General features: G+C 37.7%; 2 pseudogenes; both read right to left on the bottom strand.

Annotated features, from left to right (window-relative positions):
* Positions 1-12,640: 12,640 nt before the first annotated feature.
* On the bottom strand, positions 12,641-19,568 carry LOC118620365 (annotated as a pseudogene).
* A 34,667-nt stretch (positions 19,569-54,235) lies between these two features.
* LOC118619534 lies at positions 54,236-54,513 on the bottom strand (annotated as a pseudogene).
* Between the last annotated feature and the right edge of the window lie 17,576 nt (positions 54,514-72,089).

The raw sequence follows: 72,089 nt of genomic DNA, 5'->3' as shown, positions 1-72,089 counted from the left end.
AGTAAGCTATGCTTTGGAAAATGTATGAATAAGAAAACAGAAGGTGATTTAATATGTTATACTTATTAACATTGTTTCAGAAAAAGTTAGGGAGTATTTCTGTTACAAAAAAAGTTAGGGAGTATTTCTGTTCCAAATTCCCTGAGAAGAAAAGAAACAAACTGAACCTAATATTCTATAGAAAATGTTTAGCTAGAAATGAAGAAACCCTTCCTGACCTAAGGATTTGCAAATAAACCAAAATCTCTACTAAAGATGATACATTTCTCTAACTAAAATATTGGCATCTAGTAGCAGAAAATTCCAAATTTTAGAGTCATCTTCCATTAGACAGGTGTTTCTCAATTTGATGCTGTTGATAGTTAGGATTCTTCAGATTCTTGTTTGAGATCAGAGGGCATCATGTTCATGGTAGGATATTTGGCACCATCCCTGATCTCTATTCTCTGGATGCCAGTAGAATTCTACCTGTTGGGACAACAAAAATGTCTCCAGACATTTCCAAATGTAACTTGTGGGAGGAGGGGGAAATCACCCCAGTTGAAAACTCCCCCTGTCGATTATTCGCCTATCTTATGTCAGAATGAAATATCAGTGTCTAAGATTCTAGGAGTCTTGTTTTCCATCTTCAGCAGTGACTATTTCTGACCATCTTTACCCTACTGCAACATCAAACTTTGTTTTCCTTCATCATCCCTCTTGCAGCTGATGTTCTTATCTTATACTTCAGTCACATTTTCCTGGTGACCTTCCTTTCCCTTTTTTTTTTTTTTTTTTTTTTTTATCCTCACCCGAGGACATTTTTCCAATTTTTGTACAGATAGAGTGGGAGGGCGAGAGAGGGAGAGAGAGAGAGAGAAACATCGACGTGAAAGGGACACATCGAGTGGCTGCCACCCGCATGACCAACCAGGGTGGGGACAAACTGCAACCGAGGTACATGCCCTTAGCGGGAATCGAACCCGGGTCTCTCCGGACTGCAGGCCGACGCTCTAACCACTGAGCCAAACCGGCCAGGGCTTAATATGACTCTTTCTACCTCCTCTTCTCAATTCTCTCACTCCTTTTTCCTCATACCGCACTGTCAGTTAACTTATTTGTTGTCATTCTTGATTTTAAAAGTTACATCAGGCAAGAACATCCTACTGCCTTTTTTCTCCCCGCCACATTTACATTCTCTGTTCGCTGTGTTGACCCTGATCTAAGCAGAGGGTAGTCCTTCCAACATAGTTTTGGATTACATCTGCCCTCACATTATATCTCTAGATCTACAGAGATCAACCTATACAATGTCCATGTTTTTCAACTGAATCCTATAGCACTGGAAATCACTGGAGTCAGAAACCACAGGCATTTTCTGATAGCAAAACAGAGTTTAAGCATAAAGGCAAACACAAGCAAATAACAATCAAAGTACAGAGGCAGTAGCATTGGGCCATGTAATTCATTGTAATTTAGTGAACTGAGTTTAATTGGATGGCCATTATTTACCTCATAGCCTAGAATTAATTAATATTTCTGAATTGTGTCACTGGACTGAAGGGGCAACTGAAATTTATAGGAATTTACATGCTGAGGTTGGGCCAATAGGTAGGGGTATGTGTCGTCTCTCAGCCTGCCGGGATCAGTGCAACACAATGAAACTACAAGCACAAGCTGCTTGGAGTGAGAGGGAGCTTTGCAAGGCAGCAAATGCTCCAGATCTTTGGACACAGTCCCATTTTTTGCAGATTGGTACCTCCAGGTTACAAGTAGATTTATGTAAAATATTTTCTTGCGATGACATCTCTGCAAACCATATAGCCTAGCTTTGTCTCTTACTTTTCACAGCAGAAAGAGACTAAAAAATAACAAACACAGACATTCTTGAGGACCCATTAGTCCACCCATGCAAACCTTACCTTATTCACATGCAAATGAAACACTCAATTGCACCTGGGCTGGCCAGATAGTGAAAATGCATTAACACAAGGTTACAAATCGTCCATTTTTCAACCCCCAATCGCACAGTATATGCATCAGAGACCAGCAAAGTCTAGTCTGTGTTCTAGAATGGAAGTAGAGGGTGTACCCATATTCTCTGGATCAGTCTTTTTAGGACAGGGCTTATTCATTCTTTGCCATCCTCCTAGCTACTTTTCTTTACCACACCTCCCTTTTCACTAGTGGCATTTAACCCTCGCCGCATATCAAATACACTTGGAGAACTTGAACATGTAGATGCCTGAGATACAGCTCTGCAGATTATAATTTAGTTGTTCCAGTGGAAGCTGAGCAACTCTGTGTTTTAAAAGGTTCCATAGGTGCCCTAGCCGGTTTGGCTCAGCGGTTAGAGCATCAGCCTGCGGTCTGGAGGGACCCAGGTTCGGTTCCCGCTAGGGGCACGTGCCTCGGTTGCAGTTTGTCCCCGGCCCTGGTTGGTTGTGCGGGTGGCGACCACTCGATGTGTCCCTTTCACATCGATGTTTCTCTCTCTCTCTCTTCCTCTCTCTCCCTCCCGCTCTATCTGAACAAAAAATGGAAAAATGTCCTCGGGTGAGGATGATAAAAAAAAAAATAAATAAATAAATAAAAGGTTCCATAGGTGATTTGCAGGTGTGGCCAATACTGAGAACAATTAAATAAAGATCTCTTTTATAGATGGGGAAATTCTTTTTCAAAAGAATCATCAACCATATCTTATTTCAATTGTTATAATAAATTGATCCAAATGTATATACTTTTATGGATGAGAAACCTTCTACCTTTTTAGAATAGATTGTTAGGCACAGGGACAGCCCATCCCCCTAGGTTATTTTTCTTGGTAATATATTAGATGTAAGTGAAATCTGGCTTGAGGATCATGATATATTTTTTTAGGGTTTAAAAATTACTTTTGTTTTCCAAATGTGAAAAAAATGCATTCTATGATAACGATGTAAAATACACCAATTTTAAAGAGCTAAAAACTATAAGAAAGATATAAAAAATACTAGATGGTTTCTGATCTGAAAGAGTAACAATCTACTTAAGGATACCATGTGTAGGTATGAGATAGTGTAACAGTACAGACTACGTACTATTATATAAGATATAGGTACACACACACATACACACATATACACGATAGTATATAGTATTATAAAAATTATCTAAAGAAGTCCATAGTATTTGCTTCCAAAGGAAGAGAAAATATGAGACAAGTTGTATGAACACACAGAATGGAAACATCATTGTAGACTACAATGGTCGGTGAGTGTTCAATGGTTAGAATATATAAACAGTGAAGACTGTGACTCATGACCAAGTTTGGACGGTCCTCCTTTTGTAGAGAAGATATAGGGTGAGATATAGCAGCTCAAAGAGAAGCAGTGTGAAAAACAAAAGCAAAAATTAGTCCCAGGTACCCTCAAGGAAACATAACTAGTTCATTTTCAATAAGAGAAGGATTTTAAAATGTTACTTGGGATTTGTTTAAAGAACATATTGGAGACAGTATATAGAAGATTTTAGACATTAGAAAAAAGAAGTTGAAAATTAGCTCAAACTAAAGGGGTATTCTGAAGTGTTTTTATTTTATTTTTCCAACACCATTTATCCCCCCATGCCCTCTTCCACTTCGCTCCACCCCCTCGAGCCTCTTATTGATCCCATCGGTTGCAGTCACTCCTTTGCACTGATATGAACGATACCTTGGATCCTGGCAACACATGCCCTTTGTAAACGATATCAACCCTGAGTGCCTGTTTTCTGTCAATCTGAAGGAAATGTTATTATATTGTATATTTAAAGGTCATAAAATGCTGTCAATGAAGTTTGTGATTTTTTTCTCAAATGAATGTGGTTATGAAAGCAATATGCAGGCAGCTGTTTAATATGAAATATCCTTCACATTTTGGAATAAACAACATATGGAACAAGTCTCCATTTTACTTGTGCTGAAGTTGAAAATAGTTCAGAATGGATCTGCTTTGATTTAGTTTATCTTTATCATAATGCAACGCCAACCAACATGTTTCAGTGGATAACAGTTAATAAGGGGACATATTGTTAATTTTTTCAACTTCAGAGCTGCTTTTTTTTTTTAATCCACACCCGAGGACATTTTTCCATTTTTTCTTCAGATAGAATGGGAGGGAGAGAGAGGAAGAGAAAGAGAAGAAAGAAACATCGATGTGAAAGACACATCCAGTGGCTGCCACCCGCACGACCAACCAGGGCTGGGGACAAACTGCAACCGAGGTACATGCCCTTAGCGGGAACCGAACCCGGGTTTCTCTGGACCGCAGGCCGATGCTCTAACCGCAGAGCCAGACCGGCCAGGGCCAGAGCTGCTTTTTAAGTATCTTACTTTGTTCAACGTTATAACAATGAGAGATATATTCACAGCTAGTGGAATTTTTTTTTTTAACAAACCTTTTCTCTTTTTATTTAATTTTATTGAGAAATAATTTACATAGTTTAAGGTGTACACCATGATTGTTTGAGTTACATATATTGTGAAATGATCACCACAAAAGGTTCAGCTAACATCCATCTTCTCATATAAATACAATAAAAAGAAAGAAGAAAAAAATTTTCTCCTTGTGATGAGAACTCTTAGGATTTACTCTCTTAACTACTGTCTCATGTATCACACAGCAGTGTTAGCTATAATAATCATGTTGTGCCTGGCCGGTGTGGCTAAGTGGTTGAGCATCAACCCATGCACCAAGAGGTCACCTGTTCGATTCCTGGTCAGGGCACATGCCTAGGTTGTGGGTCCAGACCCCAGTGTGGGGCACACAGGAGGTGGCCAATTGATGTTCTCTTTCATTGATGTTTCTAATTCTCTCCCTTCCTCTCTCTCTAAAATAAATAAAGAAAAAAATCATGTTATACATTAGACATTATATCCCTAATACTTATTTATCTTATAACTGGAAGTTTGTTCCTTCTGACCATCTCCCTCCAATTCTTCCTCTCTCTCTCCATCTCTGGTGACTACAAGTCTGATCTCTTTTTCTATGACTTTTAAAAAACTTTTTAAATTAGTAAAGTGATATGTGGGACTTTTTATAATATGAATAAAAACAGAAAGACATTCTAACCTGGGAAATGTTAGAACCAGAAAATACTATAAATAGGATTGATCTCTTTAATTGTTCACATCTTGTCCAGAGAAATAAATTGAGCTCAACTAATCCATCCCATTCCTTTTTAGCATACTTATGGAAAAGCAGGCAATTAAATGATGAAAGAGAGAAAAAAATAACTGATTTTTATAGTCACACACTTTATTTTTAGCTAGAACTGTGTGTCATTTTATTGCAATAAGAGTATTTCATATCAACCACAGGAAATTTAACACTTAAGTTGCATGTTAAAAATAAAATATAATATTTCCCCCAAATGCAAACCTACTCTTTTAGAAAACAAGAATGCTAACTATATATAATGAACATTTGAGCAATGAGTTGATGGGTATCATGTGTTGGAATGTATTTACATTCAAATGTTGTTTTTCTTACCCACATCACCTCCTTGCCCCAAATAAAAAGTACATGTAGTTATAGGGGGAAAATGGGGAACATCCGCAAGAGTGTCAACAATAAAATGTTTAAATTAAGAAAAATAGGATGTTTAAATTAGAATTATTTAATCTCAGAGATGAAAGGACCCAGAAGTGCAGCCAGTTCTAGAATCTTTTCTCAAATGCCACTGACCCATCCAGCACGGTCTTTGCTTTATCAACACAGTGTAGAGATGGACACACTGCCGCCTATAGCTTTGAGCCACCGGTCTTATTATTAAACACATCCTGATTTAGGGAAAGGTATGTCCTGTGTTTGTTTTTCTGGTTAAATTAAAAACCAGATTGTTACATCAGGCAGTTCCGTTGCTTCTCTGGTCTTGTTCATTTGCTCTTTACCTCACCTACAGAAACCCAACAGATGTTGCTGGCCACATCTTAGGGATCGGCCTGTGCACCCCTAGTTTCCCAGGCAGAAAGGGCCTCTTCAGCAGCAGCCCCAGTTCAACAGGGTGTTACAGTGGTGAACTTCTGGGCATTTGTGATATTAAAGCCTTTCCGGGCAGAAGTGGACCTGCCAATATCAAAAACTAGTTTTTTTGTTCATTAGATTCCACATATGAGTGAGATCATATGGCGTTTGTCTTTCTCTGACTGGTTTAGTTCACTTAGCACGATGCTCTCCAGGTCCATCCATGCCGAGAACCAAGGCCTAGACACATGTAACAGACTGACAGCTGTTAGAGGGGAGAGGGGTGGTGGGGGCTGGATGGAAGAAGGTGAAGAGATTAGCCAAAGAACATATACGCGTAACCCGTAGACAGACAATAGAGAGGTGATGAGGGCACCCCAGAGGGAAGGGGGTAGGGCCTAGGTGGAGGTAGGCAAAGGGGGTTCTTGCGGGGAGGGAATGGGGACATCTGTAATAGTGTCAACAATAAAAATATAGTTAAATAAAACAAACAAACAAAAGCTGGCAAGAGGTTTTACACCTGCAAGAGGTTTTTTCTTTCTTTGCTTCATCTCCATGTGAAAAGGCACTTTTGAACTGGAAAGAAGCCTTCTAAGAAAACAAGTAGCGGCTCCCTTACCAGACAGATGGACATTCAGATCAGCCTCTCATATGTTTTGATTGGTAATGGACAAGTTACGTAACCTTGTTCAACCTGTTTGTGTGTGTGTGGGGGGGGGGGGGTGAGGGGGGATAAATAGGTACTAAAGAGTACCTGCCCAATCTGTGGTCACTATTATTATATTTCTAAACCTGTGCAGAATAAAGCACTGCTCCACCTCAGCTACCATCTAGAATCCTAGGCTGGAAGGTAAAGAGCTATTTACTCTCATGAGAAAAAATGACTGTGAACTGGGCCATAAATATGGTCTGACCTACAACCCCCTTACATGCATACATCAATTTCCCTTTATATTATTCGTTATTTATAAAAGTGCTTCATGTTCATCGTAGAAAATGCGTGTAAACATCTATGAAAACGTAGAAGTTATACCTATTATTTTAAGGAAAAAATATATCATTAATACCTATTTGACAATATCTATAGTTTTTAGGTCCTATGTAAAATTAATTTATTTTGTTTATAGTAACTGATTCTTAATTCATACTGTCTACTCAGAGATACATAAATACAAACCAAAACAAATTTAAAAGTGTAGTGACTCCCCTATAGGTTCCACAGCAGTAAGAAGGCTGAGATGGGACTGTTCAGTCACTTCTGACTGACCAGAGGTGAGCTGCAGTATTTCAATAATGTTTCTAGGAGTAATAATTAATTTACATCTAACAATTTATTATATCATTCTAAAAAAGAGTTAAAGAGTTCCTAAGATTAGTCAATTGATATTTAGGCATCAGACAAGAAATTAAGATGGTCATGAAGATGTAAAAATCAGTTGATTTTTAATGTTCTTGTAAATTTCTAATTTTCTTATAATTATATTTTAAAATTTCTTTCTCTTTCTCTCTCTGTTTTGGGGGGGCGTTGGCATAGACTTCAACATTGCTTCTGGACTCTTATTCAGGATTGTTTTCTTATATAATTTTAAGTTAAAAACCAAGTCTCAGAAAAGATGGATGTTCCAAACACAGTAAGAAAGGTTCTCATTAGTGTAGTATCAAATGCATGTATAACATAAATTTCTCTAATGCATAGAACCATTTTCATAGGTGTTTTAATTTTATGCTTATAGTTTGCAGAAAAAGACTGTCAGACAAAATGAAATTCATTTCTAAGAAAAATGTGACATTCAAGTGTTATGAAGGGTTATATATCAAGCCGTTTCTGGTATATAGAGTCCATTGAGTAAATCCACATGGAATTTTAAAAATAGATACACCAAATCATCAACATAAGTTTTACAGATAAAATGCTAGAATCAAAAACAATATTCCCAGATTACTTATAGTCAGCCTTTATTTATAACTGACCATAATTGCATTTTTTATAGGTACACTAAAAAAAACCAAGATTTATACACATAAATTATAAAATATTAGGACTGGAAACAGCCTAAGAAATTGCCTATTTTTTACTTTTTGACAAATGCCAGAGTGATTAGAGAAAGGCCTTTATAGAATAAAAGCTGTGTTCTGTGTATTGAGGTGTCCCAACTTTGCACGGTCTCCTTCCATAGTAGGTCTTTCATGTGTTTTGCCTGGATTTTAAGCAATAAGTGACGGCCCGAAGGTCACATTAGAAACCACAACAGGTCAACATCCGGGACCATTCTGGGCCTGTGGCCTCTAGGCCAGATCTGTCCTTGACAACATATTGGTTCTATTTGGCAGACATTCTCAAAAGTTAGAGTTAGGGGCACAGTGAGAAAAGAATACACACATGGGAAGGCCTTATAATCCTCCTACTTTTGATATCAGGCAGATATTATTGAAATGTTGATACCATTGCCTTGGCCGGTTTGACTCAGTGGTAGAGTGTCAGCCCATGGACCAATGAGTCCTGGGTTCGATTCCGGCCAAGGGCATGTACCTTGGTTGTAGGTTCATCCCTGGTCCTGGTCAGGGTCATGCAGGAGGCAGCCAGTCGATGTGTCCCTCTCACATCAATGTTTCTCTCTCTCCCCTTTTCTGTCTCTCTTCTCCCTCCCACTATATCTGAAGATTAATGGAAAAATATCCTCGGGTGAGGATTAAAAAATAAATAAATAAATAAATGTTGGCATCATTAATTCAATTATAAAAAGTTGTGTGTCTTAGTATTTCCCCTGCTCTATGGATCTATACACAAATAATAAGAATAGAGAACTTTAGATCTGCATTAAGACTCTGTTGCCCTGGCTCAGCTGTTAAGTATGTGACTTCAGTCAAATTTCAGGAGTTTTGCTTCTGCATCCATTGATATGGTGTGATGGATAACTAAATTTAGAACAGTAAAACAAGAGATTCTCTTCCTAAATCTCCCATTTATTAATTGAAAGATCTGTGGCATTACTTCTCTGATTATTTTTTTATTTATAAAATTAAACTATAATAATAACAATTACAGTCAATTTCTACTCATCCTTCCCAAACCAGTTTAGTTGTGGCCACTCTGTGTATAACTGCACTCTCATTTCCTGCTCTGTCCAGGCGAACATGACCATCCCTGCATGCTTCCATGCCAGCATTTACACACTGCTTTACCATCATTTGCTTTTTCTCCCCCACTATGTAGTGAACTTGTAGAAGAAAAAGGTTACTTTTTGTTCATTACTGTATCCCAGTCACAGTACAGCATATGATATGTGGTATGTGCTCCAAAAATGTTGACCAATGAATGCATTAATGCATCCCCTTCCATTCATTCCACATTTAATAAATGTTTACTTAGTGCTTAGGATATTGTAGATTTTAATTTTATATTGTTAATTACATAAATTGCTGAGACAATTTTCACCAAGACTCAAATCATACATTGTCTCCAATTGTCTTACTAGAGCATATTCAATATGGATTACTTCATTAGGACTAGGAGTAAGAAATGTAATAGGTATGTTTTCTTTCTTTCTTTTTTTTAAAAAATTAATTAATTTATTTATTTTTGTTACAGCTGTTTCTCCTTTTTCCTCTCCCTTCCTCCCCACCTTGTCCCCAGCTTTGTTGTCCATGTCCATTGTTCATGCATACATGCATATAAGTTCTGTGGTTTATCTCCCCCCACCCCCTCTTCTGGGGATTGTCAGTCTGTACCCCACTTCCACATCTCTGAGACTATCCTGTTCCTCAGACTGTTATGTTCATTATATTCCACAGATAAGTGAGATCATGTGATATTTGTCTTTCTCTGCTTGGCTTGTTTTGCTTAGGATAATACTCTCCAGGTCCCTCCATGTCGTCTCAAAGGATAAGAGATCTTTCTTTCTTACAGCTGTGTAGTACTTCATTGTGTATATGTACCACTGCTTTTTTATCCATTTGTCTACTGATGGACATTTGGGCTATTTCCAGATCTTAGCTATTGTAAATAGTGCTGCTATGAACATGGGGGTACATATAGCAATAGGTATGTTTTCTATAAATAAGTTTTTCACTTATTATGATATGTCCCTGTATTTCACAACTAATACATTCATTGTGATTAAATAGTAAATTGTCACTATAATTGAAGTTCTCATTTTCATTGATCAATGTAACCACTTATATCTTATAACAATACATATATTTTTTTCTACTTATCGTTTGATCAAGAGATCCATGGGGAAAAAAAGGGGGAGTGTGACCATATATAAGTTCTAAATATAGCACTTCTTTTCTATTTGCACAGAGCTGAAGCACTTAGCTCTATCAGCAAGTTGATTATAAGTACCAAAGAGTAGCAGAAAGGATTTACATAAAATATATGGGAAAAAAAGGTGTTGATATGTATCCTTGGAAAATTGTTTATTCCTCTGTGGAGCTTACCTTTCCTGTATTCACTATAAATTAAGTTGTTTCTATGTGTGAATAGAAAAAAAACCTCCAAATTTATGCTTTGAAATTTTGAGAGCAGTAATCCCTGGTGTGATTTGGGAAGATTTTTAATTTATTTCCTCAAGAGCTTTTATGATAAATATGTATTACTTATCTAATAAGATAAAACAACAGTTAATTCACTTTTAGAAAATAATTAAAACCATATGAGAATGATGCAAAAATGAAAATGAAAGATTTCTGAACTAGGACAAAGAATTCAGAAATAGACTTATCTTCACTTATAAAATGTTAAAAATTTCTAAACAATTATTATTTAAAAGGTGATTTATCAAAATTAAGCTTGAAAAAATATAAAGTCAGTTATTAAAATCTTCTTTATGTCTTAATGGTCATCACCCAAGTCTTGAAGTCTCTAAACCAATGAAATTCATCACCTTCCAGAACAGATCAAGATCTGAGCAGGATTTTTCCAGGTTTTGAGCAAATAACTTTATTGTTTTAGCAGAGTTTGATTCTGCAATCTCTTCTGTTCACCATCAATACTCTTTTCACCATCTGCAAGCTTTTATCCAGCTGATCCTAAATGTACTAAACAACTTCCTTCTCCGTAATTGCTGCCCAGTGTTCTTTCCTTTTAAATTGTAGATCAGGCCTGCTTCCTTGATTTAATACCACTAATTTTCTAAACCTACCATTTAATTCTTGAATCATCACATTCAGCAAGCTGTTACGTTTCTATAAACATATTTATTTGGATTTTATATTTGTCAATCTTAGTCTCATTGAGGAGACTGACCTTGAAGTCAGACCGAATCCTAGTTTCACTATGTATCTGAGGATTGATCGTAGGTAGAGGGCATGATTATGCAAACCTCAAAGTCCTTAAAAAAATGCTAATAAGAGTTGGTGTAGGAATAGCCAAGTGTGTTGCATAGCTATATAAGAAAGTAGGTTGTCAATATAGAAAATGTGTTATTTTAAGTCTATTATGAATTTTGTTTAAGGCCAGCCTTATTTCCAAAAACCTGCTAGATATCATTACCTGTTTGTTTAAAACCAAACTAAACCTTATTCTAAGCATTCTTTATTTTTTTAAAATAGTCTATTGATTTTCAGAGACAGGAAAGGAGAAGGACAGATAGAGAAAAACACCAATGTGGGAGAGAAATATCAAGCGGCTGCTTCTTGCACGCCCCCTGCCAAGTATTGAGCCCATGAGGGCATGTGCCCTGACCAGGAAATGAACCGGCAACTTTGGGTGCTTGGGATGATGGCCAACCAACTGAGCCACACTGGCCAGGGCTAAACTAAGTATTTTTTATCTTACTCTTTGTCATTAGACTAAAAAAGTTAGTGACATCAAGAGTCACTTTCTCTTCCTCAGTCAGGTAGAATACTTCTTGATTTTTGTTCTGGAAAGTGTCTTGCATATCAAATTTATGACCTTTGGACAGCATGCTTAGTTGTAATGGCTTCTTGTTTCAAACCCTTGACTTCATAGATTTTCCTTTTCAAATTATATTTTCATATAATTTTCCATTTTAAAAACTATCCTTAGCTCATAACTGGACTCTGAGACCAAATCATTTGTTCATATGGACGAGGCCCTCTGCACACTGAGCATCTGCTCTGTCCTCACCGCAGCCTCAGGCCTGCCTGCCGCCTCTGAGACCCCGCTGTGCCTCAAGGCCTTGCTCATGCACTTCCCTCTGCCTCGAATTGTGTCCCCAGTGTTGTACTTATCCCAATGCCCCCGTTCCTCAAGATAAAACATTGCCTCTTCCGTGAAGACTTATCCTGGTGCACTTGACCTTAAGTTATCTGTCCTTCCTCTGAACTGAACATCGTTTTGTACCAGCACCGCTTCAGAACATCGTTTTGTACCACGTTCAGCATCTTGGTCTCTTTTTTCCCCCATCCCTACTCTCCTCCTCAGGGCAGGCCCACAGCCATAAAGAAGGAAACTTTAGCCCTGGCTGGTTTGGCTCAGCGGTTAGAGCGTCAGCCTGCAGTCTGGAGAGACCCAGGTTCGGTTCCCGCTAAGGGCATGTACCTCGGTTGCAGTTTGTCCCCGGCCCTGGTTGGTCGTGCGGGTGGCAGCCACTCGATGTGTCCCTTTCACATCGATGTTTCTCTCTCTCTCTTTCCCTCCTGCTCTATCTGAACAAAGAATGAAAAAGTGTCCTCGGGTGAGGATAAAAAAAAAAAAAAAAAAGAAGGAAACTTTATACATCCACATCGTACCCTCTGCTGCAGTAACTGCACAGGCAGATGGTCAGCAGCTCTTCAGCATGTCCTGTTTGTGTAAGGTATGGGGTGAAGAAATTTTACAGTGCGTTAGCTTTATTTTTATGATGGAGGAAACTCAGTTTATTGGACTCATTCAAAATCATAGTCATTTGGTAGCATAACTGGTGCTAACTCCCATCGCTTTTAATTTTATACCCACCAACTGCATACTTCATATTCATTCTGGATACCTAATTAATATTTGTTTCTTAAATAATTTGTCAATTATTTCTCAATTTATTTATTAAAGAATTTTTCAATTAAGATGTCTTCATTTTAACATGTTAGGGCCGGGGAAATACATATCCCTCAAATTATTAAACACACACATATCTACCTCACCACTTTTTCCTGAAATTAAATTTGTGATATCCTAACTTATTTTATTTTGCTTTACAGTGTTCCTAACACTGTAAACCTACAGTGCTAGGTGCACTCTCACGTGGGGACTCTGAACGTGCTGATACTCCACTTTTAATGCTTCTCCCCCCGAACCCTCTGCAGCTGACACTCAGATACCGTCCTCTTGTGCAGCCTCCTATCACCCCTCTCTTTAAAAGTTTATCTATTCTCCCCAACATTTGTTATCACTGTCCCTAGTTTTATTTTCTCCATAAAATTAATACCATGCCAATACATCAAATTTATTTGCTATTGTTTGTTTTTCCTATCGAGAATATAAGTTCTAGGAGGACAAAGATTCTTTTGTTGACGCGTTCACTGTTCTATCTCCAATGCCCGGAACACAGCAGGAGTTTAGGACATATACATTAAATGACACTGCACCAAAAGAGAATTTTATCACATATACATCATATATTTTTATGCTTAAGAACATCTCTTTGTTTCTTTAAATAGAAAATGAAATGGTATTTCTAATTGTAGAAACATTGCCTCTGGCTTTGAAGATTTCCCAGTGTCCTATTTGCTGGCACATATATTAAGTAAAAGACCAGAAAATATGGCAATGTGAGTAAAGATATAGAAATCCTGAGCCCACTTAATTAAAAATTGAGCCTTGTGATTTCTGTCTAGGTGTGTAAGTGTGAGTTGAACTTGATTCATTAAAAAGGCATTTTCCTGACAAACCTTTGGAACGTGTTTTAACAGAAAACTCAAACTCAAGTTGGTAGCAGTTTGTCCTGTGACTTACTGCAGTGAGTTTATATGGAGGACAAAAGTGTTCTTCCAACGCATTTAAATTCCAAGTGCCTGTAAGCAAATCAAGTTATAAGAATAATTAGTCTTTTAATTTTGAGACAAGCTTTGGGAAAGAGAAAATTTGCCATGTATAGGAACCTTATTTGGTCAATGATATAGTTTTATTACTATCTAGAAAACAGAATAAAGCAAGATGATCAACTTATAAAGATCAGCAAAAATTATTCAGCATATCTATGCTATTTTTGGAGCAAACAGTATTAGAGGCAAGCACAATAGCTACATATATTCTAATTTATTATGAAATATAGCTGAGAAATAAATGAGAAGTTCAATAGGGAGCAATACAAGAAAATTTAAATTATATCTTCCAGGATTATATTGTTTACAGTATGTGCTAATAGCAAATAGGTGAGAGAAGGCAATCATTCTAGTAATTGATGTTCTGTCTGCCTTGTGGATCAGATATCTTAATTATTATTTTAAATTCTTTAACATTCTATACATTTATAAGAATGACCCCATTCATAAATGTTACTTTATAAAATATACATTTATTTTATCTTTAAAAGTATTTATTTTTAAAATCGATTTTAGCTGTAGGAAGGAGCTATAGAAGAATATTCTGTGCTTGATCCTGTTCTTCCTTTTGAGACTCTAGGGCTTTGAAAATAATGTTGCATTGTTCAGGAACTTTTTATTTAAGTCCTTGAAATTTTGTTCTCCTCATGGTTTTGACGACTATGAAATTGATAAAAATTTCTGAATCACCCCCAAAAGGACAGCTTCACCAAATGCCTTGATTTAAACTATACTAAAAATACCGGGATATTTTTATGATATATTTTAACTATTCAAACACAAAGATATATGTCTAACCAGCATCATCTTATCACTGTTAAGTTCTTCGGCTTATTAGTACTATGTGCAACCATAAACACTGTCTGATTTTAGAACATTAACATTACCCCCATGCTTCTTAGCATCACTCTAAATTCTCTCCTCCCATCAGCTCCTAGCAGCTGCTCATGTATTTTATGTTCCTCTAGATCTCCCGATAAGAATAGTTTATGTGAATAGATATGTGAAATGGAATATGTGAATTTTTGTGACTGGTTTCTTTTAATTACAGGCATACCTTGGGGGTGTCACAGGTTCAATTCCAGACACCGCAATCAAGGGAATTCACAACAAAGCCAGTCACATGCAGTTTTTGGTTTCCCAGGGCAAATAAAAGTTATCTGTATACTACATTGTAGGTTAGTAAGTGTGTAATTACATCATGTCTAATATATATATATTATAAAGACTACATACACACACACACACACACACACACATATATATATCTTAATAAAAATACTTTATTACTAAAAAATGCTAACCATCATCTGAACCTTCAGCAAGTTGTAATATTTTTGCTGGTGGAGAGTCTTGCCTCCATGCTGATGACTGCTGACCAGTCAGGGTGGTTGTTGCTGAAGTTTGGGGTGTCTGTGGCAATTTCTTAAAATAAGACATCAATGAAGTTTGCCGCATGAATCCACTCTTTCACAAACAATTGCTCTGTAGCATGCAATGCTGTTTTATAGCATTTTACCCACAGCAGAACTTCTTTTAATAGTTGGAGTCAATCCTCTCCAACCCGGCTGCTGCTTTATCAACTAAGTTTATATGATATTCTAAATCCTTTGTTGTAATTTCAACAACCTTTATAGTATCTTTACCCAGAGTAGATTTCTTAGCAAGAAACCACTTTCTTTGCTCATCCATAAGAAGCAATTCCTCATTCATTAAAGTTTTATCATAAAATTGCAGCAATGCAGTTACATCTTCATGCTCCACTTATAATTCTAGTTCTCTTGTTATTTCCACCACATCTGCAATTACTTCCTCCACTGAAGTCTTGAACTCCTCAAAGTCATCCATAAGGGCTGGGATCAACTTCTTTCAAACTCCTGTTAATGGTGATGTTTGACCTCTTCCTATGAATCATGAGCATTCTTAATGGGATCTTGAATGGTGAATCTTTTCTATAAGATTTTGAACTTACTTTGCCCAGATCCATCGCAGGAATCACTATCCATGGCAGCTATAGTCTTGCAAAATGTACTTCTAAAATAATAAGACTTGAAAGTCAAAATTACTCCTTCATTTGTGGGCTGCAGAATGGATGTTGTGTTAGCAGTCATGAAAACAGCATTAATCTCATTGTACAGCTCCATCTGAACCCTTGTGTGACCAGGTGCATTGCCAATGAGCAGTAAAATTTTGAGAGAAGTCTTTTTTCTGAGCTGTAAGTTTTAGCAGTGGGCTAAAAATGCTCAGGAAACCATGTTATAAACAGATGTGCTATCATCCAGACTTTTTTGTTTTATTTATAGAGCATAGGCAGAGTAGATTTAGTATAAATATTAAGTGCCCTAGAATTTTCAGGATGGTAAATGAGCATTGGCTTCAACTTAAAGTCAGCAGCTACATTAGACCCTAACAAGAGAGTCAGCCTGTCCTTTAAAACTTTGAAGCCAGGCATCAACATTTCTCTAAACAGGAAAGTCCTAAATGGCATCTTCTTCCAAAAAAGGCTGCCTCATCTACACTGAAAATCTGTTGTTTGGTGTAGCCATGTTGATTAATTATCTTAGCTAGGTTATTTTGGATAAGTTGTTGCAGCTTCTACATCATCACTTGCTGCTTCACCTTGCACTTTTATAGCATGTAGACAGCTTCTTTCTTTAAACTTCATGAACCAGACTCTGCTAGCTTCAGATTCTTCTGCAGTCTCCTCACCTGTCTCAGCCTTCACAGGACTGAAGAGAATGAGGGTCTTGCTCTGGATGAGCCCGAAGGGAATGTTGTTGCCGTTTGGATCTTCTATCCAGACCACTAAAACTTTTTCCACATCAGCAATTAGGCTCTTTTGTTTTCTTATCCATGCGTTCACTGGAGCAGCACTTTTAATTTCCTTCAAGAACTTTGCCTTTGTAGTGACAACTTGACTAACTGCTTGGAGCACTGTCCTGTACACTGGAAGGTCACCGGTTTGTCCCCAGTCAGGGCCATACCTAGGTTGTAGGTTGGATCTCCAGTCGGGGCACATATAGGAGGCAATGGATCAGTGCTTCTCTTTCACATCAATGAGTCTCTCTCTCTCCATTCCTCTAAAAAAAAAAATCAGTAAAAACTTATCCTCAGGTGAGGATAATAAAGAAATAAAAGAGAACTGAAGAAATTTAGATAAACAAAACTTATACAATTTCTTGCTGGCAGATGTACCCTATAAGAAAATCTTAAGGGAGTCCTTCAGGCAGAAGTGAAAACATACTAGTCAGTAACTTAGATACACACAATAATGTGAAGAATCTTACTAAAGACAATTTCAAATTTAAGTATTCAAGACAGCATAAGTGTATGTTGTTTTGAAGTCATTTATTCTCCTACATAACCATAAACACATCTGAAACTTACAGTGGAGCCTCAAAATACATAAAGTAAAACTCAGAATCGAAGAACGATAAACTCAAGTCAACGATAATTGTAGACTGCAATGCCTCTCTTTCAGTGACGGACGCCAAGGAAATGTGACACTTGAACAACCCTGTAAGTAACTGGACCGAATGAGCACTGGCAGAGTGGTACACCCGATAACTGCAGCATACACAGTCTTTTCTAGTGCACACAGAACAGTTTGCAGAATAAAACATGTAAGGTCTCAAAACACGTAAAATGATTGAATTTATAAAACTGGGTACTCTTAAACCACGATAGAATTAGATTAGAAATCAATAGCAGAAGGAAATATAAGAAATTAAAAAATATTTGGAAGTTAAATAATACACTCCTAAATAGCAAATGAGTCTAAGAAGAAATCAAAAGGGAATTAAGAAAATACATTGAGATAATGGAAATCAATGCATAATATCCCAAATTAATGGGATACAGATAGTGTTAAGGGGTAGCACTGCGGCTGTAAAAGCCTGTGTCAGAGATGATGGATCTTGAATCAGTTGCTAAACTTTTCTCCTTAACAAACCAGATAAGAAGCAAATTGGCCCAAAGCAAGAAGTAAAAAAATAATAATAATTAAAGCAAATATGAATACCATATACAAGAAAATATAAAAATTAATCAAAACTAATGGTTGGTTTTTTGAAAAGACCAACAAACTTTACAGCCTTTAGATGGACTCACCAGATAAATAGAGAACACTAAAAATTAAAATCAGGAATAGAAGAGAACATTAATACTGCCCTTGAGAGATTTTGAAAATTGGAATAGAATACAATGAGCAATTGGATACAAATTACACAACTTTGATGAAATGGAGAAATACCTAGGAAAACACAAACTACCAAAAACTGACTCATGAAAAAATTTAAAAAGAGAAAAAGAAAATAGACATACATATAACAAAGAGATAGAAAAAGTAATTTAAAAAATTGCCGCAAAAATAAGCTCAGGACAGCCTTATTTTACGGGTGAATTTCACCAAATATTTAAGGAAGAATAAACACCAACCCTTCACTAACTCTTCCAAAAAATACAGAAAGGAAGTTTCCCTAACTCATTCCATGACGTCAGTATTACCCTGATAACAAAATCAAAGCCATCACTAGAAGACTACAAACCGATGTCATTTATAACAGAGAGATGCAGTGATCTTCAGTGCAATACTAAGAAATTGAGTTCAGCAACATATAAAAACAGTTTTACACTATGACCACGTGGGATTTATCCCAGGAATGTAAGGTTATTTCCACATAAATTCTCCAATTAATACATCCTTTAGCTCAGTTTTAAATATGAGTGCCATTATTTTCTGTGTGATTCCTGAAATATACGTTGCTTCACTTTTAACGCCATTATTTTATGCCATTATATGCCGTAATAAAATCTGCAGTCAAGTCAGACAGGACAAGACATAAATCATCGATATTTCCTGAATTCCACCCTGTAACTCGGAGATAACAACACTGCTTCATTGGTTTGAATATTTTAGTTATCTCACAAAAAAAGATGGTGGCTAATGCTAAGCAATTGTCTATGTCTTCCCTTAGAATGAAAAATTATTTTTTAAAGTGCCCCAAAGTGGAAGGCATTGCCTCCTAAAGATGGCATTGTGAAAATGAAATGAGAGACATATTTCTATGACAAAGTGAATAGCACTGAAGGGAAGTGCCTGCATGTGTGTGTCGGGAGAGCACACATCGAGAGTCAGCCTACATTCAGCATCCTGGCTTTGTGCCAGGCAAGTCAGTGTCCTCATCTGAGGCAGCTGTGTATCACGCATGTACCTGGATTGTTTATAACAGGAGTGTTTTACAGATGTCGGAGAAAAACTCTTAATATTTTAACAGAGACAATATCTGCTCTATTAATCCTGTGCTCTAATTGCTTTTACCTTTAGTTAATAGTACAGAAAATGCTGTAAGGCTGTAGTAATTCTGTATAATCTAAGGTGCTGGACAGTGACTGCAGTGAGAAATTGGAAAGAGATTAGGGTACACATTTCAGGGCTTTACGTCCAGGTGTTTCTGCATAATTATCAACTGGTCCACACATGGACTTCAGGGGACTTCTAGGAGTGAAGAATGTGAAGCAACGACTCACTTGTTCAAAATGTAGTTGCTTTGGAGTAAGTATAATACGATGGTTAAAGCAGAGGATGAAGAGAGAGCCTAAAAACGGGACTTTTCTCTTCATCTGGCCATTGGCGGATCAGCATTATTTTTTTTTATTTTTATTTTTTTTATCCTCACCCGAGGACATTTTTCCATTTTTTTGTACAGATAGAGTGGGGGGAGAGAGAGGAAGAGAAAGAGAGGGAAACATTGAGTGGCTGCCACCCGCACGACCAACCAGGGCCGGGGACAAACTGCAACCGAGGTACGTGCCCTTAGCGGGAACCAAACCCGGGTCTCTCCGGACCGCAGGCCGACGCTCTAACCGCTGAGCCAAACCGGCCAGGGCCGGATCAGCATTATTTTTTATTTTATGCTGATATCTAGAAGAATAAGAGCGATATATTTTCATTTAGTGCAATTGACTTTAATGCACAAAAATATGAAATAAATGCTGCTAAAAAGGCAGGAGAAAATAAACATTGTCCAACAAATATTTAGCAAATACTTAGTTTTTACAAGATGAAGAATGTGGCATGATTCCTACCTTGGGGGAATTTAGAGGAATAAATATGTGAATCATTGCCACTCCAAGGCAGTCCTTGAATTGAGAACATTTCATTGATATAATGGTCATTATATCACAACCCATTGATCATTACTTTCTTCTTCCTCCCTGAATGTTCCACTGAGATTTGCTACATATCCATTTGTTCATTGTCCAGGGATAATCATAAACTACTTTAAAATTTGAGAAAACAAAATAACTATGAGTACCAACTACTTTATAACACCAAAAAAGTGTATAATAAGAAATAAACTTAAATTTATTGATTAGAACATCAGTGATAAATTTGAAGGAGTAATTTCAATGAAATTGTGAAAGATGTTAGACTAGAATTGGTTAGGATGATGTGATTTTCAAAGCAGTATAAAAAGTATATAAAGGTGATTAGTTCAGAAAGTTTGACTTAATGGGAAGAAAAATAATATGACAACTTCAATTAAATACAGGAGGCAATGGAAGACAACCTGGTACATTCAAACTGTAAAGAAGATAGCAATGCACCGCACACAAAATGAGTCTTCAAGAAATGATAATATATTTGTTACTCTTACCTATTTTGAGTTAAAAACAAACAAACAAATAGGAAGACCCGGCTGATGTGGCTCAGTGGTTGAGCGTTGACCCATGCATCAAGAGTTTGCCGGTTCGATTCTCAGTCAGAGCACGTGCCCAAGTTTTGGGCTAAATCTCCAGTGGGGGGCATGCAGGAGGCAGCCAGTTGATGCTCTCTCTCATCGATATTTCTATCTCTCTTTCCCTCTCCCTTCTTCTCTCTAAAATCAATAAAGAAAAAACAAACAAACAAACAAAAAAAACCCAGGAAGTATCTTCCGTTGCTTCATAGTGAAGAATTAGGTCAATGTATTGGTGCTCATATAAAAGCATATCTAAAGCCATTTTCTTTCTTGGAAAGTGGGAGTCATTGAATATTATATCATTATTTCCAAAGCTTATCTATTTCTCTCTCTGAGCTGTAATTGTAAAACATAGATTGTTTTTTAAATTAAGAATTTGGGACAGAAAAACATTTTCTAAAGAAGCAGGATTGAAAGGTGCCTATTTTATACTCATTTTCCTCCTCCTGTATATATACACACATTAGTGTTAAATTTGTTTAGAAAGTTTTATGTAGTTTTCCAAATGTTGCCAGTCGGAAAGCTGGATGGTTATGATAATCCTTAGGTAGTGGATGATCTCTAGGTCTTTGGTTATCGAGTGTAATACGATACCTTCATCCCCAGGATGAGGCATCATGCTACATGGCTTTGAAGCATTATCAACTGTTTGGGGATTTTTTGAATCTTATCTGAAAAGTAGACCTCGAGCTTTCCCCTGTAAACTCAAATATGAAATCACACTTAATGTTCAGGGAAAGACTGAATAAATGCAAATAGCTCACAGTAGTGAACCATCCTAAAAATGCCCCGCTCAGCCTGCTTGGACCCGTCCACAGACCAGCTTTCCGTCTGGGGGCTTTGAGTCTTACCCTCCACGGTGGAACCTGCAGCCCACAACCAGGAGCTCTTCACGGCATCTGGTGACCAGCCACTCGGTAGGGGTGGATGTACTTAGAGCATATAGACTGAGAAAACAGGGGCTCAGGACAGAGAGTCACCGACACATTCAGATATTTGGTAAAGGAGGAGAAAGAAATGAAATGGCCAAAGAGAGTAGATGAGAAGGTTTGTTAAATGTTCCTGAAAAGTCATAATAGACCAGGATTGAAATATATGTTTTATATCATTTTAAAAGGCAGGAAATGCAGAGTGTATTTTGTGCTGTTGGGGATTGGAAACTGATTTGGAATTAGGAGTGAAGCCTGAAAGGTAGTTAAGGAAGTAAAGGGATTCTGTTAATTAAATAGTTATTCCAAGTATTTCAGCTGGAAAGTCTGGCAGAGAAATAAGATTGGAAAGAAGATACAGATTTAAAGAGGGTTTCTGTTTTGTTTGTTTTAGAAGTGGTGATGGATAAGAGGAGACCACTTTTTTTTTTATCCTCACCCGAGGACATTTTTTCATTTTTTGTTCAGATAGAGTGGGAGGGAGAGAGAGAGAGAGTGAAAGGGACACATCGAGTGGCTGCCACCCGCACGACCAACCAGGGTCGGAGACAAACTGCAGCTGAGGTACATGCCCTTAGCGGGAACCGAACCCGGGTCTCCCTGGACTGCCAATGCTCCAACGGCTGAACCAAACTGGCCAGGGCAAGACGAGATCACTTTTAAATACAGATGGAAAGTGTTAAATGCAAAGGCAAAAGTTGACAATTGGATCAAAGAAAGTCTATAATCAGTGAAGCAAGATTCCTAAGAAGGTGGCAAGTAAAGAAATATTTGCTAACTCTAAAGAAGTAGTTATTAAAGATGTGTGTGGGGGGTGCTTATCCTTTTTAAAAAGGCAGGAGGAGGAGATTAGTGAAGATGCAGGCAAACGTGGAGATGGGTGGTAGGGAGCTGAGGAAGAGACCAATTTGATGGCTTGACTTTCTCTAAATTAAGAAGCAGGGACAAACTATTGAAACTGAAGTAGCAGAGGAAAGAGGGAACTTTTGAAGAGTAACAAAGATATGAGTTAGTTGATAAGGACTATAAAAATCCAGATGTCTGGAAAAACCCAGCAAGGTGGCCTGGCAGCTTTGAGGATTCACTTGTGGTTGGTGATCATAAATTTTTAGTGAAGACGATCTGTCCCATTGTAATTTCTCCACCAGCGCTCAGTCTGGGATTGTGAGATAAGGCTGTGGGGGCAGGACATAGGCATAAGAGAGTTATGGGTGTTTGCAAGAAAGTGACAGTGGTGATGGACCATGGAATGTATGATGAATAAAGAAGGAAATGAAGCCAGGGACAGGCTATATGATTCAGTGTAACTGGGGGCTAAAATAAATTCAAGGCATTAATGAGTTTCAATAATTTTTCATGTAAAGGATTGAAAGCTACTTCAGTGAGAGAGAGAGGAGAGTTGTTGATTTCAGGAGGGAGGTCAGGATGTAACAACTTTTGAATGAAGTAGAGGGATTAGAATGTTGCTTATTGTGAGCCAGATATATTGCCGATATTATATCATTTTATTCTCACAGCAGCATTTGGGGGCGTTTATCTATATTTTACATTTACAGAGAAGGAGGCTAAAGCTCAGAGTTAAGGTAGTTTCCACAAAGTCACCCAGCAAGTAAATGTTACTTTTGAGGTTTAAACTTAGTTGCATTGAACAAAATTCAATCTCAAGTCAACTTAACTATACCGAGCATCAGTTTCCTCATCTGTAAAATTAGGACAATATTAGCACCTACCTCTGAGGGTGAGCTAAATATGTAAATTATGTAGAACTATGAGAAGGGCACATTAAATGGTGAATACATGTTAGAACAAATATTAACTGCTTCTATGCATTGAATTTTTTTTCCCTTTATTGATTTTAGAGAGAGAGAAAAGGAGAGGGAGAGAGAGATAGAAACATTGATGAGAGAGAACATCAATTGGTTGCCTCCTGCATGTCCCCACAACCTGGGCATGTGCCCTGACCAGGAATCAAACCGGCGACCTCTTAGTGCATTGGTTGACGCCCAACCACGGAGCCACACCAGCTGGACAATTTTTTTTATTTGTACTTGGTTGTGTAGACACAGGCTAATAATCTGACTTCAGAAATATTTATTTATTTATTATTATTTTTTTTAATCCTCACCCGAGGACATTTTTTTGTTCAGATAGAGCGGGAGGGAGAGAGAGGAAGAGAGAGAGAGAGAAACATCGATGTGAAGGGACACATCAAGTGGCTGCCACCCGCACGACCAACCAGGGCCGGGGACAAACTGCAACCGAGGCACGTGCCCTTAGCGGGAACCGAACCCGGGTCTCTCTGTACTGCAGGCCGACGCTCCAACCGCTGAGCCAAACCGGCCAGGCCTGACTTCAGAAATATTTAAAAAGCACACCTTCTAGAGGAGATTCTTTTTATATCATTTTATAATATAATCATTATAATATAATCATTTATATTATATCATTTTATAATTTTATTTAAAATTTAAATAAAAATTGTATAGCCCTGGCTGGTTTGGCTCAGCAGTTGGAGCATCAGCCCTCAGACCGGAGAGTCCTGGGTTCGGTTCCCTCTGAGGGCACGTACCTCAGTTGCAGTTTGTCCCTGGCCCCGGTGGTTGTGTGGGTGGCAGCCATTCAATGTGTCTCTCTGACATCAATGTTTCTCTCTCTCTTCCTCCCTTTCTCCCTCCCGCTCTATCTGAGGATAAATGCAAAAATGTTCTCAGCTAAGGATAAAAAAATAAAAATTGTATATATTTAAAGTATATGACATGATGTTCGAAATACACATACACTGTTAAATGATTAGTAAAATCAAGTTAGTTAACATATCCATCACCTCACAAAGCTATCTTTGTGTGTGTGTGTGTGTGTGTGTGTGTGTGTGTGTGGTAAGAACATTGAAGATCTACTCTCTGTTATTTACAACAACATGGATGAACCTGGAGGACACTATGCTAAGTGAAAGAAGCCTGTTACCGAAAGACAAGTACTGCATGATTTCACTTATATGTGGAATCTAAAAAAGTTGAACTCATAAAAGCAGAGAGTTGAATGGTGATTGCCAGGCGGCTGGGAGGTGGAGGAAATGGGGAGATGCTGGTCAAAGGGTACACAGTTTCAGTTATACAGGATGAATTCCGAAGACCTAATTACAGCAGTATGAATACAGTTAACGTGCTGTGTTGTACACTTGAGCTTCCTCATTTCTGATAACTGGGAAGGTGGTCTTAAAACCAGAGCTCTGTCAAGATAAAGGGAACATGACACTTTCTACACAAATTACTTAAAGATGTAAAGATTATTTAAAGATGTATAGTAAATCAATGAGTAGGTAAGAAGTAATTTGATGACACGTTTATGATGGAAGATTTTTACCCCATTCAAAAACCTGAAATTCGAGGCTTTACCATGAATAAAAATAACTCAGTCATCTGTGCTACCTAAGAAAAAAAACTGACCATCATTAATGGCATCCTGGCATCTACTGTGTTTGGGAGTGTGAAGGTATTAGGACAACAGCAAAAATGGGCGGACCTGACTGACAGTGATGAAGGGGAGTACTGGCATAACAGAATATGATGGAGTATGACCACAGTGGATCACTGAGCCCGAATGGACTCTCCTACTCCTGATGAAGGCAGTGTGCAGTTGACATGGGTGAGAGCTGGGTGCCTTTGAGGAGAGGGAACACACTTCACATGACTCACAGTGACTGTGACAAATAAATGATTAACACGGGCCAGCGCAGGAGGACGCAGTCACCAGGTCTGCTGGACAAAAGTAAATAACGCTGGATTTATATTTTCTGCTACTATAAATCCCATTGCTTGAAATGTCATTAGTTTTTTTTTTCCCCCCCTTTGGTGGAATACAATTGTTTTTGAACCACAGTCTTTCTCCACGGTTCCGATGCAGCTTTTGTGAGCCCATAGGTAGCCGTGAGCTGAGGTCACGTTAAGAGAGGCGTATATGTCCCATTGAATCTTGTATGACACTTGTTATTTTATTACTGTTTCATCCACTTTGTTGTAGGCCTGTAATACAGCAGCTTTTCCTTCACATGTCAAATATGTCCTGCCTTTTGTTATCCTCGACAGGCTGGATGTCGCAAAGTCAGAGCTCTCGGTGTTCTGGGAAAGGGAGAAGTTTAATAAAATTCCTGCAGTCCTGAGATACTGCCTGAAACTCACTCAGGGACGGAGAATTGGAACCTGAATAGGGAGGGTGGTACAGGAAAGTGGAGCAAACTCTTCTTCCCTGTCTCCACGTCCTCTCTGATCACCCGGGAGAGGAAGTGAACCAGCGAACAGAAGGGATGGAGAGGGCAGAGCGGTGGTCAGAAGCAGAGCTGGCCGTTGGACCTCACTGTGTGCGGAGAGACGGAGAAACCCAAGGCAGCCCTCCATGCCTCCAGCGCTTTGCTTGTCCACTTTCTAATGCTTCTCTGTCTCATAGTAGAAAAGAAAAATGCCCATCCCCTGAGTTCTTCTGTTGCCCCCCTCCCCATGTCAGGTTTTGCAAAAGCAAAAATGAGAAAAAGCTGCCTGCCTCCTTTTCTCTGATAGAAGTAACGAAAAGGAGAGGCAACCATGGTGAGAAACCCTACTTGGGGGGCGGTATCTGACCAGGTTTCCTTGTACACCCTTGACTGGTCTAGACACATATCAACACACATCAAGGTGCTGACAAAGACAATGCCATGTGGCCTGAGCCACAATTATACTAATGAAACAATGTTTAGACCAAACCTTAGGGTACAGAGCCTGACAACTGTGCACTTAGGTGAAAAAGGCAAGAATATTAGAAATCACAACTGTCCTGGGAAACAGTCGTCATTTTGTTCATTCTACACACAAATATCTAAGGTTATAAGAACAATGAGATTTATCTTTGTTTTTCTTTTTCTCTTCTTTTCTTTTTGGTATTTGAAAGCAACCAAAGAGCATCTTTCTGAAGTTGATTTTTTGATCACCGTCTTTGCAAAGATTTTACACGAGCAACTATAGCATGTGCTGACACGTGAGGCATCATTTCATAGATGGTATGATGACAGATATATATGAAAATTATTGTAAATGTGGGAATAGAGAACACATTTTACTCCTTTATAAGAAAAAAATCAACCTCTTTTCTACACATTATATGTGATCATGTCTTAAATGCCACAGATAGGTCACATGTGTTAAGGAGGCAGACAAGAGGGAAAAAAATAACAAAGCAGACAAATAAGTAAAAATGTCTCTAAAGAGAGCCACACTGTATAGAACTTAGTTATATGCATAATGATACTTTTTATGAGGCATTTATTGCAAGCGACCTCATGAGTAGATTCTCATATGAAAAAAGTCACAGAAATTATCATGAAGAGAGGTAACAGAATTTATGAATTGGTTTTGGAAGAAATATAAAGTATCACAGTGGTGAAGTACTTGAGAGTGCTCAGGAAAAAGACTGATTTGGAGATGTTTAAAGGTATATTTTTAAAATGAATATACATCGTAATAATAGACCATTTAGTCAATAAAATTCAAAATTTCAATTTCAGGTAAAGGAAATTGAATTTTTTTAAAAAAGAGGCAGAAAGGGAGGTGGAGTGTGTGTGTGCGTGCGTGTGTGCGTGTGTGTGTGAAATTACGGTCAACTTGTCAATATATGAAGTGATACAGAGTGATCAAAATAGGAATTGTATTATTTGTTTTATTTCCCCATCACTGCCCTTTTATAAAAGAGAACACGGTATTTTATTGGATCTAGTCCGTTATTAATAAGAAAATTATTTAAGATGAGAAAGCACTTTAAATAGTGATTTTTAGTTATAGATTAAGACATCAAACATGAGGCTCTTATTTCTTCATTATTACCTAAATTCCTATTTTCATTGATGTATTGGTGAGTTTCAAACCTATTTCATTTACTGTTTTCTGCAAAAGGCGCCAGTCATAACAGTTGTTAACTTTTTAAAATGTCTTACTTTATTCCAAACATCTTTAAAAAAACTTTGCACGCACTTACTCATTTTAATCTCTCAACATCCCCATGATTTAGACACTATGGTTACACCCATTTTACAGATGTAGACTATGACACTTAGAACTGCTGAGTTATTTGTCTGAGGCTTTCCAGAAACTCAGGTGTGTAATTCTAGAGCATATGTTTTAATCACCATAAAATATTTTCCCTGAATATCATGCATGGTCAAAGGTCTTCTTTTGTTTGTTCATTTCCTTGCATTCAACAGAAGAACCTTCACTACAGCCGGGTCGTGGTTGGGAGCCGAGTCAACCTCTTAATCCCACAGAAAAGGTTCACATTGGAGCTGGCACTCTGCTGAGGGCTGTAACAGTCTTTCCTCTAAAAGGCTTCTGCTTTCATAATCGAAGAACAGAAATAGGGAGCTTTCTCCTCTCATCGTCGCCACGCACTGCGCATGGGGAGAATTCTTCTTCTTCTCTGTGAAGTATGGCAAAGCTGCCCCCATAAGACTCATTAGCCTGTTATTTTCACTCGGCCTTGTGCCTTGACTTTTTCAAGGGCTCTCAGAGTCATCGCGGGTGTTGGGTACAGTAACACCCACTGATTTTGCTTTTGTCTGGGAGTAAATGTTCTGGAACATTTTGGTGTGTCTTGTACTGTGCCTCTTCCCCCGCTAGGACACACTAACCACTGCCACCAACAGTCATTCTTTCCGGGGCTACATTTTTCTTTTTAAATTTTTTTTTTCTTTATTGATTATAGAGAGAGAGGAAGGGAGAGGAAGAGAGAGATAGAAACATCGATGGGCATCGATTGGTTACCTCCTGCATGCCCCCCACTGGGGATTTGGCCCACAACCTGGGCATGTGCCCTGACCAGGAATCGAACCAGCAACCTCTTAGTGCATGGGCCGATGCTCAGCCACTGAGCCACACCGGCCGGGCGGGACTGCGTTTTCATGGCAGCCACAGCAGTGCCCATCTCACAGGCACCGATGTTGTTTGTGTCAGTTTCTTGGGTTTGGTCACTGATCATTAGGGATTCTCTGTCCTACTTTCATTCAACACCAAACTCCTGGGGAGACTGATTGGAACAGTGGAGGCATCCAGGGGTTATGATTTACAGAGACGTGATATTTCTTTTGAGAGATACGTCTGGCACAGGAAATCTGCTAAAACAGCACTGGGTTATGTTGCCACCATCCTTATTATTGACCCTCACAACTCACTCTAGTCAGAGGCTTGCTACCTAGGGAAGAGAGTGAATTTAGTGTTTTATCATACTCTACTTAACTTAAATACAGTAAGTCAATCATATAGGATTAAGATATATCTGTGCTCCTCACTAAAATTGTCACTTATATTCAGAATTTGAAGCTTCTGATACCTCGGTTCTAATTAAACTAGAAAATTTTAAATTCTTATACCATAGACTTTACAAAATATGGAAAAGGTATTATCTATATATCTTTCTATATACATATACACATATAAACACAGAGCCATACGTATATGTCTTTCCTTGTGTATATGTACATAGATATGTGAAGACATATTGCATACATTTGGTACCATATAAAATGATATGTTTCTCCTCTCTGTCTTTTTCTGTATTCTTATTTAGAAATGAAAGCGCAATAATACAGGGTCTTTGAGCAAAGAATCAACTATGTTTTCACTTTTGTTATTCAGTTTTGGGGCTTTTAACAGACATTGTTAGCCAATGCAAAATATATGTGAGTTGGAATAACTTTATAATTAAATAAATTGCAATGCATGTAATCTATACAATAAGTCATGTTTTCCAGTCTGTGGTGCCCTTTCAATTCTCTGCATGATATTTCTGTCTAAAAGGCACTAATAGAGACATTCTGATCTTGAAAAGAAAAGTGAGGAAAATCAACATCTAAAACTCAGAAAAGTCCTGGGTAGTAAAAGGTCTTTGTTCTGCAGAGTGTTCTCCCACAGAGAAACAGAATTTTCTTTCAGCTTTTGCATTTGACTCTCAGGCTCTGAAATATAATAATCAAAGCTCTTTGCTACCTTATGTTGAATCTCCTGCACATGAAATCTTTTTATTCAGCAAGGAATGGAATTCGTACCCCCAAATAATTTGATGAAAGCTTGAACATTTGCCAGTTAAAAATATCCTTTTTATTATGATGTAAGAAACTCCTGGTAGGCCAGTGGGATAATTAGAGAAAACAGGAGGATATTTAATGAGTTTTCTGAAGTGCATGTGAAAAGGCATCATCGTATGTTATCACGTGTTCCTGATAATTTTATCTTTCTCTCTCTAGATGTTGAGATACCCTGGTGTTAGTTAGAATGCTTAAATTAGAGATCCAAGGTAATATTGGAACCTAGGAAAGTCTAACATTTCTCAGACATTTTGTAAGAAGGTGTGAGCCTTTCTTGTCTGTCAGCTGCTGTGGCCCTGAAGTCTTCCTCCTCAGCAGGTTAGTGTGAACCAGTCAATAGCTGCTCTCAAGGGAAGGTGCGTGGCATTGCCCTGTGGTTCAGTGACAGGAGGAACCATCACTCACAACCTTGGACATGTTTTGTACTCATCAGGCGCCTTGATGGTCTACTCTAGCTTCTGTGTGAATGGGGCAGGAATTTCAAGTTCGATCTCTAGACTAGATTCCTTTAATGTAGATCCTTGCACAGCTCAAATAAAACTTAAAAAAAAAAAAAAAAGATACTATCCAGCAGAAGTTTTGACACAAAATCTTCCAAATAAACGAGTTTGGGGGTGGGGATGCTGAGCTAGAAGCAAGAACAATAGGAAAGTGAATGGAAGAGACTGATGGACTCTGTCCTGTTACTGATAGGGAAAAGGGAAGCAGGATGGCTTTGTTCTTTAATTCTTAGAGCAAAGAGAGAGTGAGTACAAAAACAAGTGCTCTGTAATCAAATAAGTGCTCGTTCAGGGAACCCAAACTCCAGAGGCCTGTGAACGTTTGGCTGGGACGTCAGTCAGGGCTGACCAGAACAGAGTGCGGAAGGCTAACTGGAAGTGAGATGGAAAATGGATACACACTACTGTGTACGACTCTCTGTAGGTCCCACAAGGGCCACCAGCTTCAGAAACAGCAGTCCAGGATAACAGCGTGAGTGTCCGCGAGCAGTAATAGCTTCAACAAGCGCTGGGATACAGCGAACCCTCTCTCAGGCAGGTGGCACCTCCAGAAGCAGGACACTGCAGACCCAGGGTCAGAGAGCTATGGCCCTCAGGCCAAACAGGGCAAGCTATTTGTGTAAATAAAGTTTTATTGGGAAACGGCTCCACTCTTTGCTTTTGTACACTCTATGGCAACATGCAGAGTACTGCGTGCTTTCTTTTGCAGCCCACTGCAAAGCTTTAGTTTTGCAAGGATAGAATTGAGCAGTAGCAGCAGAGACCGTAATGGCCCACAGAGCCTACAGTGTTAGTATTGGGTTTTTACAGAAAGAGTTGGCAGGAGCCTGTGCTGGCAGCCCTGTTAGTCACTTGCACTCTGATGCATCAGGCAAGTTGGAAGCAATTCCTGTCATGTTTTCTGTACAGCCTGCATCCTTTTCCATTTCCACCAACAGGATACAAGAGTTCCCTTTCTCCACATCCTCACCAACACTTTTCTTTTGTGTATTGATAATAGCCATCCTAACAAGTGTGAATACATATCTCATGTGTTTTTTATTTATATTTCCTTGATGAATTGTGATGTGTTGAGTATTTTTTCTTGTATCTATTGGTCATTCGTATGACTTCTTTGGAGAAATGTCTATTGAAGTCTTTTGCTCATTTTTTAAATCAGGTTAGTATTATTATTATTTTGCTATTGACTTACAGGCATTCCGGTTTAGTTTTTCACTTGTTTCCTTTACTATGTAGAAGCTTTTATTTTTGCTTTCGTCGTCTGTGCTTTTGGTGTCTTATCCAAGATATTATTGCCCACACCAATGCCAAGGAGTTTTTTCCTACGTTTTCTTCTATAATTTTTTAGAATTTCAGGTCTTACATTTACATCTTTAATCCATTTTGAGTTTATTTTTGTGCAAGGTGTAAGATAAAGGTTCACCTTTACGCATTTGCATGTATGTCCAGTTTTCCAAACACCATTTATTGAAGAGACCATTATTTCCCCATTGTGTTTTCTAGACATCTTCGTTTTTTGTTTATCTTTGCCCTAAGTAATTTACTGAATTTATTGAAATGACTTTGGTTAATAAAAAGGTATAGGTTTCAGGTGTACAATTATATAATACATCATCTGTATATTGTATTTTCTGTTCACCACCCCAAGTAAAGTTTTCTTCCGTCACCTTTATCCCCCCTTTACCCTCTCCTACCTCCCCACCTTCCTCTCCCTCGGGTAATCACCATACTATTGTCAGTATCTATGAATTTTTTGTTTGTTTGGTTGGCTGAATTTTGCTTAATCCCTTCTTCCTTTTTCACTCAGCCCCCCTCTTTGTTGAAGCTCATTTGAGTACATATACATAGATTTCTTTCTGGTCTCTCTAGTATGTTCCACTAGTTTTGTGTCTGTTTTTATGCCAGTACTTTGCTCTTTTGATTATTGCAGTTTACTAATAGAACTTAAAATCAGGAAATGTGGTGCCTCTGGTTTTGTTCTTCTTTTTCAAGAATATCATGGCTATTTGTGACCTTTTATGGTTCCATACACATTTTAGGATTTTTTTTTTCTATTTCTATAAAAAATGCCACTGGGATTTAGATAGGGGTTGCATTGACTCTGTAGATTACTTTGTATAGTATGGACATTTTAACAATATTGAATCTTCTAATCCATGAATTGGGGATGCATTTCCACTTATTTGTGTCTTCTTTAATTTCTCTTATCAACATTTTGCAATTTTCAATGTACAAGTCTCAAAGTGGTATTTTCACTCTCATTTTCAGGTTAGCATTATTTACAATATACACAATTGGGAAACAATCTAAATATTTCCTAGCAAATCAATAGATGAAGAAAAGTACCATACACACAGACAGTGAAACATTATTCATCCCAAAGAAGAAGAAAATCCTTCCATATATTACAATATAAGGACAATGAGGACATTATACTAAGAGAAGTAAGCCAGTCACAGGACATATATTACATGATTGCACTTATATGAGATGTCTAAAATAGTCAAACTCACAAAAGTAGAGAGTAGAATGTTGTTTGAAATGTATATTAGTAAGTAAAAGAATCCAATCGGGCTGCATACTGTACAACTCCAACTATATGACATTCTGGAAAAGGCAAAACTATGGAGAGAGTAAAAAAAAAAAAAAAAAAAAAAATCAGTGGTTGCCATGGATGGGGGAGGGTCAGGTGACTAGACGAGCAAGGCATAGAGGATTCTTAGGGAAGTGAGACTATTCTCTATGATGCTATGATTGTGGATATATGTCATTACACATTTCTCCAAACCCATACAATGTGCACCAGTCATGAACCTTAATGTAAATCTGAGTGATAATAATGTGTCTCTGTAGGTTCACTGATTGTATCAAATGTACCTTCCTAATGGGAAATGTTTGTTGTAGTCGGGGAGACTGCATGTGTAGGAACAGGTATATGGGAACAATCTGTACTTTCTGCTCAGTTTTGCTGTCAGTATAAAAGAGCTCTAACAATTTAAACCCATTAACACTGTTTTAAAAAGAAACAAGTTATAAAAGATAAAGGATATTGACACATACCAATAAATTATTGAAAATTTAGACTGTAAGAAAAAAAAGTTGAGCCCCTTGTCACTCTTAGGACCAGAGCCATAACCCTATGGAAGATGCAGATAAAAGATAGCAGGAGAGGCCAAATTAGATTTCATTAACACCCCTTCTTTACCTCAGGGTTTCTCAACCTCTACTATTGTCATTTGTGACTGGTTAGTTATTTGTTGTGACAACCAAAAATGTGCCTCTGTTGAAAACCACTCTGTAAACCTTGAATTTCTAACAGCCTTATTGAAATATAATTTACACACCAAAAAATCGACCCATTTAAAGTATACATACAATTCAGTGTATTTTATTTGTATTTACAGAGTTGTGTACCCTCACCACAATCTAGTTTCAGAACATTTCATCCCAAAATAAACCTTGTATCCCCATTGTAATCACTTCCCATGCTCCTCAGTCCCAGAAAACCCCTCATTTGCTTTCTACGGACCTACTTTCCATACAGCTGCTCTGTCTGAACCTTTTGAGAGGAAAACCTGATCCCAAAAGAGAAAATCTTGGCCATCAGTGTTGAGGCCTGTTGTATATTTGGCGAAGATGCTCTTTGCCGAAAGTAATCTTTTAGAAGATCAAATCAGAAAGATAATCTACAGTTTGAAATAAGCCAGAAAAAGCTTGAGTTCCAAGGTCCCCAAATGGTCACATGAAAAGCCAATCTCAATGTTTGTGTAACAACAAACACCTTTAAATTCACCTCCCACTGTTGGGGTTAAGAAGTTGAGACTGGAAAAGCAGTCGCATATTTTACGTCTGTATTCTCTACTTCATTCTTTCTTCTCCTCTCAACAAACTACTAAACCAGGACAATGTATGTATGTATGTATGTATGTATGTATTTTTGTATTTTCATCTAATCACTACCCAGTCTTCTTGTTTGTGGTTAATAGTAGGGTTTACATGATATACAAAGTTTTGTTTTTTATTTTTTTTCCCTTCCAAGTAGAAAGTTACAGTGTGAGTTTTCCAGGCCTAATTTTTGATATATTCAAAGGAAGAAACATGTATTTGGAAGCCTCTAACTCTAGTTAACAGCCTGGCTTGCAAGGCTATTTTGTCTAGAGCTTGGTTCTACTTTGAGGGTCAGAGACTAATTATTAATTGCTTTTTGCTCTTTGTAACACATCTTAATCCCCTCCCACACCTCTCCCCGCGAGCAGACAGATGCTGCGGGTGATGAGCCTGACTCTCTGAACTCAGCTGGTGAGAGAAAAGCGCGTCTGTTCCACTCTCTCACCTCGTCCTTTAGAAAAGGTAAGGACTGCATTGTAAGCTCTTTCCTCTCACCTGGGTCCTGCTTGAGTCACTGTATCCAGACACCTACTCTCCCAACTGAAACGGTTTGGTCTCTACCTATAAGTCATTTTTCTATCTAGCCCTTGACAAGAGAAGGCCTCAGGCAGAAAATCACAGGTGCTTGAAGTAGGAAGCAGTCAACGCTACAGCAGGGCTCACACGCCACAGGTGCTTCCACGCGCGTTGCCAAAATGCAGGCTGAGCGCCACAGCCTAGGCTACAGCGTATCATAGTCAATGAAACAATGTGCTATTTGTTCCAAAAGAAAGAGAGATAGAGAGAGGGATAGATAGATAGATAGATAGAGAGAATTAGATTAACCAAAACAAAGAACCCAACCCAGCATACACATACAACATTTTGCAGCACAATCGATTGAGATTCACACCAGTGTCATTATACCAGCTTCCAGTAGATGCGTCGATTCTGAGAACAAAATAGCGCCATTCTAGTTTGGGATCTCTGTCTCATCTTCTGATGCCCAAATGCCCAGCACCAACGATGTGCCAGGCATCCTAGTCCCTTCAGGACTATAGCTAGGTTTTGTCCTGTCTCTGACCCCCCAGGAACTGTAATAACTGACTCCAAGCCCAGAAGTTAGTGTCCTGCGTGTCATGTGTCCACTCAAGAAGTTTTTCCCTGGCTTGTCTCCCAGGCAATAACCAACTGGAAACAAAGTGGAGGGAGAGAGACATAGAGCTTTTTAATAGTCTTTGCTTTTAAATGTAACAGTCAGGAGATTGTCTGTCTGTCTCTCATCCATCTTCACATATATGTGGGCACATCTATATACATGCATGCATTTATGGGTTCTGTGTAATGAAGGGATAATTTCTGTGTCTGAAGGGATAATTTCACAAAGCATTTGGATATAGACTCTGGTTCATTTTTCCCTAGGCATCTTATACTAGTCAATCCCTCAACTTCTTAAGTAGAAGAAAAAGCTTACTTTGGCTAATCTGAAATTCGCCTCAATAATAAAGGAATTCTGGGCAGTGAGCAGAGAAGGAGGAAACACATATCATTAAAGGGAACTCAGTCAATTTGTTGGTCTTTTAGAAATTATAAATATTTAGATAAATAACAGTAAGCAACATACCCTAAAGTGTCTCTGCTTGAGTTAAAAAATATGAAAAAGACCATAAAGAGTGGAAGTTCTGCAAGCTGTGGTATTTGCTAAAATGTGGCAATGAGCACAATACCATAATTTCTAAATAGCTGAAATCAATCAAGGAAGTGAAATGTGAAGTTTGACATTTTTAATAAATTACACTATTTACCACAATGCGAGTGACATAATTGAGGTAAATTAAATAGAGGAAAGAAACAACTGAGCTGTAGCTAAATCATGTTTTAGTCAGTGTTCAAAGTTTTCTTTAAAATATGTTCAGAATTTTTTAACTTCTGGAATGATTAGTAGTTGGATTTTTAAGATAATAGAGCTTGTCACTCATTGCAAATGAATGAATTGATAGTCTTTCATTAATTTATATTCCCATGACAATAACAGAGTTTGTATACTTTTAAATGAATAACATTAAACATAAAAATAATTATGGCTGTAGACAGAATTATCCTGAAAAATTACTGGAAAATAAGCTGAAATCCTGAGAATAAGGTATATAATATACATTCTCTGATTTTAATATTTTCCTGAAATTTTATTTAAGGCCCACTACCGACATTATTTTAGTCAAGCATGTTAAAAGGTAGAGAAGAAAGTGAAATATATTTGAAAATGATCACTTTTTTGTACAATGAGCTTTTTCTTTTTACTTCAATGTATAATTAAGAAATATTTTAAAGGCACACAAAGTAAAACATTGTAATAAAAGGAAGATATATACAACTGGAAATATTTTAAGAACTATGTAATAATTTTCTTTTTTTTCTTAGATTCAGAAGATAACTAAAAAAAATCAGACTAATATAAGGCAAACATCGACAATCAGCAAACATTTGTATTAGGAAAAATACAAACAATAACAAATAATGTGAAACAATGCCCGATTTCAGCTGTTTTCCAAAAAAAAAAAAAAAAAATAAGTTAACTACAACACTTCAAATTATATAGCTGTGAAAATATTTTGGAAAACATCTTAAATATGATCTTTATTAGTGGAATAAATGTCAGGAAATCGGCACTTTGATGCTGATGACAGTATCTGGTAATACTTTTAAAAAGATAGTTAAACATATAATATTGCTACTGTTTGATTGTAACAATTCTACGTTAGCAATGTACGGTAGAAAAGTATTACATAGTTCAAAAAAGAATTTGTGTTCAGCGATATAAAACAAAACACTCATTTAGTCATTATTCATTCATTCACCAATGCGAGCTGAGCACTCCTCTAGGCATACGCTAGTGAACAATAGGAAGACTGTAAAGATCATCAGTGTCTGTATGGAATTGTAGATGTTTTCTTCTTGTGTGTGTAATGTGTATATATATAATTCTTTTTAAAAATAACTTGGAAAAATAATTTTAAAAATGAACAATTCATGTTTGTTTGTTTTGTTTTTATTTTTGTTGCCCGCTTCTCATTCCAAATTGAAATTTTGATATAATTTTCAGTAGCTATTATGTCTTTCTTCACCAATATCTTGTCCTGTGTCTCCTTACAGGGATGTGGTAGGGTTGCTTTTCACTTCTCTTTTGAATTCAGACATGTCTCTGTGATTTGTCCGGTCCATTAAGTGTTAAATGGAATAAGGGTGTGCGAAAAACACCAATTGTTATATAAACTGCAGAAATAATAGGCAAAATAAACACAATAAAATGAATGTGTCTGTCAAGGCTCCCAATATTTAGAGCAAGATTAGCCTTATAATGCTGATGAAAGTACTTGTGTAGTAAGTGTTCTGATGTTTATTTGCATTGAATCATTTATTTTTCCCCACAACAATTGTATAAATATCCTCTCTTCAGTGCTAAAGATTTATAATCCTGTATTACAAGAATTTTGTGTTTCCAAGAAGCTGAGTAATGGCACATCCCACTAATTCACTTTGTCATTTTTTGCTTCCCCTCTGCCTTTCTTTTTCATCTTTGCAAAGTTCCAGTGTTGATCTCCATGTTTCAGGTGTCAGTCAATATGAAAAGCAATCCTGGGAAGATACATCTTTGAACTTACATAAAGGGTCTGTCTCATCAGGCTTAAGTTATCCCTGCATCAATGACCTCAGAGGCTGTGGCCCACTGTGTGTTGCAAACCTCTCCTCTGCATGTCATTCCTAGTTAACAGAGGCATCCTGTTAGCTCTGTCTATGATAGAGTAATGTCTCCTGCAACTCTCCTTGGGGATAATTTATCTTCTGGATTCTTCCTAAGAGTTTAACATTATTTATCTCAAATATAATTTAAGTGTAGTTCTGAAGATCTGGACACAAGGTTACTGCAGATAAAAGAGAGAAGGCTGTATCATTTTTACTATTAGTACACAAAGTAACTATGTAAAGAGAGGTTCCAGGCAATCAGGTGGGGAAGATATTTCTAACATTACTTTGAATCTTAAATTAAAATACTAATTAAGAAATAGTAATATTTATTAGTAATAAGTATTAATTGAATAATAACAGAATATCAATTCACTAACTTAAAAAGAAACCTTTTGAATCATCTGTTCTCTTTGCTATTCTCCTTATCCCTATTTCAAAGGTTTAAAGCCCCAAGGCCTTTGATACTCTTCATATTATACTGCAGAAGTGGTTGCCTATGAACCTTAAAAGTATGGCAGACTTGGTTTGTGTATTTGATTTGATTGCTCAGAAAAGATTTGTAATCGTGTTCAAAGAGTTCCATGTGAATGCTTGAAATATATGTGAATGGCCCGGCCTGTGTGGCTTAGCGAACTGAGCTCAGTCCCATGGACTGAGGGGTCCTGGTTTGATTCCAGGTCAGGGCACATGCTCAGGTTTCGGGCTTGATTCCCAGTAGAGCATGTGCAGGAGGCAGCCGATTGATGTATTTCTCTCACATCGATGTTTTTATCTCTCTCTCTCTAAAAAGAAAAAAGCAATAAAAATATGGTTAAAAAATAAATATATGTGAATGATTATAAGCCAGTGCAAGGCCTGACATATTGATGCATGTGACAAATACTTGCTGACTGAAACAAGTGAGCGAATGAATAGCTAATATTACTGTATAGGCTTGTGTTCAGTTCTTGGAGATTTTTAGAGAGTATCATAAGTCTAGCAGGTTAGCCCTCAACAAGCATTGCATTTCAAGTTGGACTAGTTTCTGTAAATTACTTGATATGAGAAATTTTGCATTGGACCCAAGACTGAGAGCAAAAGCAAGATGTAAGTTTCAAATATAATAGACCTCTTTCTTTGACAATATCAGAATCAAAGACAGATAGCCTCCCCTTCTCTCATCATCAGAGACCCAGAATCCCTCCAACTCTTTGTTTACCATTCTTCACTGGATGACCTTGATGTTCACAGTTCAATATGATTGTTAGAGATATCTCTGGTTGTCACATTGATGTCCCAGGTAGCCAGACAGAGAAAGGGCTGAAATGGGCACACTCCCTCCTTTTTAAGGACATACCTTGTAAGAATCATACAACATTTCCATTTTCATATTCCTGGCCAGATGTGACCATGCCTAGCTGCAAGAGAGGTTGGATATTATGACATGTGGGTGTGAAGCAATGTGTTAAGCTAAGGTTTTGTTATGAACCAGTTAAAAAAAGTTGGAGAGAATATTTTCTGCTGTAATTCTTACTCAAATATGGACAGTTTAACTTAGTAGTTATATATAAAATTCAAAAAGTTAGCCCATTGAGATAAATATTTTTCTGAATAATTAATTTACCTTTAAAAAAGATACAATGCTATGTCAAGATGTAAATTAAGCTTCTTACTATTTATAATTGTGTAACCAGATAAAAACAAAACATCAGAATTTGGTATATAAAATATTAGTATTTTACAGCTATAGATAAGGCTTAATTTTTAATTTAAAGTATCCTAGATGTGCTGTCTTGGCATTTGGAATTTAAATTCCACTTTCTTCTAGGTGACTTCCTGTGCTACAGAGATCGAATATTTTAAAATTAAGACTAGATTTATCAAATTGCCTTATAGCTAAAGGTCTGGGTACAAGTTTGAGGGTACAAGTTCAAAGTTGGATGTGGTTACAATAGAGTGGAGGGTAGAAGTGAAGAAGACATCTTGAATTTTGTTACACAGTGAATATGCTTCCTTTACTTCTTCCACAGTGTTCATCAAACTTCTCTCCCTATTCACTACCTCCAAAGTGCATGGCTTCATACACACACACACACACACATGCACACTCTCACATCTTGGTAGGCTCTTAATATATCTTGCACACTCCTTGAGTTGTGCTGTCTATGAAATAGAAAATTTAAACAAAAGAGAGAGTCCAGCCAGTGTGGCTCAGTGGTTGAGCATTGACCCATGCACCAAGAGGTTGCTGGTTCGATTCCCAGTCAGGGCACATGCCCAGGTTGTGGGCCAAATCCCCAGTGGGGGGCCTGCAGGAGGGGGCCAATCGATGTTCTTTCTCATCAATGTTTCTATCTTTCCCTCTCCCTTCCTCTCTCTCTAAAACCAATAAAGGGAAAAAAAATTTTTTTAAACAGAAGAGATAACCAGACAGACCTTGATCATACCATTGTTATTCACCATCTTGCTTCACATACTTCAAACTGGCGTATGGTTTCAAACGGAGCTCCTGTCTTCCGGTCACTTTATGAGAAAGTTTTGAAAAATTAAGTCCTGTTGTTACCTTTATCCCACTTGAACATTTTATTACTTGACTATCTAAAATAAAAATTATCTTTCTGTAAGCATAATTGCATACCAAAGTAATTTTGAAATGGCATATTTAAGGTTTAAAAAAGAAAAAAAAATTTCCACCTTTCTTTTTGGTACAAAGATTATAATGTGTCTAAATATTACTCTTAGAAATGGTTCATTAACTGATCTCCACATTTTCAGTTCAATTTACCTGTTCCTTTTCCATTTAGGAGAGGATTAGAAACACCACCTCTCCCCTCCTATCCCCACCCTCAACCCACACATTTACAGAGTACTTATTCTAAATAACACACTGTACCAGATTCTTGGACATAAAGAAACATAAAATAAACTTCATGCCTTGAGGGAGCTCAAAATCCAGTAAGTATGGAGACATGTAATTGGATTAATTTTAGCGCTATCCCTTTAAAGTTCTCGTGGTGGTACTACTAAGTCATTTGAATCCCATAAAAGATAAAGGGTCCAACTCTTCCAGTGGACTCACCAAAGGCCAATATGCATGCTTTTCACTTTATGAAAGTAGGAGTACTAGTCTCTACTAAATATTATCCGGAAGACCAAGTTTTTGCTACCTTATCACTGTCCGTTTTCATGTTATACTTTCTCAGTGAGTGCTGGGGAGGAGCATCGAGATCAAAACAGGAAAGCAGAAACCGCTCCAAGTATGAGATGCTGACAAAGACCTAAGGGGAGGACAGGGAGAGAAACAAAGAATGGGGAATGTTGAAAGATATTTTAAAATGTTAGAAGGGCTTTAAGAACAAGAGGGAGGCCCTGGCCAGTTTGGCTCAGCAGTTAGAGCATCGGCCTGCGGACCAGAGAGTCCCGTATTTGGTTCCTGCTGTGGGCACGTGCCTCAGTTGTGATTTGTCTCCGGCCCTGGTTGGGCTTGTGCGGGTGGCAACCAGTCGATGTGTCTCTCTCACATTGATGTTTCTCTCTCTCTCTTCCTCCCTCCCACTCTATCTGACTATAAATGCAAAAATGTCCTCAGGTGAGAATAAAAAAATTAAACAAGAGGGAGAAGATTGATAACCAGTTTCTAAGTGGTCTCCAGTGATTCTTGCCTCCTGGTAATTGTGCCTTTGAGTGGTCTTTTCTCACATTGCATCACTGTGGCTGGTCTTTTCGCACATTGTATCACCAAGACCAAGAACTACAGCAGTGAATATATGTCATGGTGGTATGTCACTTTCTAGGCTTAGAATATAGAAGAGATTATGGCTCTGCCTCCCCACTCCCCTCCCCTCTCTCTCTCCTGCTCCCCTGTCTCTCTCTCTGGGGAAAGCCAGCTGCCACTTTGTGAGACAAGTAGCCAGCATTGTGGAAGAGTTCATTCGCTGAGGAACTGAAGCATTGTGTCAACAGCCTGAAAGAAACGGAGACCCCTGATGAATAGTCATGTGAAGGAGGGAGTCGTCATGGAGTGGGACTCGCCAACCCAAGTGAAGCCTTGAGATAATGATCCTGGTCATCATCAGCTTGACTACAGTCTCATGAGAGACACTGAGCAGAACTACAAGACAGCTAAGCTACATCCAGATTCCCGGTCCTCAGACACTGTGCGAGATAATACATTGGTTTTAGCTGATGAAAACAGTTTTGAGGACTTTTGTTACACAGCCATAGATAACGAATACAACAAAGTACACAAGTGTCTGTCTGTTAATTTGCACTTGGAGCTACTATTTCAATTTTCCCTGGATTCTCTGAAAGAGATCCTTTCTTCTTCTTCTTTATTTTCTTTATTGGTTTTAGAGAGAGAGGAAGAGCAAGAGAGAGAAACATCATTGAGAGAGAACATCAACTGGCCACCTCCTGCATGCCCCCACTGGGAATTTGGCCCACAACCTAGGCATGTGCCCTGACCGGGAATCGAACCAGTGACCTCTTGGAGAATGGGTCAGTGCTCAACCACTGAGCCCCACCGGCCAGGCAAAAGATATCCTTTCTCTAAAATGGCTGGAATCTGTAAAGCCTACTGCCTTTGTCTGGGTAGCCTGGTTCTGGAGTCACCCCAAACTTGCTGCCATCATAGTAAAGACAGTGTTAACTTCAGAAGTAGGACGCTTTCCTCCTATTCTGGTCTTCCTACCTCTTGTTTATAAAATTTAGTGGAACCTGGTTGGCTGCTTGGATGGGAGCCTGGGAAAGCTACAAGCTTTACAGGAATGTGTGCAGACTCCCAGCTCCAGCAACAAAGAACAGAGTATTTCAGACTGAGGGTGTCACTGAGAGAAAATACTAAAGGAACTAGGTAGAATGCATTACTAGCTCCCTTTTATAGATGAGGATTCTACAGCTCAGAGTATAAATAAATTGTCCAAGGTCACACGGCTGCAGAATAAAAGACTCTTTAAAAGGAATAGAAGAATCTTTCCAAAGCCTCCTTCTATGAATGAGTTTAAATAGTAAGAAAGCATAGAATGAAGTATTTGGTTTCTTACTTTTCTTGATTAGACAACTTTGTTTTAGACCACTCTTGACCTCCAGAACCATCTGGGGGGGAAGTGGAGCCAGAAGGCATCTTCTTTAACATGTGATCCGTGGACTGCTTTTTATCACCTTTAACTCATTTATAGGACTTTCTACAGACACAACATGTTCCCTGGAAGAGGATATATTGCTATTCACATGAGAACCTCCATGCAAGGAATGGGCTTTTTTTTTCTCCTTACACCATAAGTAAACTATGAAAGTATTGAAGTATGAAGAAGGAATGGGAGGGAAAACGAGAAGGTTTTATTAGTCTTTTCTGGTATAGTAAAAAAAAAAAAAAAAAGGCAAAATCAGGATAAAATGTAACTTGAACATTATTTTTATAAAATTAAAAATAGTCTTGCCCTGGCCAATTAGGCTCAGCAGTTAGAGCATTGGCCCACAGACCAGAGAGTCCCGGGTTCGGTTCCTGCTAAGGGCATGTACCTTGGTTGCAGTTTGTCTCTGCCCCAGTTGGGGTCGTGTGGGTGGCAACCAGTTGATGTGTCTCATATCAATGTTCCCCTCTCTCTTTTTCCCCTTCTCTCCCTCCTGTTCTACCTGAAGATAAATGCAAAAATATCCTCAGGTGAGGATAAAAAAAAAAAAAAAAGAAAACAAAACAAAACAGTCTGTTTGCAACCTGGTTGATCCTATTGATAAAACTCAGACTAGCTACTCTTCTCTGTTTAGAGAAAGGTGAATGGGGGAAGTTATTCCATTTGTGCCCTACTGCTGTGAGTAGAATGAACAAGACAGGAAGACAGGGTAAAAGTCACAAGTGGAATTTTACTAGTGTTTCCTCTATAATTAACCCAGTGGTTAGGTAGCCTTTAAAGTGAAAGGGGCACTACAAATGATGGAGACACACAGGAGGTAATTATGTGCTTTCAGTAAATGCCTCTAAGTTCACGACTTCTTTTGGGATATACAATCTCTGGAAAAGCTTGCATTGCCACTTTTATGTATTTGTTATTTTAACAAACTATATGTTTTGCAAAGGAATTTTCTAAAAAAAGAAGAAAAAATGCTCTGGCCAGTTTGGCTCAGCATTTGGAGCATTGGCCTGCGGACCAGAGAGTCCCAGGTTCAGTTCCCGCTAGGGGCATGTACCAAAAAAAAGATGAATGTACATTAAACCAATTCCTTAATTCAAAGTCTATGGGAGAACAATTTTTATTTCTAAGATACTTTCATTGTCTATTAAGATTTTCTATTGGATTAACTGTAGTTTCAAACAATATAGCCACATTACTATCTTATGATATCATATCATTCTCAAATTTCTATCTTGTGCCCTCTGGGACAGGGGTCAGCAAACTATAACCTGTAGGCTAAATATGGCCTGCCACTTCTGATAAAAACACTCAGCAATGTGGGAATAGAGGGATCATATCTTGACATAAAGCTTTCATAAAAGTATATGAAAAACCTACAGCCAATATCATACTCAATGGGCAAAAACTACAAGCATTTTCCTTGTAAGAATAAGACAGGAATGCCCATTCTTGCTACTCTTATTTAACATAGTACTGGAAGTCTTAATCATAGCTATTAGACATGAAGAAAACATAAAAGAAATCCAAATTGGAAAGGAAGAGGTGAAACTGTCATTATTTGCAGATGACATGATACTGTACATTGAAAACCCTAAATACTCCATCAAAAATCTACTAGATTTATTAAATGAATTTGGCAAAGTAGCAGGGTACAAAATTAATGTCAAGAAGTTGACGGCATTCTTGTATACCAACAACAAACTCAATAAAAGAGAAACTAAAAAATCAAACTCATTTAACATTGTGGCAAAAAAATTTAAGATACCTAGGAATAAACTTAACCAAAGAAGTAGAGGACCTATACTCAGAAAACTACAGGACACTGGAAAAAGAAATAGAGGAAGATATAAAAAAGTATAAGCATATACCATATTCATGGATTGAAAGAATTAACATCATTAAAATGCCCATACTACGCAAAGCAATCTATAGATCCAATGCAATGCCCATCAAAATACCAATTATGTATTTCACAGAACTAGAACAAATACTTCAAAAGTTTATATGGAACTAAAAAAAACAAAAAAAAACAAAAAAGCCCGAATAGCTATAGCAGTCTGGAAAAAGAAGAACAAAATTGGTGGGATCACAATACCAGATATCAGGTTATACCAAAAAGCCATAGTAATCAAGACAGCTTGGTACAGGCACAAGAACAGGCATATAGATCAATGGAACAGAACAGAGACCCAGACATTGACCCGAGTCATTATGCCCAATTAATATTGACAGAGGTGGCAAGAGCATATGGTGGAGTTAAGACAGCCTTTTTAATAAGTGGTATTGGGAAAATTAAACAGCTACATGCAAAAAATAAAGCTAGACCACCAACTTACACCATATAGAAGAATAAACTCAAAATGGTTAAAAAACTAAAATGTGACCCATGAATTCCTAAAAATGCTAGAAGAAAATGCAGGCAACAAAATTTCAGACATCACACGCAGCAGAATTTTCACTAATACAATGCCTAAGGCAACAAAAACATAGGAAAAAATGAACACAGGGGACTACATCAAACTAAAAAGCTCCTGCACAGCAAAAGAAACAACCATCATAGTGGAAAGGAAACCCACTGTATGGGAGAGCATAATTGCCAGTGATACACCAGATAAGGGGTTAATTTCCCAAATTATAGAGTACTCATACAACTCAACAAAAGGAAGACAAAGAACCCAATTAAAAAATGGGCAGAGGACCTAAATAGACACCTCTCCAAACAGGACATACAAATGGTCAAGAGACATGAAAAAAGCTCAACGTCACTAATCATCAGAGAGATGCAAGCTAAAACAACTATGAGGTATCATCTCACACCTGCCAGAATGGCTGCCATCAACAAATCATCAAACAACAAGTGCTGGCGAAGGTGTAGAGGAAAGGGGACTCCAGTACTTTGATGGTGGGAATGCAGACTATGGAAAACAATATGGTGTTTCCTCAAAAGATTAAAAATTGCCAACTGCCATTTGACCCAGTGATCCCACTTCTAGGAATATACCCTAAGAAGCCTGAAACACCAATCAGAGAGAATATATGTACTGCTATGTTCATAGCAGCACCATTTACAATTACTAAGATCTGGAAACAGCCCAAGTGTCCATAAATGGATGACTGAATAACAAAACTGTGATACATATACACAATGGAGTACTATGTAGCTGTAAGAAAGAAAGATCTCTTATCCTTTGAAACGACATGGAGGGACCTGGAGAGTATTATCCTAAGTGAAACAGGCCAAGCAGAGAAAGACAAATATCACATGATCTCACTTACTTGTGGAATATAATGAACATAACAGTCTGAGGAACAGGGTAGACCCAGAGACATGGAAGTAGGGTGCAGACTGACAAACCTCAGAAGAGGTGGATGTGGGGGCAGGGAAGAGATAAACCACAGAACTTATAGGCATGTATTTGTAAACAAGGACTAAGACAATAATGCTGGGGGGTGGGGGGCTAGAAGGAGGATGTCAATGGGGGAAAAAGGAGAATCATCTGTAACAAAAATAAATAAATGAATAAATAAATTAAAAACGAGATCAGTGACTGCCAGGGTTTGAGGGGAAGGAAGAATGAATAGCCTGATGATTTTTAGGATAATAAAACTACTTTGCATGATACTTTAATTCTGCAAATATTTCATTACACATTTGTCTAAACCAAGAGTGAACCCTAAGGTAAATTATGTGTCAGTGTAAATTCATCAATTAAAAAAATGTATCACTCTGTTGGATGATGCTGATAGAGGGAGAGGCTAGGCATGTTTAGAGAAGGGAGTATGTTGCAAATTTCTGCACCTTCCTCTCCATTTTGCTGTGAACATAAAAATTCTCTAAGAGAAATGTCTTTTAAAAAGTTTGGTAATTGTAACCGTCTTTTCATACTTTCTTGAGAATACTCTCTCTCTACTCTTACTTAAAACACACACACACACACACACACACACACACAGGCACTTACTAGCATTTTCTTAACTGAAGTATGCATTTTCTGGAGGCTGTGTAGTTTATCCATGTTGTGTAATGTAACTGTGCTGGTATTTCCTCTTCCTTTCCTCCTGTCAAGAGCAGAGAATTGCAATCAGTGAAGAAATATTGCTATCAACTCTGGATCTGCAGATGCCTAACATACATAAATTTTTTTTTTCACATAGTTAGAACAGGGGCTTTAATTTTATGTTAATCATTCTTGAGCCAATCACCTAGAACAATGAATGACTCAGAATGGGAGCTCAATAAACATGGTTGCAGGTTGATTTTTTAATGTCTGTTAAAAACCACTATATCCAAACACATAATAAGAGTGTAGTGTTATTAGATATTAATTATTTACTTATTATTTGCTATATAGTCCTTTTTATGTTAGGTATAATATTTTATTTTGTTAAATATGTAAAAAGGTTCATTCAAAGATACAACATTAAAATCAAAGACACAGACCAAATGTGACTAGATTTATTCTTTGTACAGATCTTTCCTTTTGCCTTTCTGTTTTTCATGTACTTTTATTCACCCTTTCAAGAGATTCCTCTGGTAATGCTACACCCATTCATGTTTTTGTAACTTAAGGAAGTAGAAAGTTAGATCAGCCTGAGGTGGAAGGAAATACCATTCTCATGTAACCAAGAGTGGGTTAGAACCACAGCCTCTGTGAACTTATTTATCCACATGACTTTCGACAGGTCCTTTCCCTTAGCTGAGGGGTTTGCTTTTTCTCTCCATTGTTAATGAGAGTTAACAAAGGAGTTTAAAAGACCTCCCTAAAACCCTTCATGGAAGGATTCAGAGATCATTCTTGTGAAAGTAGCCAGTTCACTGAACAAAACAAAACCAATACTTGTAAGAGTAGCTTATTAAAGTCTAATTATTGTAACTATTATATCTTCAACAATTGTTTACATCTTCATTATTATTTAATAAAATGATATTATCAGGAGGCTCTTATATATACTTTTAGAAGACTGATATGAAAAAATAACATAGGACAAATAAAAGCTGTTTTTATCCTGGCTGTACTCTACTAAATGATAAAATCTAGTCTCCCGAAACCATGTTCTTTGTCTTGTTCAGAGCTTCTCACTCTCCAGTAGCTTTTAGTCCCTGATGTGCTGGTAAATGTTTGGAAACTAATTCTCTGAAAAACAAGCAAGAAAACAAAATAAAATAAAACAGCCTTTTGATTGGCAATGTACGTCTATTCCCATGGGGCAAACTGTTGATCTCATTGAATGTGAAGTTAGAAAGAGATGCTCGCAGATTTCACTTTATATAGACTCCAGCATACTGCTTTCAACTCTAGTATTCTGTGATTCATTCAAGCAGTCTATCTGGATTTTCCTTATTTCTATTGCTGCCATGAATTAGCAGAAAATTGTAGACGTTATATACTTTCTCTGGTGCCAGCTGACAAATCACATAAATCATCTCAAGAGCCAATGCTGATTTATTGGTAGTGGGCACCGGGGATCCTGTATGAAGAATGTTTCTGAGGCCACATCTCAGCTCAATAAGAGAGAGAACTGTAATTACTTAGTGCTGTTTGCCGTGGCCATGAGCAGACAGCCTCTTCATCAGTATTTGAAGGTTTGCCTAAACACACTTGTCATCATGAGATGACTTGAAGGCCTTTCCAACTTCCTCAGGTCCTATAAACATTGCAACTAAGAGACAATACTCCTTTGCATATAACCCTCCCCCACCCCCACTGACCAATCATTTGATGCCGGCTGAGCTCAGGGAGAGGTACTCTGCTTTGGGCAAGGCACCTTCCTTAAGTTGAGGGCACTTTCTGGCATGGGATTCAGCCAGAACATTGACCAGCTTGGGAAATTCTAGCCTGGCTAGGAAGGATAATAGCAGCCCTATTTAGTCATGTCTATAATGTCTAAAGGACTTCACATAGTGGGTCCTCTCCTTCAGGCTTAGCAGCAGACTCTGTTTCCCTGCCTTGTCCCATTAAAGATCATGGGATACTGTTGGAGAGATACACTTAGAAACGAGGTTTCCTCAACCTGGAAAACCTCTCCACCAAGGCAGAAGAGAAAGAAAACAAAGTTGTTATTGAGTAACCATGAAACCGGAATGTGATGCACACCACAGGCAGCCTGTTAAAGACAGAGAGACCCTTCACCCTGTGTACAGCCAAGCCAATACAGCGTGTGCTCTCAAGACAGACAGTAACTAGTCCTCAAGGAAGAACGCTTCATGGCGCAAAGTTCATCCTAAATATAATCGGGTTAACAGCAGTTTAGATAATTGGCTTTATCCAAAGGAAAAATAAACTTTTCCAATCTTTATGACTGAAGGTAGTTCTGCATCTTGGAACATGGGTCCCACTGAAGTTAGGTTCCTACCCTCCCACAGAAACTGGAAAATGGGGGTGCTGCCTTCCTTGGGGATTACACTTCAAAGAGATGGCTTTGTGGTCTGTGAGAAAGACATTCCTGGGTTGTCAATCAGGCAGGAGGCTAATTTACCTTTTGAAAAGTTTACCTACATTTCAAAGAGACAGAGAAAGAACTTGCAGCTATACATTTTATAAAGTAAATACTATAAGAAAAGGAAGAGGTGAAGTCTTCCTTCTTTATTGAACAGTGAGAATGAAGCCTCCAGTATTTTTAATGTGTTTTGTTCTTATAACATTATAGAGATAATACATCTTAAATATACAAGTAATTTTATTTCAAGTAAAATTATGAGGTTATGAGAATATTCTATTTTGCAAATTACCATAGGTTTGATTTTCAGGTTAGAGGCGCTGAGATTTGCATGCAAGGATTTTGTTGGGAAATGATCTTGGGAATGTAGGAGAGCAAGAGTTTGCCACCCCACAGTAGATCTATTTGCACGGGGATTATTCTAGGCTGATTACATCAAAGAAATAAAAGACTCAGGAAGGGTGTTTTACCTCCCCCTTAACTGCCTAAAATAATTTAAATCAAGGGCCATGGTCCTGGAAGAGCATTATGACCAGAGATATCTCCCAAAAATATGGCCTAGCTGTGCTAGAACACCACAGGGCTTAGAGACCAATGTCCTTTTGGTGTCGCTTTGTCTCAGAAAGGCATGGCTGACATATATTTACTAAATGTTTGCTTTTTCATCTCCATGTGAACTGCATTCCTCCCCTTTGAAGTCCCAGCTCCCACCCCTTCTCCTTAGTTCACAATGGTATGTAAGTCCCAATTACTTGACTGCCTGTGGGACCCCATATTCTTATGGAGCCCCATATGTGTGCAATTGAATTTGATTTTCTCCTGTTAATCTGTGTCATGGCAATTTAATTCTTAGACCAGCCAGAGGAACCTAAAAGGGTAGAGTACAATATTTTCCTCCCCGGCAGGAACAACATCTGTGAGGAGTGAGGAAAGCAGAGTTGAACAGAGGGGAGAAGTAAATGGCTATTCAGCTGCAGCACAGGCTTCAGCCAATCCCATGGGGAACTGGGGCTGGGGTAGCTTTCCGAGTTGTACCAAATGAGGCAAAAGGGCTGGGCATTTGCATGTAATGCTTTCCCATCCCCGTGGGCCAATCATTTGATGCTGGCTGTGCCCAGAGAGAAGAAACAACTTGGGCAAGGCAGCTTCCTTAGGCTGAGGGGACTTTCTGGAGTATGATTTAGGTATAAGTTATTGAACCCCAGTACTTTGGGAAGGAGAGGGAATGAGCCTCTGAGTCGTGAGTGAGGAACTGGGTAATGCATTCCAGTGTCAACTCAATTGCCTTATACATCTTTTAACTAAAATGGAATTGTAAATACTTATTCATAAGCACCAGAATTTCTTTTTGGAAGAGTCAATAGAAAAATAATTCTAAAAGATTAAGAAAGTGATTTTCCAAATACAGGAAATAAGAAAAAAAGCACACAACTGATTCAAATTCATTGGTCAAGAAATATATATATATATATATATATATATATATATATATATATATATTTTTAATTCACACTTTTCCTTAACTCCATCATCAAGTGTTAGTGTTAGTTCAGGAATTTTGGACTGCATATTCTCCCTATTCCATCCAATTCTGGGTTTGTGTTCTCTGGCATTTAGCATTGCTTGGCATAAGATTTAGATTTATTTTTCTATCAAACTCTGTCCATTCCTATTTGCTTTCTTGTGTGGGCTAATTTACATTGGGAAACACTTTAATTGACAACACAGTAAAGGCTAGAAAATGACAACAACATTAATGATGGTGAGGATGATGATGATGATAGATATGCAGGTTTTACTATGTTTTTAGACAAAGTAGTCTATATCCATCACCTCATAATAATCCTATAAGGTACTTCATACAACCCCCATTTTATAGATAAAGGAAATGAGACCCAGAAAGGATAAATAAATGAGTATTATAAAATTGGTAAATAGCAGAACTTAAATAAAGGTGGGTTGACTTCAATCTGCAGAGTCTGCTGTCTCAATTTGTGTGTTACCTTCTAACACACCCTGACAGTCCCCCACTTTTACTTCTCCATACCTTACCATCTTTTGGCATCACTATGCTGTTAACTATGTGGATAACAGGATATGTCATGCAGTGAAGCTAGCATAAGCTTTAGACTCACAATTCCATGTTGGAAACAATTCTGCTGTTTGGTAGCTCGTGTACTTTGGCAAGTTATTCATCTTCTCTGAATCCTCATCTGAAAATAAATGATGATAATAAAACCTATGTCATAGGAAGTAGTTGTAAATTTTCTTGTACATAATGGATACTCAATAAATAAATGATAGCTGTTGCTATCCATAAAGATATGGATAATTATTTTGCAAATATTAAGCAGATGCATTGATACCCCAAATTCTGATCCATCGAGGAAGTGTGCTACATTCAAATGGTTTCCAGAATGAAGATAAACAGAATTTTGGGGTTAAAATACTTGAAAGTGGTATCAACTATGGGATTCAGAACCTATATAGCTGAGCTATTTAAAGAATCCAGAGGAATAAACAATTTTTAGTAGAGAAAAAGATATAGACTTCAATAGGCGGAAATGATTATAACCAAATAAAGAATGTGAGTCTAGAAAGCCAAAGTACTTCTTTAACTTTTGTGTTTGGAAGTAAATTTAAATAAGTGTTAAGTTTATTCCTTTTGCATATATCTGAAGGAAATAATCATAAATATAAAATAATTCTTAAAGCCTAAGGCACCAGTTATTCATAATGTCAAAAAAGAAACAAATTAAATGATTTCTAATAACTATTAAACTAAATTGTTATACCACTTTAGAGGACATAATATTTCCTCTAGATATACTTCTTAAAGTATTAAGTGTTAACTATTAAGGAAGCATATTTAGAGATGGTGTATACTATTAAATTATAACACTAGAATATAATATTTATAAATCTATAAGCACATACATGAGACACACATATTTCTCCCCAAATATATATGGAGAAAAATAAATAAAAATGTTATCAGTGATTCTCTTTTGATGGTAGAAACATGGGCAATTTTTCCTTTCTGTTTATGTGAGTGTATGTTTTTATGTGTGGTGTGTACATGGTGTTCCAGATTTCTTTAAGAAGCAAGCACTTTGTAAAGAGAAAAAAATCTTTATTTGGAAGCACCTGCCCTACACTGACGTGCACTTGTCTCCTATGCATGCTCCCATTTCCCCCGATAAGATCAGCTCATGTTTACCACTGTGGCACAGAAGCATGCAAATATTTACTTCCTAAGCAGTAGGAAAGCTTTCAAGGCACTTGCTAATGGTCACAGGCACTCTTACAGTTTGCTGATTGAGATTTGTGCACCCATAAAAAGCGTAGAGATTAAAGGAGAGGCCTGAAAATGTATTCATAATTAGAGAGGGGACCAGGGTTGTATTTGGGACATGATTAACTGGTAGTCAGCAAAGAACAAACTGATTATTAGCTGTTCAATTCTTGTTGGTCTTAGGGGATTCCACTCAGTGGCCTAATTAAACTGAGCTTGAAGTCTTCACATCTCCATTCAGTGGCAATTTCATTATAATATTCAGTTCTTTGCATGAGATTTGCCTCCCTGCCTTTAATCATATGTTTTGCATTTGTGTAACACCTTCCTTGATTAGTTTCTCTATAGGATTAGCTCTTGATAACTGCTTGGTTTATGAAAGCAAATGTCACACATAAGACAATCTGGATATTAAGGTTTATTGTCAGTAGTGGAATTTTTCAAAAGGGAAAAACAAACAAAAGACACGCACTTGTTTTAATTAAAATGAATTTCTTTGCTTTCTGAACAGTGTATTTGTTTGGCTCTGAATATTTTGTACAGATAAGATTTCAGAGAAAAAAAAACCTCAAGGGTTTTAGAGAAATAGAAAAATACTTTACATTTTCAACTCAAACTCAAGGGATTTCTTTTTTAAACGTGTTTTTAGTGACTTTTTTTAGAGAGAGAGGAAGGGAGAGATAGAAACATCCATGTGAGAGAGAAACATCGATCAGCTGCCTCCTGCAGGCCCCCCACTGGGGATCCAGATGGCAACCTGGGCACTGCCCTGACTGGACATTGCACCAGGACCTCTCAGTCCACGGGACTGCGCTCAATCCACTGAGTCCCACCTGCTGGGCCCAAGGGATTTTTTTGTTAGGAGCTAAAAAAGAAATGTCTTTATTGAGGGGAAGAGGATACAAGCAATATATAAATCAAAACTTATCTGGTGAATAATTTTTTTTGATGTATTGCTGGATCCAATTTGCTGTAAGAAAGAAAGATCTCTTCTTATCCTTTGAGACTCCATGGAGGGACCTGGAAGGTATTATCCTAAGCGAAACAAGCCAAGCGGGAAAAGACAAATACCACATGATCTCACTCATTTGAAGAATATAATGAACATAACAGTCTGAGGAACAGGGTAGACCCAGAGATGTGGAAGTACGGTACAGACTGACAACCCTCAGAAGAGGGGGTGGTGGGGGGAGGGAAGAGATAAACTACAGAATTTATACACATGTACGCATAACCAATGGACATGGACGACAAAGCTGAGGAGGTGGGGGGGGATGGGGAGGAGGGTGTCAATGGGGTAAAAAAGAAACATCTGTAACAAAAATAAAATTAAAAATAAATAAATAAATAAAAGAAAAAAGTATTTTAAAAAAAGCTTATCTGGCTTTAATTGGCTTTTCTTTCTCTTGTTCAACGTGGTGGGATTTTTTTTGTACATTTTTTAAGACTCGCAATCTGCTCATGAAATCCTTGTACAGGGGCAGCTGGGGGGCACATAATCCTTAAAGGACCCACTGGCAGAGCTCTTATCAGGGCAGGAGTAACTGCTGGGTGCCGCCTACTTCCTTCCCTTCTGCTTCAAGTGTCGGACAAATAGGCGTCGGACGTGGGGGGAGCCTAGCAATTGGCGAAAAGACACTCTGAACGCCCACTCTGCTGGCGCAGGTCCTTCATCATTTTGTCTACTGCCAGGGGGTCTTTTTGATTTTCCAAAAATCCAGAGAACTTTTCCATGAGCACTCTCAGGTCCTCCTTTGTCAAGTAGCCTTTATCCCCAGCGAATCTGTGGACCGTGAACATCGTGGCCTGCAGGGCGTGCTCCATCCCAGACGGCATCTTGGGGAGGTCTTGGCGGGAGGGGCGGCGGGATCCTTCGGCTGCCTGGGACGCGAGGCCGGCGAGGGATTGTTTTATTCACTGCATTATTCTGAGCGTGTAGGTCGCCCTCTAAGACAGCAGTAAGTCTTTCTGGCTCCAGAGTACCCCTTAGATTAGAAATGTGCTTTTAAAATAGGCAGCAAAGGGGCTCTAAAGTGTATTTTTGGAGCTCCAAACAAAGTTGTGATTCAGCAATTACCCAATTAATTTGATCAGTATTGATTGCTAAACTCAGACTGAGTTGAATAATGCAGCCCCTCACATAAGTGTTTGGTAGCAAAGCAAAATTTGGAGTTGGCTATATAATTCATTGATAATCTAATTCAGCTACCAAATCTCAGTTTTATACAGTCCAACATAATCTTAGGTAAACAAAGTTCACCTGACTCTAACAAATACGTTGTAACATGTAAAAAGAGAACAATTTCAAAATATGACTTACACTAAGAGAGATAAACATACCTGTTGTAAACAAAATAATTCTGTACTATTTTTCTGTTCCAGATCCTTAAAAGTTACAAATACTCACTAATATTAGCATTTCAATTTCAAAAGTAATATATCTTAATAATGCTTTCTATAAGCTGATAAGAGGCTATTATGGATAAAACTCCAAACCAATTTCAAAACTACTTTCATTTAAAAAAATATAATACATATGTAGAATTGCTACATAAACAAGTGATACTTATTTAATGCCTGCTTTATAATGTACACTTTAAAACAATTTTGTTTTACTCGATTATAGTTTTATTCATGGACATTGATAATAAATGAATAGTTTATTCATTTACCTTGAATAAACTATTGTGAAAAATTAAGGCATACAGTTAAAATGTATGTGAACTATATTTTTAATAATACATATTTGCACAAATGTGATGATGTGAATAAGTGCATACTTGATGATTCAGAAATAACTTTAATCTGCAGAATATATATTATTGAGAAAAATATAAAACAGTCCAAGTTGTTTGTTATAATAGAGTTGTTCTTTTGTTTTTGTTTTTGTTTTTGTTTAATTCTGAATCCATTGGATTATAATTAGTCCAGCCATAGGGCACAACTATTTAATAAATTCTAAAATTAAAATAAATCTTAAGTGATATGATATATATTAGGACAAGATTATTATTTTCTTGATAATAGGGATGTCACTGGTCTTGCTCATGTCTTGTTTCTAGCATCTAGTATCACGACTGCACATAGTAGGCACTGGTGCAATTCATGTTGAATGAAAAAAATCAGTGAATTGATACCATGCAGGAGAGAAGCAAAAATTCTGAAGAATATTCAAACGAGTTTACTTTAAATCAAACATTGTGTCTTAACTAGGGGAACAATCCTACTGTCTCCTATCAATTTCTTAGGAACATTTTGATTTTCTGGGTCACTTCTCTATGTCACCACCCTATTATAGGCATCAACCTTTGTCTTAGAAACTAGCATCAATTCTTCCATTGTACAATATGGATTTAAAAAGCAGAAGCCAAGGTTAAAAAAAAAAAAAAAGCTATCCAAAACCCAGTAAAATGGCTTATATTTGAAAGATTTCATTTACCAGCTGTTTTAATGGAAACAGTTTACTCAGGTAACTTCAGTTCTAGTGAAACAATTAAGGTTACATTAGGTAACGTCTGGTGTGCTTAGTCAAAGATATGTTAAAGTGCTACATATTAGAGGTGCTAAATGAGTAACTGTTACTAAATAAGTAACTGTCATTATCATCATCTTTATGACACTAGCCATCATCATTATAATTACTCTTGTTATTATTATCACTGTTATTCGTAGATGTGGAATACCTGGTTCCCATTTCTCATTTTTTTTTTTATTAATTTTACATTCTTCAGCCCTGGCTGGTGCTTCCGTGGTTAGAGCATAAGCCTATCGACCAAAGAACTGTGGGTTTGATTCCCCATCAAGGGCATGTGCCTGGGTTGCAGGTTTCATTCCCCACCCAGTTGGGGTGCATGCATGAGGCAACCAACCGATATGTCTCTCTCACATTGATGTTTCTCTCTCTCTCTTCCATTCTCCCCTGCTTCCACTCTCTCTCTTTTTTTTTTTTTTATCCTCACCCGAGGATATTTTTCCATTTTTTGTACAGATAGAATGGGAGGGAGAGAGAGAAAGGGAGAGAGAGTGAGAAACATCGACGTGAAGGGACACATCGAGTGGCTGCCACCCACACGACCAACCAGGGCCGGGGACAAACTGCAACCGAGGTACGTGCCCTTAGCGGGAACCGAAGCCGGGTCTCTCCGGACCGCAGGCCGACGTTCTAACCGCTGAGCCAAACTGGCCAGGGCTCCACTCTCTCTCTTTAAAAAAAGAAAAAAAAAAAGTTCTTCAAAGACACTTTCAGTTACCCTCCCAGACATATGCACAAATTTCCAGAAAAATATTTTTTAGGAATTTCTTCTTAGTCTCAATTGTATATAGATGCAATTCCAATAATTTTAGTAGTTCCACACTTCTTTGAATAATATTTTAATTGTGTTCCAAGTATGGCACTAGGCAATGCCAATCCCTTTATGTTGATAAATTGTACATTTTTATAGGTACCAACCATACATTATTTTAAATTTCTTTTGATTATCTAACTGTATAATAGGCAATATTTGAAACCTGTCAAATATTAAATTCTTAAATACTGAAACTTGTTAAATACTATGATTATCTCTGATAACCTCTGTGATAGTGGGTGCTCTGATAAATATGTGCAAAGGAAATACCCAGTGGAATTTCTAGATCTGTCTAGAACAGAGAGCATTTTGAGAACATTCACCATATACAACAGGGCATGAAAACATAGCTTAATAAGAACCTAATTGCCTGACTGATACACTATGTAGTTTAATTCTGAATTTTTGCATTTCAATTTAATTCAACATACTGGTTATTCTAAGGTTACTATATGTTTGATTTATTTATCACAATCTATTTTGAAATATTATACCACTTAAACATAAAATATAAGAACCTCACAACATTCTACTTATAATTAGCCCCCCTCCATTCTTTGTGCCAGTGTCTCATCTACTAATCTACATATGTTGCGATTCTCAAAATACGTTGCTTTGACTCATTTAAACAGTCCATTTCTTTTTCTTTTCTATGCTTTGTCTATTTTTATTGACCAGTCTACAAGTTTGCTTATACTTTTTTATTTCATGTCCAATCATCTGTCAAGCATTTCTAATAAATTTTTTAATTCAGATTCAATTTTTAGTTCTACAATTCCTGTTTGATTCTTTTATGTACAGTTTACAGATCACCTTATACATTATTCATTAGTGATATATAGAAATACAGTTTATTTTACTATATTAATCATGTATCCTGCAATATTACTAAACTTATATAATATTTCTAGGAGTTTTTTCCTACATGAATGATCACATCATTTGCAAACAAAGACAGTTTTATTTATTTCTTTACAATCTGAATGCAATTTCTTTTTCTTACCTACTTGCATTGCCTAGAATCTCCAGTACAATGTTAAATAGATGTGGTAAGAGCATATACTCTTACCTTGTTCCTAATCATAAGAATAAAACATATAATTTCTCACCATTAAATATGATGTTAGCTGTAGGATCTCAAAGATGCCCTTCATTAGGTTGAAAAATTTTCCTTTCTGAAAGAGCTTTTATGAGCAATGGATGTTGAATTTCATAAAATATTTTTTTCTCAATATATTGAAGTGATCATATTTTTTGGTTGTTTTTGACATGGTTATTTACATTCATTGATTTTGAATTTTAACCTTAATTTGAATTCCTGTGATAAACTTCTCTTGAAATGTAGTATTCTTTTTATATATTGCTGGATTTAATTTGCTAATTTATTTTTAGAATTTTGGCATCTATAATAATGAAGAATATCAGTTGGCATGTTTCATTGTCTTGTAACTCTTTTGTCTGGTTTTGGTATCCAGGGTCTTTCAAGTGTCAGTCAATCTCCGGGTTCTTGACTTGCCCGGAAGAAATTTCAAGAGCAGGTCGGAGTAAGAACAAAGCAAGTTTTATTCAGGCAGAGAAATAGAAAAAGGCCAGGGTGTGGGCTCCATTGTGAAAGAAGTCCGTGTACAAGTGGACTCAGGCCATCTCATAAGTGAGTTGCATACATGTGGTCGGTTAGTTCTTGGGATTTGATGTGTTTCCAAGAGAAGAGTTGTCTCCAAGCTCTGTGGCCCCAAATTCTGACTCCACATTCTGCTTGGGAGAGGACCTTGTTGTTGTGACTTCCAAGACCACCTCAGGGGTTTCCTGCCATAAACTGTTCCTCTTTGATCATGGTAGAGGTGTGGGCTCTGGTGAAAGATGTCAACTTCCACATCCTCACTCCACTTGCTGGGCTCCCCCTAACCTCTTTCTATCCTGCCTCAGGATTATTATGTAACATATGTAGAATACTGGGAAGATGATTGGAGTCCTCTTATATTGTTTGTACTTAAATAAATCCAGCATCTTTAAAGCTCTGAGTGTTTTATATATTTCTTGTTTTTTCAAGGCTTTAAAGACAAAATAATTTAGAATTATTAAACCAGAAACAAGAATGTTGTAGTAAAGTAGATGAACATGGAAAAACTATCTAGTAAAAGGACTGTGATAAAGTCACAGAATCTTTACCAACACTGCTTGCTGCAAATGACAAATTGCTTTTGAATTATTATTCAAATTATGCTATTCTTAAATGTAGTCACGTATACTGATTAAGCACCATCTGGAAGTTTTTTGGAAAAGTAACTACCAATCTTCTTTATATTTTTTAATTAGAATTTAGTCTGAGTTATACTTATGACTTCATCTGTATTAAATATTTATAGATCAGAGCTATTGCTGAATAGATACAACATTGGACACCATAAATTGGATTTCAAAGGGAAAGGATAAAATTGACTGTCCTTTCTTTGACACTGATGTAACTTTGGAATTTCTTTATGGGGAGAGATATGAACTGTTTATTTTTCGGTATCTAATCCCAAAGTCTTATTTGCTCTTTTTATATTTTTCTGTTTCCTTGGTTTGCTCAATTCTCTTGTATACACCCTTTTCCATAGCGTTACTGGTGGGGCCATGAATTACAGCACATAAGATCACGTACTCAGTAGCCAGTTTCCTGGGTTTGAACCCAGCTCGGCACCAACAATGAGTAGTTAGTGAAATTCCCAATACTTCACTTTCCTCATTACAAAACGGGAACAATAGGTTTGCTGTTAGGAACACACACACACAAATAAGCCTGCAACACTGCCTGACATGTGAGCAGTACATAGGTATGTGCTATTAATAATTCATCCTCTTTTTCCTTTGACTCTGTCTTCTTGCTAATTTGCATAACCTCTTCTGTAGTTTTACTCACAGCTGTTTGACTCCGTATTTTATCCAGATTTCTATTAGAGAAATCAGTTTTACTTCTATCTAGTTATGAACTTTTATTTTCCAAAATGTAACTTTTGCCCTTCAGACTGAAATATAAGCTCATTCTATGAAACCTAACCTGTCTAAAATAGCAAATGCTAATACTGTTAGCTATCATTTACTTATCATGCTGTATTTCCTTGTCTTTCTATAAACAATGGATCAAGACTGTGGCAAATAACTAATGCACATTTTTGTGACGGTGAATGGTTTCGTAGTTATCATTTTCCTGATTTTTGCCTCAACATTTTTATTTTGATATTATCCCGAGATCTTTGCAAATTAGACTCTCTTCATTGCTGGTTCTGATTGGGTTACGGTACACAAGACATACAAGAAAGTGTGCAGAAAGCGGCTGAAAGCCTGTGTCGTGGTGGCGCTGGGCTCCACACCTCTAGGCACTTGTATGCTGGGCCTCATCTTGTCAGCAGACTGTCTACATGAAAAGTAATGAAACTACTTTGCGAAATGTACGGACATATGTTTTTCCTTTTACGTGTACCAGAAACTGAAGTTCTTTCTATATAAATGTATAATGTTTATATCTTGGTTCTACAAATTCATGACCTTAAATGGTTATTTCAGATTTTTCGGCCTGTGGCAATAATTTCTTCCCCGTATCCCACTATCCCCAATTTATTATATTTTAAATTAATTATGCAGTAATATGGTATGAATGCAAAATAACATAAGAAATACAGTCTTGAGGTTGTCTGGATATTAGCACTTAGTGCTGTGTACTTGCTTTGAGCCACTTTTTCAGTGAGGTTAAGAGAACATTCAAGGATATTTAAATTATCTTGTTGACCTTCACATCTCATTTAAGTTTATGAAAACAGTGTCGCCTTCCCCCTTAAAAAATGATGAGTTTGCATGCTTTTGGATGTGTCTTGTGTCTCTGGATGGCAAAACCTCCTCTTAGCAATATTTATATTGCTCCTGTTTTGTATTTTGTTCAAATAGTCCTGTGTTTGCTTTCATTGCTCAGTAATTCAATTAATTCTAATTGTTTTTGTCTTTATTATCACCTCCTCCCACGGGGAGCTTCCTATTATAATATATTGGATGATTTAAATTTTTTCATTGTCTCTTTAGTAGGAACAATTTAAGGTATTTTATTGAAATGCAAATTTCATACTTTTAAAATGTCCTGTGCCTGAATATATATGTTTAATTAAAAGGTGTGGGTGGGGGAAGGAACGGACTTTAGGACAATTATACTATCTTTCTTCTGAAATCATTTTCAGCAGACAGGGTTTTCCACATGGGCAAAATTACTTCTGTTATATTAGTTAAAACTAAAAACAAAACTGAAGATAATCTGGAAACTGGGAAGCTAAAACTTCTTTTTTTTTTCTTTTTTTCATCCTCACCCGAGGACATTTTTCCATTTTTTGTTCAGGTAGAGTGGGAGAGAGAGAGAGGAACAGAGAGAGAGAAACATCGACGTGAAGGGACACATCGAGTGGTTGCCACCTGCACAACCGGCCAGGGCCGGGGACAAACTGCAACCGAGGTACGTGCCCTTAGCGGGAACCGAACCCAGGTCTCTCAGGACCGCAGGCTGACGCTCTAACTGCTGAGCCAAACCGGCCAGGGCGGGAAGCTAAAACTTCTTATTGCAATTACTCAAGGCACAAATTAGACTCCATTCTATTCTTACCTTTCAATCGTCCCCTCTTTGTTAGTTTCTGCCTATCCATTGATTTTTTAGAGCAAGTGGAGGAAGGGAGGGAGGGAGGGGGAGAGAGATAGAGAGAGAGATAACAGAAACATTGATGTGAGAGAAAAACACCCATTGGTTGTCTCCCATATGCGTCTGGCTGGGGCCAGGGATCAAACCTGCAACCCAGGTATGTGCCCTTGATGGGGAATTAAACCCACAACCCTTTGGTTCAGGGGCCGATGATAGAACCACTGAGGAACACTGGTCAGGGCTCAATTTTGTCTCTTAGGCTTTGTAGATCATTTAAAAATAAAAACACCACTTACACCCCCACTAATGATTCAGTAATTTGAGGGAAGTGGAGATACTTATGCAGATTCCTAACAGTGAATGTAATTCATAGCTCGTTCTAAAGCTTCATAAGACTCTCACTCTGAAATGTATATAACAGCATATCAGTTATTTTAAAGGAGATGGAAAGGCTGGTCATATAAATATATATATATATTTTCTTTATTGATTTTAGAGAGAGAGGAAGGAAGAGGGAGAGAGAGATAGAAACATGGATGAGAGAGAACATTGATTGCCCGCCTCCTGCATGCCCCTCCCTGGGGATCAGGCCCACAACCTGGGGATGTGCCCTGACCGGGAATTGAACTGGTGACCTCTTGCTGCATGGGTGGATGCTCAAACACTGAGCCACACCAGCCTGGTCAGGTATTTTGGATGTATGGAATTAAAAGAGTTGGGAGGTGGGGATGTACAGAAGGGAATGGAGTCACTGTTTCTGGTGGGAATATTGCTGATAGAAATGATGTCCTTTCACAGAGTAGTGAAAAAAGCATTTTGGGGGAGTCACAAGTGGGAGAATAAGTTTAGTGGTAAGATTTATGTAAAAGCAAAGTCTAAAACTGTCCCTCGGTTCCCAGTGTCTCATCTTCATCTGTCGTGCTGTGGAAAAATATCCAGCCTTGTCCTCATCAAACCCAGAAATTAGGCCAGTGTCCTGACATTTTGGGGCATTGGTTTGGTCCATGTCTCTGTCCTCATGCGGCTAGCTTAGTTTGTGTTCCCAGCTGGGCTCCTGCTGGTGCTGTGCCCAGGCCTGTATGACCCCCTGCAGGCCCCAGTGGCCATGAGGGCCGCAGAGCTACTATGGAGAGAAAATGTGTGCATGAGCCCTGCAAGGAGAGAGGGAGAGAGAGAGAGAGAGAGAGAGAGAGAGAGAGAGAGAGAGAGAGAGAGTCTTTGTTAAACGGGGATCATATTATCTTGAGTTTGGGAAGGACCAGGTGGCCTTTCAAACTAAGCAATTAACTTCCCAAGCTTTTGCAGACTGGCGCTGGATCCTCCCCCACCAATCATGTCCTAGATCTTCCCGGAATCTGTGTCCCTTATCCAATCCCACCCCACCCTTTCCCAGGCCAGAAAGACAGGCCTTGATGGCCGCCATCTTGGGTTACACGAGCATGCGCCCAACACGGGCATGTTCCCTTCATGTTTCTATATGTTTCTAATCCTCCCCTCAGTAATCTGTGTGGATAGGGTGGGTGGTTGCCTGGGGAGTGTGTGAAGCTGTAGGTTACCGGCGAAGCTGGCCAGGTGTTGGATTCAGCTTCCCAGTTTATTAGGCTTCTTAAGGTCTGATTCCCTTTGTCCCCTTCCTTTGTTAATATGTAGCTACCTATGCTAACAGCATGAGTACCTCTTGGTGATTCGACATCAGTATAAATGAAGGGGAAATAAAGGCTAAAAAAGATGAAAAATGGTGATAAGAATTAAAAAAAGAAAAAAAAAATATATATAAAATTTGTTTTTTGCAAGAGGTCAGCTTTCAGGACCTTTTTCTTAACAGTAGCACTTATTCTTGAACATGAGAATGAACCCACAGACTAATAATAGCCCAAGATTCACAAAAATTTGTAACATTTTTTTTAAATGTAGAAAAGTAGAAAACTTGCCATGTTGTTTAATTTGTAAATTCCCATATATGTATTTTAATTTTCATTTTATGCCTATTCTAGTAAATTATTGTTGGGTAAAAAGCATATTTGCTTTGAAAATACACTGAAAATATGCACTCAAATGGTTTCAGATAGTAATCATCTTTTTCCTCATTGCAAATAAAAGAATAGATACATACTTGAACTGTTACACAAAAATTACAGGTTCCCAAACCAAAAATAGTTCTCTTAATATATGTGTTTTATCTTTATTTCCATTTTTCTCTAAAATGTTGAGACTGACAGCTGTTATTAATAGGTAGGTTGATGGTGGTTGTCTTCTTCATTCAACTGAAAGACCTCCTGCTGTTTTTGAAACAGTGAGAGACTCTTCCATGTTGGGAACCCAAAACATGAAAATTTCCGTATTCTTTAAAATTCAACCTTGAGCCTTGGGTACATTTTCCTTTACCTATTTATGTTATGTTTGAGTTGTCTGTGTGGCTCCTGCTTCTTGAATGTAAAATCATTTGCCCTATGGCCAAATGAAATGAAGAAACAAAGAATCGTATGTAAGTAATTCTAGTCGCCACACAAACAAATCATTTTTTTTAGTTCTGAATTTGAGAAGTAACTATATTAATTTACATAGAGTAAACCAGTTTTCAAAGAGCAATCACATTAGCCTTAAAATAAATATTTCTGCCTGTGTCATACATTTTTTAACTGGTGGGCTCAGTTTAAAAATAAAAAATGGTTAAAAATGCTTCCTTATTATAAAAGGCAAGTGGCAATTAATGGTGGGGACTTGACTAGAAGCTTAAAGAAGGAAGGGACTTGTTTTCATTTACTGTTGAATTCCCAGTACCCAGAATGTGTCTGGCTCAGAGTGACTGACAACTATTAATAAAGCAATAAGCTGTTATCACTTAAAATTATTTTGTATCAGTTCTGTATCATATGATTATTTTTTTTTTTGGGGGGGGGATATTTCCATATACATACATATATAATTGAAGAGACAAAAATTATCCCTGGCCAGTTTGGCTCAGCAGTTAGAGCATCTGCCTACAGACCAAAGGTTTGTGGATTCGATTCCAGGTCAAAGGCATGCATCTGGGTTGCAGGTTCCATCCCCAGCCTGGGTCAGGGTCTTTCAGGAGGCAACCAATCAATGTCTCCCTCCCTCCCTCCCTCCCTCCCTCCCTCCCTCCCTCCCTCCCTCCCTCCCTCCCTCCTTCCCTCCTATTCACTCTATGAAGAAAAAAAAAACAAAACACAAAATTAGTTATTCAAGTTAGGTGTTAAAATCTTATCCATATTATTTTACCATTGATTGAATTGGGATTCAATACCCAAATTAATTAATTAATTAGGAAAATCTGAAGTACAAATTAAAAGGTTGGTTTTTATCTATCCTCTTGTCTTTCATTAAAGTGTTATGTTTAAAGCCACTTTATGAAAATATATTCAAAAACTTTGTTTATGCATTATACATTTAAAGTCATCTTAGAAAAAGAGGCTAGAGTGAGTAGATCTTATTTCTAAAGCTTTTATATAAGAGTAGGAATTTGCTACAATTCCCCAAATACTTTCCTTTTCATATTGACAATATAAAAGTAACTAATGTAGTTTTCTTACTAAAAATATAAGGGGAAAATCCAGTTTTTTTTAGTTAATTTTATCTCTGTTTCTAAAAATTGTCTTTCTAAATTTTCCTATAAAATGCTTATGTGGTTGTTTAGTATAAGGTAATTATTGATGTGCATACTGAATAAAAAACCTCTCTAGTTTATGTTTTAGTTACATTAAGATTCATACACTTTAATGAAGCATACTATCCATTACACTTTTGGTTTATTTTTAACCTCAAATGTTAAAGTTATTTAATATTAGAATATATTAATCCTTGTGATAGAAAAATTCTGAGATATCCTAAATCAAATTGTAGCTGTCCAGAGAGTGAGAAAAGACACCAGAGTAATTAACCAGTCCATAGCAGTGGGTCAACTGAAGAAAATCTGCTCCCGTTCCTGAATGTGTGTTGGGGCTTTAAATCAACCCCAGGTGGCTATCTGAAAAGAAGCAGGTGACCACCAGATGCCACCATGTCCTGCTTATGCATGAACTTTCCGGACTGTTGCCACAACCAGTTAAAAGTAGTAAATATTTCTTTCTTTTTTTTTATCCTCACCCGAGGATATTTTTCCATTTTTTGTACAGATAGAGTGGGAGGGAGAGAGAGAAAGAGAGAGAGAGAGAGAAACATCGACATGAAAGGGACACATCGAGTGGCTGCCACCCGCACAACCAACCAGGGCCGGGGACAAACTGCAACCGAGGTACATGCCCTTAGCGGGAACCGAACCCAGGTCTCTCTGGACCACAGGCCGACACTCTAACCGCTGAGCCAAACTGGCCAGGGCATACATATTTCTTTCTTATAGACTATACAACTGTCCTAAAACTGCCATTGATTTACATTTCCCGCTGTTATTAGAAAATTGCATGGATTGCCCTTCTCTGTCAATAGTAGAAGTAGGGTTCTTGGGTCTCCCTGGAATAAACATTTCTGGAGGCCCCCACAGGAGGATGAGATGTAGAAGAAAGCTTTATTTGCCTGAAGTTATATACCTCGGTTTGCAAAGTCCCATTTTCCTTTAACCAGTCCTGGGAAAGGGGCAGCTAGGGGTTCAGCAGAGCTAGAAGCAGAGCCAGTGTCCAAAGTTTCCAGTCCATGGTGGAGTTAAGTCCAGAGTAGCATCAAGCTAATCACAGGCCATTGTGTATCGGGGTCCGCATGGCCGTGTGCCACTTGGGCAAGCGCAGAGCAGGAGACCTCTGCAAGCCAGGAGTCAAGCTGGAACAGCAAGAGAGCAAACTCCCTTTGTTTAGGTGTTTAAATATCAAATCTTCCCATGCTTGCAACGGCCATGCCCATTCTGGCCAACAGCCCCTTCCCAGGCGTGATTGACAAGCACGTATCTTCCCTCTCTCACCCAGACTTATTGGATATGTGTCCAAACTGCCTCAGTCCAGTCTCTTCCCCCATTGACCTGTAGGGAATAGACCAGAGAGTGTTCGAGTGCAGCTTCCTGGCAAAGCTGTGCTCAGGGCATGCCTATATTATCCGGCCTTCCATCTGCTCCTTTCCTGTTAATTAGTAACGAGGTTATTACAACAGTATCACCACTTCCCCTTATGTGTAGCCAATGTAAAATCTTTCAATATAACTTAACATCTTTCTGCCCAAAAACATAATGTACAGGGTGGAGCAAAAGTAGGTGTACAGTTGTTCTTGTGTAAAATAATACAATAATCAGTAAACAATGATACAAGAATAAACTCTGTTTTGAGTTCTTACAGCTGTAAACCTCCGTTTGCCCCTCCCTGTGTCAAGGACTATTTTATCTCCAGGACAGCAGAACAGTTGTCTTCCACACCCCATGCTGCTGCTGGTGATGCATACTCCATCCCCAGGGCCTGCCTTTTCGGGCTCAATAAACTCTTTTATAAGAGCTTGTGACTATGAAAGTTTTTTGTTTGTGTGCTTAACAATTGAAATTAATATTGAAACACCACTTTTACATTTTTAATTGTGTCCTATTTCTTGGAAGGTGAACAATTTTTCAGTCTGATAAAATCATATTAAGTTCAAGAGTCTAAATTTATATGAAAAGAAATAGGGTATGGGTATCTTTAAGGTAAATTTTCATAGTGATCATCCGGATTTTTGATTTTCAGAATGTTGTCTAAACTACAGTGTTGTTTTTTCTTAATGAAAATATGCTCTTTTCTTTCCTGAACCATGTAGAAATTTTTGCTAACCCATCTGGTTTAGAAGCTACAGTTTGAATTTTAACGAGGCAATCTTATTTACTGTACTTGTTCCTGAGAATTTTCCAATATTGGCCCTGTCTTGCTAATTCTGTCTGTGAATGGGTCAAATTGCCATTGCTTTTCTGAAGAACTTGGAAATATGAGTTGGCTCTCAGTGAGGCTGAGGGTTGTGAAAATTAACATTTACAAAGTATTGGCTCTAGATTTTAAACAAGGAGCTCAATTATTTAGTCCTCCAGTATACCTTTTGAAGATAGTAAAATAAGCTTCTTCTGTCAGGAATTCTATTACCTCTTGCAGGCTCCTGAGACTTTACATTTAAAGAAGCAAGCGATACATTAAATAGCACACCTGTGAGCTTTAAAGAATTAATTCAAGCCCACATTGAGAGCATAACAATTACATGCAAAGACAGCAACGTTACTGTGAAATATGTTCACCTGGTAAATATTACCTGAACCTCCTTCAAGTCTGTCCTGATGATTCTGTGGTTATATTGGTCCTATTAGGAGAAAATCATAATTAATATATACCCTGAAATATGGGAGTTGAGAGAATATTTTCTAACCTGTAAAGTAAATGACATTGTTTCCATTCAGTTAAATATTTGTTTTATTTGAGAGGCAGAAAGGTTTGCACTTGACTAGAGATTATCAAAAGATGCATGTTTCTTATGGGTGGCCACCCCTTTTCATTGTCCCCAGGGACGTCCTACTGCAAGAGGACAATCACCAAGTTCAAGTCATTAAGTAAAAGGAATAAATGTCCAGAATGATGTAGATTTTCAGAGGCCTTAATTAAAGTTCACAGAACTTCAGAAAATTGAGAAATGCCCTTTCTTGACACTCTAACTACTGAGTTGTTTGCGTTTTTTATTTAAATATATGTTTAATTGGTTAGTATTAGTGTGAAATCCTGTAAAGAGAAATAGAGTGAGCGCCCTCTGGCTGTGGGGCGATTTGGGCACTTTTCAGAAGGAGGGAAATGAAAGGTGACTGACTGAAGGGCTCTGGCCTCTTCTAAAGATTCTAGAATTCTTCACGATCCCACCCAGGAGGTCACTAGTCCCTGGAATCACCGAGATCAAGGACAGCAGGCACCACATTCTTCCTTCAGAGGAGTTCACAGCTTTTCACTATACTGGAGATCTTTTGTTTAGTTTCCTGTAAGTGATAAACCTAGTCCTGAGTGCACTTCTTAAACCAAGGGTGGACAGAAAATTAACACTGAGGAGAGGAGTGTAAAAACTAGTGAGTAAACTAGTGGAGGAATCAGAGGTTTCTGTCTGTGGGTCTTTAAGTCCCTGACAGCTGTTCTTTGCTTATAAAGATGATGTCTTTTTGCCATGGCTGGTTTGGCTCAGCAGTTGGAGTCTCAGCCTGCAGACCAGAAAGTCCCGGGTTCAGTTCCCGCTAAGGGCACATACCAAAAAAAAAGATGATGTCTTTTCTGTCCTCACACCAGGAGTGTCCAGATTGCCTTCCAAACCAAATGAAACCCATGCCTTCTGGTTCTGTCTAAGAAAGTGCCCTCTACTAGTTCCCCAAAGTATTTAAAATAAATATTTAGTATAACTACTTATTTAAGAGATACAAACAAAGACTGATTAGTTAGCTTAATGAGCGCCTTGGCTCCAGACACTTAAAATAAAACACATTTCACTAAGGTAGGGCTTAGAGTCTAGAAACATTTTTTATGGTCTTGCACTGTGCTTTGAAATCGAGTCTGTTCTTTGAGGCATGTGCTGTAAAGGTGGCATTTTGGATCAATAATATTCCATCTCATAGAAAAGGGCTCATAAGTTGATCTGTTCCTAGGGGAAAAGATTACTTTGGGGTTTCAATTTGCTACTTGGTTTTACTTTTCTTTCCCAACAGAACTCCCTTTAGTTGTGACTCAGAATGTCCCTGCTAGTACTCTTAAAACCTGACAGTTAACATTTTGGCTTATAAGCTCAGCAGGATTTTATGAGTTATAGGTCAACGAATACGCAGAGATGTTCATAATGAGAACTCACCCTCATGTACGGTAGTAGTTCAATCCCTTTCTCCTTCCTCTGCCAAAGTCCCAGAAAGCAAGAGTTTATTCTATAAATACTTTGAGCCACATTGTGTTTTGGGGTGGGCAGAATAATTAGAAGTCAAACTGAAGCACAACAGCCTGGCAAATTTTTGCTGAAATCAAGCCACAATCAGTCAGTCCAATCTTAGTGTCAATGCTAGAGGAATGTAAATCTTTCAGTAACGACGTTAGCAATGTAGTTTAAATATAGTGTAAGGCAAGGAGCTTTATTTTAAATCTCCAGTCATAATCACTGGAGAGGAGCTCTCAGAAACTTTATTTGTCTTATTGTGTTACACAGTCCAAGACGTTAGCTGCTTGGGGTGCTATATTCAAGAGCAATATGCAGTTGTGGCAGGGTAGTTTTATTTACTTGCAGCAAGTAAAGTAGACGGGATTTCTATCCAAAGCTCTGTCTCACCAAAGGGAAGCTTAACCATTGCTTATATACACTACTTGGTCAATCACATGTTGATTTCTTCTTGCAGTTGGCTACACTTTTCTGGTTGGGTTCTGGTCCAGCCCACCTTATTTACAGCTCCATCTGTAAAATACTGTGTTAATTTTAACATTTGTCAAGAAGAACATTTAGTAAGAATGGCCCAGACCTTGCCCGGCTGGTGTGGCTCAGTGGTTGAGTGTTAACCTGTCCACCAAGAGGTCACTGGTTCAATTCTTGGTCAGGGCACATGCCCAGATTGTAGGCCCGATCACCAGTGCAGGGCATGTAGGAGGAGGCCGATTGATGTTCTCTCTCATCGATGTTTCTCTCTCTCTCCCTTCCTCTCTCTCTGTGCCATCAATAAAGAAAACAAAACAAAACAAAAATAAATAAAATAAAAGAATGGCCCAGACCTTGAGACATGTGTCCTATCTAACATTAGCAACTACTAAAAGGCATATAGAGTTCAGTTTCATGAGTTCATTTTCGTGGGAAGGGTCACTTATCATGGAAATACAAGTCATTTCATTTAGGAAGAAAATTAAAATTAGGCCCAAAATGTTCTATGATGTACTTTCTCATTAAAGAAAAAAGCCAATGAAGGAAAATCTTTACTGATTGCTAATGAAAACTTGTACTAAGGAAATGCAATAATTTAATTTTGAATCAACAGGAAGGAACTTTAATCTCTGATGTAACTAACTCTAAATATTTACATTGAGGACAAATGAGGTTTGTTAGATAATTTATTTTTTGTTTTAAGCAGAGAGGCACAAATTACTGGTTCTTTCCCACCAAAGCTTATACACTATTAGGCAAAAGAAAGAAAAAAAGAAAGAATAAAAAGGAAAGAAATACATACTGAAGAAAGTTTGAACTCATTAAACTGCAGTGAATAAATAAACCACGTGTTAGAATATGTCAAATGCTTATCAGATATTTAATTCATAAATTTATACAGATTACCTATATAATCTAAAAGTCTGGGGTTATTTTGTTTGTTTGTTTGTTTAGCAGTAGTCACTCAGCTAGACCATATTCCAAATAATTCAAATTCTAAATGTTACTATTTTGAATCCAAATAAAATTAACTCAATTCTTCTCAAGTTACAGGTAGCACATCAGACACAAAACAAATATTTAATATTTTTTCTTGCTGTTAAATGAATAGTGTGCAGTTTTATTTACCTTGAGGATATGTACCTCATACGAAATTCTGATTAAAGACATATTTATAGTTCATATACAATGTTGTAGAAAGAAATAATTAAAATATCTTTGTTCCAGTGCTGAGCAAGTTAAGTAAACTCTTGGTCCCCCAGCCTCCCATTTTTTTAAAAAACCTCTCCGCCATCAACAAATCATCAAACAACAAGTGTTGGCGAGGGTGTGGAGAAAAGGGGACTCTAATACACTGCTGGTGGGAATGCAGACTGGTGCAGCCGCTATGGAAAACAATATGGTGCTACATCAAAAAACTAAAAATTGAACTGCCATTTGACCCAGTGATCCCACTTCTAGGAATATACCCTAAGAAGCCTGAAACACCAATCAGGAAGAATATATATACCCCCATGTTCATAGCAGCACTATCCAGATCTGGAAACAGCCCAATTGTCCATCAGTAGACGAATGGATAAAAAAGCAGTGGTACATATACACAATGAAGTACTATGCAGCTGTAAGAAAGAAAGATCTTTTATCCTTTGAGACGACATGGAGGGACCTGGAAAGTATTATCCTAAGTGAAATAAGCCAAGCAGAAAAAGACAAATATCACATGATCTCACTTATATATGGAATATAATGAACATAACAGTCTGAGGAATACAGTATACCCAGAAACATGGAAGTAGGGCACAGACTGACATCCCTCAGAAGAGGGGGTGGGAGGGTGGGGGGATGGGAAGAGATAAACCACAGAACTTATATGCATGTATGTATGACCAATGGACATGGACAACTAAGCCGGGGGTGGGGTGGGGGTGGGTGGGGAGGGGGGTGCCAATGGGGTAAAAAAGGTAAAATATCTGTAACAAAAAAATAAATAAAAAATTTATTTAAAAAAATAAAATAAATAAATAAATAAAATAAATAAATAAATAAAAAACCTCTTCCGCTTAAGTTATTCTCTGGCAATGTTAATTTTCTTT

The sequence above is a fragment of the Molossus molossus genome, unplaced genomic scaffold (assembly GCF_014108415.1).
Source record: "Molossus molossus isolate mMolMol1 unplaced genomic scaffold, mMolMol1.p scaffold_m16_p_7, whole genome shotgun sequence".
Classification (NCBI taxonomy): domain Eukaryota; kingdom Metazoa; phylum Chordata; class Mammalia; order Chiroptera; family Molossidae; genus Molossus; species Molossus molossus.
Note: the sequence above shows the minus strand (reverse complement) of the source record. Positions and strands in the feature narration are given on the sequence as shown.